This window comes from Peromyscus californicus, unplaced genomic scaffold (assembly GCF_007827085.1).
Source record: "Peromyscus californicus insignis strain IS unplaced genomic scaffold, ASM782708v3 Scaffold_3__1_contigs__length_106647218, whole genome shotgun sequence".
Classification (NCBI taxonomy): Eukaryota; Metazoa; Chordata; class Mammalia; order Rodentia; family Cricetidae; genus Peromyscus; species Peromyscus californicus.
This window is the reverse complement of record NW_026294551.1, coordinates 26430923-26499013: the sequence shown is the minus strand read 5'-3', so window position 1 is coordinate 26499013 and position 68091 is coordinate 26430923. Positions and strand designations below refer to the sequence as shown.

Here is a 68091-nt window from a genome sequence, read left to right as displayed (position 1 = left end):
CTTCTCCGCCTCTTCCAGCCTCCTGCCCAGCCCCGCGGCTCTCTGGTGTTGTGGACCTGCCACCGAAGCCTCCTCGCCAGGAAGGAGGCCTGGTTGAGCTAACGGAGATAACTCGGAATAATTGTTTTTCACACACAACTTCTAGCCCTTCCCCCCCATTTCCTTACCCAACTTTGGGACTGGCAAAGCTCAAGGAGGGGAAGGTCAGGCAACTAAATCCTTGATCACACTATCCAGAGTTAAAATAATAGTAATAATAATAAATGATGATGATAACAATGTCAGAGAGAAAGGACATAAATCGAGGAAATAACCGCACTCTAGCAAAGTGGGCAAAAGACTCAAACCTATCTTCCTAAAGGTTCAACCCTGCGGGTGAGCCGCGGGCCCGGGTTTCTGTCTTGCCTGGCTGTTGCACAGAGCCAGCTGGGAGGCTGCCGACGCCGCCATGGCGGCCTGCTGCCCGCGCTCCCGTCAATCGCCGGGAGGTGGCGCGCTCTGCTCAGAGGCCAACGCCAACCTTCTCCCTGTTTCTCCCCCGTCTCTCCTTCTCCCCCCCCTCTCGGAGGCTCGCATTGAATCGGCCCTAACGATTCTCGGATCGTCATTATTTGTAACCATAGAGCATGAATTACCTCTTGAGGTCATCAGCGAGAATTTACGACTGGTCAACAAAAGCACGTGATTCCCTAACGCCCCCCCATCCCCCTTCCAACCCCCCCCCATATTTGGCCGCATACATAGCAAAACGAAGTACAGTGCATCGCTATAATTCATTAATACATCATAAATCGTGAAGCACAGGGTTATAACGACCACGATCCACAAATCAAGCCCTCCAAAATCACCCAAATGAGCTCGTACTTTGTAAACTCCTTCTCGGGGCGTTATCCAAATGGCCCGGACTATCAGTTGCTAAATTATGGCAGTGGCAGCTCTCTGAGCGGCTCTTACAGGGATCCCGCTGCCATGCACACCGGCTCTTACGGCTACAATTACAATGGGATGGATCTCAGCGTCAACCGCTCCTCGGCCTCCTCCAGCCACTTTGGGGCGGTGGGCGAGAGCTCGCGCGCCTTCCCCGCGTCAGCCCAGGAGCCCCGCTTCAGGCAGGCGACGTCCAGCTGCTCCCTGTCCTCGCCCGAGTCCCTGCCCTGCACCAACGGCGACAGCCACGGCGCCAAGCCCGCTGCTTCGTCCCCTTCCGACCAGGCGACCCCAGCCAGCTCCAGCGCCAATTTCACCGAAATAGACGAGGCCAGCGCATCCTCGGAGCCTGAGGAAGCGGCAAGCCAGCTAAGCAGCCCGAGCCTGGCCCGGGCACAGCCAGAGCCCATGGCCACCACTACAGCCGCGCCCGAGGGGCAGACTCCACAGATATTCCCCTGGATGAGGAAGCTTCACATCAGCCACGGTAATTCTCCATCTCTTTTTTGTCCTCTCCGCATCCCTGCCCTGTGTTGGGGGTGGGGGGGGTGAGGAAAGCTTGACTTTACCTCAAATATAGATCCACCCCCCCCCAAGAGGAAGAAGTGTCCGAAAGGGTCCCCACAGCTCCTTACACAGAGCCAAACAGGGTCTTTTGCTGGGGGTGGACATTTTCAAAAACAATTTGTTGCCAGGCTCGGCTCAGGTTTTATTTACCCAGCCAGTCACCGGCTTTAGGATGAAAGATGGGATTTGTGTATTGTGGGGAAGGGTCTTGTTTATTCCTGAAATTCTGAGACTGCTGCTAGCAAAGGAGGAATGGGCTGTAAATGGAGCTTTCCAGGGTAAAAGTGGAGCGGCTCTCCTCCCTTCCGGGCTAACGGCCGGCCGCCTGAAGCCAGCCTAGGGTGAGGCACTGGGAAGGAGCAAGAGACAAAGCGGGGGAACATTCACTATCACCAGAAGTGGGGGCTGCTGGAGAAGGGGACCAAGAAACAGAGGCTGGGTGCGGGCACCTGGAGTGAGGAGGATTGGAGCTGCGGTGGTGAGCTGGGTGCTGGGGACGCCTGGGTCCTGCTCCCCGCCCCCTCCCACTCGGTGCCCCCTCCTTTAACCGGAATAACGTTGCCTCCGGGGCTCTTCTCTAACTGCTCTAGATATGACTGGGCCAGACGGGAAAAGGGCCCGGACCGCGTACACTCGCTACCAGACCCTGGAGCTGGAGAAGGAATTCCACTTCAATCGCTACCTGACCCGGCGACGACGCATCGAGATCGCCCACGCGCTCTGCCTGTCCGAGCGTCAGATCAAAATCTGGTTCCAGAACCGTCGCATGAAGTGGAAGAAAGACAACAAACTGAAAAGTATGAGCCTGGCTACAGCCGGCAGCGCCTTCCAACCATGAGCCCATCCGGAGGAGCCCTGGGCGGCCCAAGAGCCCGCACCACCCCCAGCCCGACCCTTCCAATCCTCCCCGCACTGCCGCTGCCCGCTGGGGACCTGTTCCCACGAGCCTGTCTCGCCCCAGCCTTGTATTACAATTTTTCGTTTGGTCTTAGGTCTTCCCATGGCTCCCTCTCTCCTGGACTGTTTATCTTGTTATTATTGTTAATAATAATAATTATTATTATTTCCCCTCCACGCTCCCCACTTCCCTCGGCTCGCCCCCAATTGCCAGTGTTTCTGAATGTCCTCCTGTCTGTGGGTGTACCCTTTCCCCCAGGAAAAAGAAAAAAGAAAAAGAAACTCGCATGTTTAATGTGACTTCCCTGCCCCTGTCTGTGTTCTAACTTATTTATAAAAGGATGAGGGCTGTATTTTGAATTTCAGCTGGAAACTTCCATAAGGGGCAGCAGTTGAGGTTGGGTAGTGCTGGGCCCAGCTGAGCTGGCCTGAGAAATGGAGTCTGTGATTGTGTCTCTTTTCACCCACCTCATCCTCCTCAGCTCCCACTCCCTAGGCCCAGGTCTCCCAGGGGCTTGTTCCTGGGGTGGGAAGGGGCCAGGGAAGGACCGAAGTGTGGATGTTGGGGAGGAAAAAGAGGAAGAGTCCAGCAGCTGCTGCCTGGTAGGCCGCACAAGGCCTCCTCTAGGAGTGTATGGAATCAGAAATAACCCTCAGCGGAAAATGTCTTGTGATTTTTTTTCTCTGTGAATCTGTGGGTCTGGCTAGAAGGCCCAAAGCGTGTAAATATGGGTTATAGTCTGGGTCAGGCCCATCACTTCCTTCCTTACCCATTTCCAAGACCATTTGTGCTAAGCAGGTGGGTGCTGTGCTACTGCTCCGTGTGGAATCTGTCTTGGCCAGGCCTGTCTCAGTGGTTAGCTTTTGGTATGTGTGTAGCTTTCCTTGAAGTCAAATAAATGTCTCTCCCACTCCATTGCCCTTCCTCTTGTCTTTTATCCGAGGGTCTGCCTCTTTGACCACTGGGCACAAACTATCCTAAGACCATCCTCCATAAACCTAGGCCATAGAGAAGAGAAAGTAGGGTGCCCACCAGAAACGCCTTGAAGCCAACTTAGTCCCTAGCTTGGGCCAGGAGACAGGCCTTCCTGCCTGGGGCGCTGAGAGGCCCAGGAACTTCAGCTGGGCCTTAGCTGAAGTCCATCATGACTTCCCTCCAGCTGGGTGGCAAAGCCTCTGGAGGGGGGGCACTCCAGGAAGAGTTATTTGTGCCTAAGTCCTGAGCAGTAAGGCTCCTGATCTTTTGAGGCTGGTAAAGGCCTGCCCAGATGCCCTGTCTCCTGTTCCAAACTCCAGTTCAGCTCTGCCACCCACTAAAGAAAAAAAAAAAAAAAAAAGCTCAATTTCAAAGGTTTCCTTCAAAGGTTGGCCTTCTCTGCACTTTTCAAGGGGTCCTCCTCTCCAGGGGTCCCGACTGACCTTCCCCTCTTGGTTGGGGTTCTTCCTGAAAGACCCCTGGTTCCCCCTGCAGCCTGGTTCAGGACCAGGGCCCAGTCTTCCTCCATCCAGTTCAGCCTCCACCCTGAGCATAAGAGTCAAGTCTGGACACTTACCCGGTCAATCCCTTCCAGCTGGGCCCAACTTCTTACAGGACCTGGGGGGAGGGGGAGCCGGTGAGGAGATGGCGAGGGTCTTGGAGGGTGTATTGGGCCCTCCTTCCCTCTCACCCCATGACTTTGTCCCCCTTTACCGAGAGAGCAAACTATCCCAAAAGTCGCTATGACATTTAGATGTCAAATGGATAGGGGTTTTATCTCGAAGTTAGATCGTAAAAATCGCCGAGAAGTCAGACAGATACCCCTCACTGGCTCGAGAAAGTCACGTGAGGTCCATAAAGTTAGTTTTATGGTTTTGGGGAGTTGACACCGCGCGGTATATTTCACATTCTCCAGAATGTTAAGTGACACTTTAACTGCTCACTGTGGTGGGGAAGGGGGCAGAGGTAGGTGAGCGCTCTGTGAGCCTGGAGCAGCCGGAAAAGCCCAGGAAGGCAGTGGCCAGAGCCCAGGCCCAGTACTCCACGGTAAGTCGCTTCCAGCTTTCGATTTCTCCCTTGCAGTTTTGGGGCTTGGGATGGGAGGAGAAAATCCTGTTTCCAGTTGGGCTGTAGAATGATACGGGGGAAATTTAACAGCTTTTTTTTTTTTTATACCCAGTTCTGAGGTGCCTACAGTGAGGGCTCAGTTCTGTAAAGCTGTAATGGTGGGAAGTGTCTGTTGCTTCTTTGCGGAGCACCGGACTCTGTGGAGAAAGGGGGTCATGTGGGATCCATGTTCCTTCAATATCTTTGGAAATTAGGGGCCAAGAAGGAGGGAATACGAACAGCTGGAATAAAGCTTGGGTGTGGTGGAGGGGTGTTTCTCTGCTGGCTATCTGAATGTAGATCTCCTCTTAACCCCCAGGAAAGAAACATGATGAGATTTGTTCATCTGGGATGTGTTGGGGCACCCGGCGGGCACTTTTACCTGAACATATTTGAGAGAAAGGACCAGGGAAAGGCGGCTGCTGTGGGCCACCTTATCCTAGGATGCTCTCTGGGTTTTGGATGTCTGTTCCCCATAAAAGCATCCCCCTTGCAGTCCCTGTGGTCCCTCAGGGTTATCTAGAATGGGAGAGCTCAGTGTTTTCACAGCCACCTCCAGCTTGTTGGTCTCAATTTGATTTCTTTTGCTGGTTGCTGAGTCAAAAGGAGGAGCAGACAGAGGGGTTCACAGCCTTTAGTTCCAAACCTAAATTTCGACCAGGGATGAGAAAGAACAGAGCTTCTGTCCAGGTCTGGAGGACATAGGTATGTCTAACTGGTCTGTCACAAACACAACCTGCCCAGGAACATAGGTCCCCAAAGGTGCTATCTTTTCTCTTTGCTCTTCCTCCCCCCTGGACTCTGAATGGTCTCTTTGTTTTGAATCACCGCAAACCAGAGGGACTTCCAAACTTGCTCCCCTCCATGGGAACCTTGTTTTCTAAGGAAAAGTCCCCCTTCTTCTAAAAGCTAGGATCCTCTTACCGATCAAATGGATGTGTCTCCCCACCCTCTTAATTAAGATCTCTGGGGCCAATGACTCTGGTGGTCCTGTTTCTGGCGAGCTCACTGTCTCTGGATTCACCAACTCTGGTGGATAATTCCTCAGACAGGACTTGGCATTTTGAGGGGCTTCTGATCTCTGACAAAGAAGGGCCACAGGGCTCCCCTATTTTCCACTAAGGGGATACTGATGCTCTCCCTCTTCTAGTTCTGCCCCTTGCTCTTCTCTATTCTCTCTCTCTCTCTCTCTCTCTCTCTCTCTCTCTCTCTCTCTCTCTCTCTCTTTTCTGAGCTCACCATTCCTGCCCATGTCCAGCTTATAGGAGACCCTCAGTGAGCTTTAAGAACAGAGGAAAGAGACCAAGGGCTTGAACTCCTCACCCAGACTTGGGCTCCTCACCCAGGCTTGAGCTCCTCACCCAGGCACCTCCCTAAGAAGGAAGGACATTTACACTCCTTGAAAAGGACACTCTTTTCCACTCCCAAAGGATCAAAGGATGCTAGCGGCACTTAAAATATGAATACACCTTAGAGGTTTGGCTTCTGAAGCCTTCAAAGCAGTTGAAAGAAGTGCAGAGGCCGCGGGCAACAGTAGCTAAGTCAAGCCGGGGCTTCCAAGAGAGTCCTTTTTCCTAGTTTCCTCTGGCCTCACTCTGTCTTGCTCTCTACGTCCTTCTTAGGGTCCTGAAACTCTAGATCCTCAGGTTTGTCCCTGACAAATGTCCTCCTGCACTTTGCATGTCAGATTGCAAACTCTGACAGAATGTTCCAGGCTGACAGCCTTGAGACATCTATGGAGCATGTTTGTATCCATTTTTCAGAATGGCAAAGAACAGTCCCGGGCACTTTTCCTTCAGACATAACCCCTTGAAAGGTCTCCTATGGCCCTAAGTAGATCTCAGAGAAAAAAGCCCCGTGGGCTTCCTCTTCCCCCAGTGAGGCTTTTGGGGGCAACTCTTCTCTGAACTGAGGCCAGGGCAAGCTGGGGAAGAGGATGAAGGGTATGGAAGGGTTTCCGGTACAAAGAACTGTCCTTGCCTCTGACTTCTGCTGCCTCTGCCTCCCTCCCTCCCTCTTCTCTTCTCTTCCTCCTCCTCCTCCTCTTTTCTTCTCTCCCCCTTCCTCATCCTTCCTCCTCGCTTCCACCCCTCCTCCATTTCCTCTCGTGTTCAGAGCCGCTTTACGGCTCCCAGATCTCTTCTCTCTCCTCTCTCACTGCTTCCTCTCTCCACACGTCTAGGCCTCAACTTCTGAGCCACAAGCCAAGCCAGGACCCTCTCACCCAATCATCTACCCCAGGGGCAGAGCCCAGCCTGGCCACCACTTGGAGGACAATTGGATTTTGTTTTGTTTTATTTGATTGTTTGTTTTGTTTTGTTTCTCTGTGGCCACAGGGATGGGAGGAAGTATAAAGAAGTGTAAACAGGAAAGGCGGCCTAGCCTGGAGTTCCAAGGGCCCATATTTCATCAGCTTCCTCTCCATAACTGCAGCAGGGACACTTAACCCTTCCCTGGCTGTGAGAGGGCAGAACGGGAAGAGAGCCAACAGCCAGTTTCTTTCCCCGCCTGGTTCTTTTCTCCCTGAGATCTGGATGCTGGGAGAGAGGCCAAGGATCCCAAGCAAAGGAAAAGGCAGAGTATCCCCAAATTCAGTCCCTTCCCAGGTCAGCTCTCCTTGAACAGAAGCATCCCAGCCTGGAATCCACCAGGCCCACCCGAGAAGACAGGGCTCATAAGAGTCTCCCCTCCCCCATTTTTTAGGAGTAGGCACTACTGGTCACTTTATTCATTTTGGGAGGTTTTTAGAGTAATTGGATTTTGAGGCTGGGATCAGCTCACAGCAGGGTTTATCGATTGCTGCAACGCAGTTACACATCCATATTAATTAACCCAGACACCACATGGAAACTGAGCTGTTTGGGGAGGGGGAGGGGAGCAAGGGGGGCCCTTTAAGGAGACTGGACATTTCTCCCTAAGTGTCCCCGAGGCCCAGATAGGAGAGTTGCTTCCCACAAGAATCCCGTGACCCTCCCAAGCTCAAAGTCCCTGGACTTCCCTGCAAGGGTAAGCCTGACTTGGTTGCTGCAATTGAACTTCCCCCCAAATCTCCTAGGGGTAGATTAGACACCTCCTAATGTCTCTTCCTTATTCAGGCCTGTCTTCCCAGCCCTATGATGCTGTCTCTGGTGGAGGTTCCCAAAGTCACCTTTTGAGAGGACTTAATGACCCTCCTCACCTTTCTTTCAACTTCCCAAAGGTAGAAGCTTCCTGAGGCTTTTCAGGGTTGTTTTGCTTGGTCATTTTTGGTGTCCCATTTGTTGGTGGTGGTAGTGATGGGGTTGTGGCCTTCCCTTTCCTCCTATCCTTCCCTCCAAAAAGTGATTAAAATCTGTTAAAGGATTTAATTAAGAGAGTTAAATGAAAAGGAAGGAGGCGCAAATGAGTTGGGGGAAAAAACCCACACCAAAGCTATTCTCAACGATTAAATCGCCATTTTAACAATATAATGGAGTTTGCATCCTGAAAGGGGAAATCAACGCTCATATCTCATCAATAATTCATAGAGTCCGGGATCACGCAGAGGTCAGCAGACGGGGGTGGGGGGGTGCGCAGCGCCGGCCTACGTGGGGCTCCAAGCCTCTGCCGCATACATTACCGGCTGCTGGCCACACCACCACCACCACCTCAGCCGCTAGCAGGACAGAGGGTATGCCTACAGGTTTAGGTGATCTTTCCTCCTTTCTTTAGGCAGATTCATGGAGAATTCATTGAGTTAGGAGCTCCAAGATGAGGAGGAGGAGGAGGAGGAGGAGGAGGAGGAGGGTTTAAAGTCCAGGATAGGATAAAATTGAGGGTAATTTGGGAACCTGTCCACTAGCACATAGCACCCCCGCCTCAAGTTTTGCTTTCTCTGACTCCCTCCTCTTTCTTTTCTTTTATACCTTAAGTTCCTCCCTTCCTGTCTCTCCTCTCTTAATTTCCTTTGAGAAGGAAGATGTATCCTCTGAAGCACCTTGCAGCATCTTGCCCTTGGCAAAGGCTCCTAGGCATCCAGACCATGCTCTAGCCTCTTGAAGGACTGGGGCCGTGCACGTGGCTGCAGGCTGTACCGCGGCCTTGGGGGCTCAGCGGCTGGGGCTGGTTGCAGTAGCAAGCCATGACTTCAGATCCCGGTGGGATAGGATGAATCATCCAGCGAGGAATAATTCCTAGGCCTGAGGCTGGCTTGCCTCACCTCCAGATAACCCACCTCCCCCTACCCCTAAGTGGAAAAGGGGGCAGGCAGTCTGCATGGCACCAAGCACTTAGCAGACCGGTGGAGGGAGAATGACAGCGTGCGAGGGGGTCGCCTCGTGGGGGATTTGGAGTCACTTTATGCACCTATTTTTCTCTTTCTCTCTCTATTCCGCCCTCCTTCCTCTTTGCCCCCTTCTCTCTCGCTTACTTGGTTTACGATTCCCAAGGAACCCACAGAAGGAGAAATGAAACCTTTCCCTGCAACAGATGGGAACCTGAGAGGTGGTATTTGGGCAGATGGGAAACCGAAAGCGTGCTGGTCCATTGCAGGGCTGCTGCGCTGGCCGGGAGGCAGAGGCTGTAACTTCCCGGATCTGCCAGTAGAGTCCGCCTTAGACCAAGTTCACAGCCAGGCTGGGGTCTCTGAGACGCCAGCGAGCGACCGCTCAAGGTGGCCCCGGGCCCCTCCGGGTCTGCATTGTTGGAACCCAGCTCTCTTTCCACCCTGAAGGGCCCAGTAGGCTCCTCCGATCCCGATCCCAAGGAAGTCCTGCTTCAAGCTCTTTCCATTCTTCACCTTAAAAACCTCTCTTCTCCAGGTCAGCCCACTCTGCGGTTCCCATAGGCCCCTCACTCAGCAACCTCGGCCGGCCTTACTCTTCTAGACAAGAATGAAGGAGGGTGGGCAGTCAAAAGCCCTTGCTGGCATCTCGATCAAAGAGACCTATGAAAATTCAGGAAGTGGGGCCTGTGCGCCCCCCCCCCCCCAGCTGTTTAATAGCCTAACACTCTTATTCCTCAGGTCTAAGGCTCTTAATTGGGGTGGGTTGGGGGCACAAGGCGGCCAAAGGGGAGGGGCAGGGAAGGTGTTTTGCTCTTGGGTCTCTGCAGTCCACACAGCAGAAGGAGACTCTGGGCAGTGAGGCCAGTGTTATTGACGGAGGGGGTCGCAAAGTTGGAGGGTCAAAAGTTTACGTGCATGCGTGATCCCGGCGGCCCAGGCGTCTAGCGGCGGGGGCGGGGTGGGAGAGGGGGAGGGGGCTGTATGTGTGAAGAGAGAAGGGAGAGCTTGTGATGCTGGAGGTAAGGAAGGCTAGGGAGCTGGGAGATGTGAGGGGTGGAGGCAGCAGAAGTGGGATAGGGGAAAGGCAGAGATCTGGGGGAGGGGAAACTGAGGAAGGAAGAAACGGTTCTGCAAAAGCTTCGAGGCTGCTGGTGGAGAGCTGCACAAAAGAGCGCTCCGGGGCGTGGCGAATCCTCCACGCAATTTTCTCTCCCAAAGATAACCTTTGAGTCACCATATAAAATTTAATTAAAACCTACCCAGCCGCACACATTTAAAAAATCCAATTACCCACACGTCCTTGCAGGGCCAAAGAAGGCTTCCAAGGTGAAGTCTTGATTCTCACTAACATCAGCCCCACCCTGCTTGCCCTAAAGGGGCCAAACTGCGTGCCCCTCTCGCCTAGGGAATGTAGCCCTGTCTTCCCAGACCCCTAGGTCCTAGATTAGTTCCAGGTACTGGACTTCAAGACTTTGGGCCAGTACCAGACATTTTTAAAATTCCTAATCCTTCCCTTTAAACTGTGGTGCTTACAACTAGGACATTGAAACGTAGTTAGTTCTCTCCTTCTCTCCCAAGCCTCCATTTGGATGTTCATCCTGATTCCCTCTCTAGCCCTCTTTGGAAGAGGGAGGGCAAGTGTGATGGAAAAATACTTAATGGTCTCTTGGAGATCTTTGTAACTGGAGTTGAAAACAGGCGTCCTGAAATGAACCTTCAGTCTATGCATTAAGCTTAGCTCATAAGTAAAATGCTTCCTAGAGACCGTGATTATAACGCTAAGGCATATGTCTATTTTGGGTCTTTAAACGACTGTTGCATTAGGAGATGTCATCACAGTCTCTTCTAAGCATTCGCTATAGGAGGTGCACCGTGGGTGTTTGTCCTTCTACAATGGACATAAGCTGGGAGCTTTTGTAAAGATGACTTCTGAAATAAAGCCAAAGAGAAAAAAGGCTAATAGCAAATTTCAAGTCAATTTAACCCCAGTTTCCCCCTCCCCCAACTAAAGGGTGTGTGGAATCCTGTTTCTATTTCGTTCTCAAGTGAATTTCTCAGGGGGGTGTCCAGAAAAGAACTCTTGGGTCCTGAGGAGCAGAGGTCATGACTCCAAGTGGAGAATCTATTTCGTTTGGTTCCTTCCTTAGTCTCCTTTGCCTTTATCTCGGGAGAAAATGTTGACAGATGTAGAAATCTGGAATAGACTGGAGTGGTCCAAGGTCCCAGGCTAAAATGTCTGCAAGAAGGGAAGGTGACTTCTGCTACCCCAGACCAAAATTGCCTGCCTTGCCCTACCCATCCGTTCTAGAGGCTACCACCCTGCCAGCACTCACTAGACGTGCGCGGGCTAACTGAACTGGGTGGAAGAAGAGTTGTCTAGACTACCTCAGCCGGTCAACTTGGGGGCCAGAGAAAGGAAAGATACAGTGTAGACATCCCACCAGATTTTAAAACCCGGGTCATTCTGATGGTGATGAAGGAAGGCACAAGAGTGGCTGAATGAATGACAACTCTGTCCTTTAAAAAAAAAATGGAGGGGGAGTGTTTTGTGTTTAGGGACCATTAAAGCCTCTGAAAGCCAGGTCCTCAAGCTTCCTGTTTTGCCCAGCGTTGTCTGCCCCCTTCCCCTGAGATCACTCTCTCCCGAATGGGATCTGGCTGTGGATCAGACTCCCTTCCAGAGAGGTGGAACGGTCATTTCTGGAATTCTGGAGCCTCTAAAGTTTTGGCGGAAGTGGCAATGTATCTGGCATCTGGGGCCGCAAATAAAGTGGGTGAAGGGGGTGACAGGGTCGCAGCGGCACAGGCCCTGCCCGTGCAGGCGATTAGGGGAAGAGCCCGGGGAAGGAAACCCTAGGCTCAGGCCGGTTTTCTAGGGTTCAGATGCCCAATGACACACTTTCTGCCCTTCAGGTGCCAGGGCCAGCATAGTTAGCTAGTGCTCAGGCCTCGGAAGGATTTCCTCCACGGGATCACACGCCCTTGCTCTCAGTCCTGGGAACCGGAGCTGACAAAAATATAGGAATGATTGAAAAATCAAAGCGGGGGCGGGGCTGCCTGAATAGTATTCCAATGGAGACTTTTTGGGGTGGGGGTTGGGTGGGGGGAAAAAGAGAAAAGTCGAGCTGGAGAGGGTAAGCTGAATCAAATTCCTGCCCTGTCATTTTTCTCCCAAGTAATGACCTGCGCAAAATTCAATATGACCGAGCGAACTGCGTGAGCATATTATAGTAACTGCCTGCTCGTGGGGGAGGCCCGGAGAGGGGTGAACCGCAGGTCACGGCGTCTAAAAATTATTAAAATGTTCGAGAGCCTCGTGACGCGCCTAGCTGTTCAACAAAGACTGCCAAAGTATGAGATTAATACGAAAACTTGCTCTTCAAAAACAAAAACACACCAAAAAAAAAAAAAAAAGTCTTTTTCCGGCCTCCGAGGGGGCCTGTGGTTCCTTTGCCCGCAGCCGCGGTCCGGTTTTCCGGACACACAATAGTGGACAGGAGCGGGCTCAGGAGCTCAGCTGTTGCCCAGCGGGCCCACGGCGGGTCGGCCGGCCGGGCGGCCGGAGCAGGCGGGGAGCGGCTGGGTGAGTACTCTTGCCGGCTCAGGCCCTTGCTCCGTTCGGCGGTGCGCATGGAGTGCCACCGGGCCGCTGGGGACTAGCCTCAGCCTGGCGCTCTGCTCGGGTTTTTCTTCCTCTCTGCTTCTCTTCCAGCTCGCCCATAAAAAGGTGGATGCTTTTTCTAGGCCGGGGCACGCCTGTGATGGCGCAGGCGGGGTGGGCTGGGCAGCGAGAGGTCACACTAGCAACCTGTGGCTGCTTGGAGAAGGAGGCCAAGTGGTCTTCGAAGAACCTAAGAGCACTTGGGAGGTAGCCCAGAGGGTGCATAAGCCTCTGGCTCTGCGTATTTTTATTGTTATGCCTATTGTTGTTGGTATTCTGGGTGTAGAGGGGTGAGGCTGTCTCTAGCCGCGGTGAAACCTGTCCTGGGGGTTACTGATAAATCCTGTCTTCCACCCCTGGCGTCTACACAGGGAGGGAGTGTGGATGGGGGGTTGGTGTGAGGGCAGGTGGTGGCTCTCCAGTTCTCAGAAGTGAAAAATCTCAGTGATCGGGCCTAAGTTCAACCATACCCTCTCTCTTGGTGCTCTGGACACCTGGGCCACATCCCTTGTTAAGTGTAGATCAGAAAAGAGGCCAACTCAGATGTTCTCCCAAGCCGCAGGTGGGTTAGACCTGTGTCCATGAGTGGGAGGTACGGGGTAGGGAAGGGGTCTGGACAGTTGGGGTGGGTCATGGCACCCCGAAATACCCTTTGAGAAGACTTGGTTCTTGCTGGATATTATGGATCTGGTGGGAATCAAAGCAACACATTTTGTCTGTGGGTGATCAGATTGAACCCTGTCTTTGATGAAGATGGAAACTACAGCTATTCTTTCTCTACAGTTATTCACAGAGTCTGGCCTAGCTAGGAGGGCACTGGGGTTAGTAGCCAACCCCAGAGGCCAATATTGCAGTGCCTAGATATAGGAATTAAAAAAAAAAAACAACAAAAAAACCCAAACAAACAAAAAACAGAAACAGAGGTCTCAGGTGGGATCTCTCCTACCCTACCCAGTAATGGTTCCTGGTCTCTGCATGGGTGAGGTGGTTTAAAGGGTTGTTTTGGCTTGTTTGCGTATGTTCGTGAAATTGACAGTGTTCTAATTTACTCAATAAGGACAAAAGTATTTCTTAAACCTGGGTGGCGAGGAGGCTTCTGCCGGGCACACTGGCCCTCACCTGGTCACAACTCTCAGGATTTAAGCTGCAGTTCCTTCTAGCCCAATTTCCCATTTTTCCAGCTTAGTAAACCAACAGTCACTGGGAGCCTCAGGAAGTTCATTCAGAAACCCCAGAATCCCATTTTGGCCCCAGTGCCAGCAGCCCAAGCAGGTGGATGGGCCCAGTTAGCCTGCCCTCTAGACAGAGAATCTCTCTCTGGGGCTAAGAAATGGGTAGTAGAGGTCCTTCTCACACCTCCGTGGGATTGTCCCCTCATTCCAGCCCCCAGGAGGTATGAGGGATATGGGAGTTTGGGAGGGGCCTGCGCATCATCTGGCTGCAACTTTTATGGTTCCTCATCGCCCTTCATTCGGAAATGAAGCGCCTTTGATCTTTTTCTCAGGTTGTAAACGGAATTGCCCATCATTAAATATCCGGGAGCCCCCATCTGCTTGGTCTCCCAGCATTTTTCTTCACAGCTGTTTCTCTCTCTTTTTACCATTCAATTTTTTCCAAAAGGACTTTTATTACACCCCTTCACACCCAGCGGCCCCTCTCTCCTCCCTTTGCTTTGGAAAATATCTAGATATGCGTTTGATCACAAACTAAAGACTGGGGGGCAAGGGAGGAGAGCTGGTTTGGGGTTTTGTTTTTTTCTTAAAAAAAAAAAAAAAGTCGCAGGGGGAGGGGAGGGACTGAGGGCACCCAGAAAGGCCTGATTCTGACTTCGAGGCAGCCTCAGGATGACCCTTTCTCCTTTTGTACTTAGCTAATGTTTACATCTCATAATTCATGCGCCACCGAAAGTCGCGCGGCAGCCACGAGGTTCGAGTCCCTTTGCCCAACAGCTGCTTTTATTTTTGATTTTCTTTTTTGGATAGGAGAGTTGAAAACCTTGTAATCCTAAGAATGGACCCACAGTGACTTTTCTGCTCCCAGAGCTCAAAGTTAAAACAAAACGAAATAAAAAGAAAGCATTCAAACTGCACCCCAAAAGAAGAACGCACCGAAAGTAAGAGAACTGGAAATTTCCTGGGCCAAGAAGACCTGTCTGTCTTCTGTATATACCCTGTAGATCCGAATTTGTGTAAGGAATTTTGTGGTCACAAATTCGTATCTAGGGGAATATGTAGTTGACATAAACACTCCGCTCATTTTTTTTTCCAGAAGAAAAATAGATTATTTTCTAACTGAGGACAATCCAGTGACTGGCTTCGAGAAGACTCCTTCTTTTTCTTTCTTTTCCTCCCTCAACTGGTTAGGGAGAAACCTCATCTACCTGAGGTGTTGCCCATGCCTGCTCCTGGAAGCTTGGGTCCTTGTTCACTTAAAAGGTTCATGTTACTGGTGTTTTAAAAATTTATCCTGAAGTCCAAACCTATCTATTTTCTATTAGGAGTCCAGGGGGCTTTATTGGAAATCATGGGGGAGAAATGATTGCTTCTGCCTACAGTGTGCAAAGGCAGAGGAAATTTGCTTTTCAAACGGATGCGGAGGTCGTTATTTCACTGGGTTCAGGACACGACGCCCTGAAAATGCAAGGCTGCCGTGGGTGTTCTCGTGCAAGTGGCCTTGGTGGGGGTGTCACAGCTGGGGCTCCTTTCCTTAGATCACAGGGATGTGAAATTTCTCTCGGCCACACAGGCAGAGGTGGCGGCTTTAGCGGCAATTAGAGCTCTTGGCGCCACCCTTAGCATTGCTTCGATGAATCTGGAATTAGCAAATTACTACTCAATTTGTTCTCGAAACTTGCAGGTTTTGCTTTATTCTAGCTTCTGTCGTTAGTGCGGGAACTCAAGTCGTTGCTCTGAGCGTGGGCCTTGTGGGTCAAAGGGAGGGAGTGGTTAGGAGGAGAGGACAGACTGACGGACACAGCGAAGCTAATAGTGCAGCTAAATGCGATTTGGAAGGCGAAGTCTCCCCGAATTAGTGCGTGAATTTCCTATCGATCCGCCCGCGGTTCCATTCATCTCTGACAAGTCCCTCCGCGCACCCGCCCTCTAGCTCCCGACGCCTCCTCGCTCACCTCCTACTCCTCCCCATCTGGCTGCTGTGAGAAGCCCCAAGCTCAGCGCCCCTTTAACCCAGTGGGTGCCCCTTTCAAGAAGGAGCCCCCTGGCCCTCCAGTCACTTAACTTCCTGCACAGACACCCGGTGCGTGAGCTCCCACTCACCCTGGGGAGGAGATGGGGCCCTATGGAAGGAAGAGAACGGTTGACAGAGGTGAGGTAGGGCAGGGGGGCTACACCCGGAGCCCCAACTTCTGAGAGGATGCAGGGATTGTGCTCTGCCCAGCCCCCCTAAACCAGGCCCTCCAGTCTTAACCCGCTCACTCCTTCCTAGCTCTCCGTCTCTCTCCGCTACTGCGGAGAAAGCCAGGCGAGGAGGGGGTCGCCCCGCAGGAGCCCTATGTAAATCCTGGTGCTGGGTGGGTGGGGAGGGGGAGAGAAGGGGAAATAAACCTCTTTGGCTGGAGTAGGGTCCGGGTGAGCAGATTTCCTTATCCGGGAATCGCAGGCCGGGTGGCCATTGGCTCGGAGGATCACGTGGGCCCCAACTTTGTTCACTTGACAGTAAGTAGGAGGGCTTTCGGAAACAGGAAAACGAGTCAGGGGTCGGAATAAATTTTAGTATATTTTGTGGGCAATTCCCAGAAATTAATGGCTATGAGTTCCTTTTTGATCAACTCAAACTATGTCGACCCCAAGTTCCCTCCGTGCGAGGAGTATTCACAGAGCGATTACCTACCCAGCGACCACTCGCCGGGGTACTACGCCGGCGGCCAGAGGCGAGAGAGCGGCTTCCAGCCCGAGGCGGCCTTCGGGCGCCGTGCTCCGTGCACCGTGCAGCGCTACGCGGCCTGCCGAGACCCCGGGCCCCCGCCGCCTCCGCCGCCCCCGCCGCCCCCGCCACCGCCCGGGCTGTCCCCTCGGGCTCCCGTGCAGCCACCAGCCGGGGCCCTCCTCCCGGAGCCCGGGCAGCGCTGCGAGGCGGTCAGCAGCAGCCCCCCGCCGCCTCCCTGCGCCCAGAACCCCCTGCATCCCAGCCCGTCCCACTCCGCGTGCAAAGAGCCCGTCGTCTACCCCTGGATGCGCAAAGTTCACGTGAGCACGGGTGAGTGCGTGGGCACCCCTTCCCCTCCCACCCCCGGCGCTTTCCAGCGAAGGGACCTCCGAGGCATGTGGGGGAGGGAGCTGGGGGAAGCCAATTGTCCCCGCTATAAACTCGCCATTGCCAGAGATTTACGGTCTCCTGTTTTCAGAGTCACATAATTACATCGCCCATAAATTTTTATGGCCTGGTGGGCCCTGCGCCTTTGAAGTCATCCTCTTTTCCAATCTCCCAGCGACTTTTTCGCCTGGGATACGCAGTCCCAGTGAAGTTGGAAATTGGGGAGGGGTGAGGGAGGAGGGGAAGAGAAGGAGGAGGAGGAGGAGGAGAAGGAGGAGGTAGTAATCCTGTATTTAAGCAGAGGGTTGAAGCAACTACCAGTATTTCTTTTTTTCCCTTTCTTCCAGCCTGGTTCCTTGGCTGGAGAAGTGGGCAAAAGTTTTTGCTGGGGAGAAGGCGCTGTTTGGAATCTGAGCAGCGAGGGTGGGGACTAAATCCAGGAAGGGTCGGGGGCAACACCCTCCCCTCTTCCCCCCTCCGTTCTCCCACCCGGGGTCCTCAGGCCAAAGAGTGAGATGAAATCTTTCCAAGATTCCTCACAGTGCCCCCTCCCCCAGGCAACAAGGACGACAGGCCAGCCTTTCAAAAGTTTGAGGTTTTTCTTTTCCGTGTGTCCCCGATGTCTGTCTTCCTTTCTCGACCCCTCCCTCCAAGATGAGGTGGTGGGACCTGGAGGCTTGAAGTTAGCTGAAAGAAAGAAAGAAAGGGCTTTCCCTCCTCCCTTTCGGGGGGCAATAAAACTTTCTCTTTCTCCTTCTCTGTGTGTGTCCAGTAAACCCCAATTACTCCGGCGGGGAGCCCAAGCGCTCTCGGACCGCCTACACTCGCCAGCAAGTCCTCGAACTGGAGAAGGAGTTTCACTACAACCGCTACCTGACGCGGCGCCGGAGGGTGGAGATCGCCCACGCGCTCTGCTTGTCCGAGCGCCAGATCAAGATCTGGTTCCAGAATCGGCGCATGAAGTGGAAAAAAGACCACAAGTTGCCCAACACCAAGATCCGCTCGGGTGGCACCGCGGGCGCAGCCGGAGGACCCCCTGGCCGGCCCAATGGAGGCCCCCCCGCGCTCTAGTGCCCCCCCAAGCAGGAGCTGGAACCTGGGGGGCGGGGGTGGGCAGCGAGCACCGAAGGGGGATGCGGGGGTATGGGAGGGTCCCCAGGCTTGAGCCCAGAAAAACCTATCTACCCTACCCCCACTTTATCTATAAGGAATAAACGCAGAGAAGGGGGGGGTAGGGAAGCCTTATTTATAGAAATGACTATAGGGAGCAGGGTGAAACCCTCCGGAAGCAAGATTCAAGTCTCTTGCTTTCTTCCTTAAAAAAAAAAAGAAAGAAAGAAAGAAAGAAGAAGAAGGAAGAAAGGAAAAGACAGAAAGAGAAATGGAGGAGCCTGCTGAGCCTGGTTTTCAGCTTTGGTGAAGATGGATCCACGTTTCATCTTTAATCATGCCAGGCCTGGGCCCATCTGTCTTGTTTACTCTGCCGAGGAGAGGACGAGCCTCGGTGGCGACCATTACCTCGACACTCGCTAACAAATGAGGCCCGGCTCGGCCGCTGCCGCCGCCTCTGCTGCTGCCGCTGCTGGACCGCAGCCTGGATTGTCTTTCTTTGTCCCTTACTCCTGACACCCAGCGAAGGCACCCTCTGACTGCCAGATAGCACAGTGTTTTGGCCACGGTAACAGACACACACATAACTTCCCTTCCTGTCGGTGCCCACCTTGGGGGTGTGTGTGACTGCTCATCCTCTTCCACGCTAGTCTTAGAAGGGGGAACAGAAGGGAAGCGAGGGGCGGTCTTCCCAACGTGGGTTCTGGAATCTGAACCCAAGAAATATATATATAAAAAAAGAGAGATTGAGACACCCAGGAGGGCCTTCTGCTAGAAGGTCCAGCCAGGCCTGGCAGGGTGAGGGGCAGTTGAGTTCTGGGAGCTGGGAATGTCTTCTGGCCAATCCACAGTTCCACAGAAGAGGCCTTCTCTTAGACTGCAGATGAATGTGAAATTAGGGAATAAAATGCTGTGGCCCTCCTACTCTGGAAGGACAATGTTGCAGAGCCTTCTCCCTCCCGTTGTTACCACTGTTGCATTGTTTATTATTATTATTAATATTAATATTATTATTATTATTTTATGTCATGTGTGTCCTCTCTCCTGTTCTCTTTCTGACATTCCAAACCAGGCCCCTTCCTACCTCCGGGGCCGCCTGAGCCTAGAACCTTTCATTGGTGTGAAAATTTGTGTCCTGTACAGAGTGACAACAGAAATAAATGTTTGGTTTCTTGTGACCATCACATCGTGTTTTTGTTGGAATGCTGATGTGAAAGATATGAACAAGTTCCGCCCAGCCCAGTGTATATGCTAAGCACCTAGTGGGTTTGGTCTCACCATGAAGTGGGGTGTTTTTGTTTTGTTTTGTTTTAAAGGCTCCAACGGGAATTTCTACCTCAGAGGCTTCCAAATTGTGGTAGCTGGTTTATTTTCCCTTTGGAGTGGATGTGTTTCATTTGAGGCTTAAAAATTTCCCCCTCCAGTCCAAAAATGGATCACAAGGACTGGGAGGGCTGATTCCAGGCCCCAATGGGGGTGTGTGTTTCATTGTAAGACACCAGAGGCTTAAGGAGAGCAAAGTCTTTCATACTGTGATTTATTTGTCATAAGCAAATAAAATGCAGTTAAGCTGTCTCCTTCTAGACAGCCGGCTCTGGTTATTAAAGTTCGAGAGAGGACTCCAGGAGCCGACCTCTTTCCTCCCCGCATAAGAAGGTATCGCTTTCCTCTGAGGTGTTTAAGGCTTTAATGAGTCTAATTTTTTGCACAGATGTTTCTGGGTGTTTGCAGGTTTTCAGAGTATTTTTATATTACAAAGGAACTAGCCGGTGCCATAGCTCAAACTCTGACAAGCAAATAGATAATCAAGAAGACAAATGGCCTCTTTTGTGAAGCTCTGCTCCTGTATTAATTTTCATTTTCTTTCTCATAGAAAGTATCGAAAGTAAGGCTGGGGACCAAATAGCTGTCTGTGTCTGAGATCCCAATTACCCCTAGAATGGAGTGGGGGAGGGGAAGGGGTTCAGGTGATCCTCACAAACCTCTGACAGGTTTGGGTCACTTTTGTCCAGTACAGGCAAGGGGTTCTAAGGACCGGAGCTCTAGCCTTGGGGTCCATGGTTCGGTGATGGCTCCGGGTGTAGCCACATTCTTCTCCAAGAAGCTCCAGGCTCGCTATACATATACAATTAAAAGTTGTTTCATTTTGTTTTTGGCTTTTTTTTTTGGGTCCCCTTTCTTTCCAGAAAATAAAGAGCCAATACCATCCACATGTTTGATCGTTGTTTATTTTGCATTTCTTTAGTTGGCCTGTAAGGGTAGCAGGAGTCTGAGTAAGGCCAGAGAACCCATGGGCCAGTATCTCCAGGGCAGTAGAGTGGCCCATTAAAATGCAACCAAGAGATTAGCTAAAAAAAAAAAAAAAAAAAAAAAAAAAAAAGAAATTAAGAAAGGAAGGAAGGGAGGAAGGAAGAAGAGTTACCTGTAGACCCGGAGGAGGATGAGTGGGTTAGCTTTGTCTCTGGTGTGGTGTAATGTTTTAGTTTTCAGGACATAAGACATTCCTTAGTTGAGGGGAAAAAAGAGTTCTCAAAAACCATAAGGTCTCCCCGCAAGAATGTCTCTAAAGAATCAAATCAAAGCTGCCTCTTAGAAGGTATGAATAGAATCTTAAAAGAAAAAAAAAAAAGAAAAGAAAAGAAGAAGACGATGAAGACGGAAGATTTCTATGGTGCTTAAAGTTCACCGCCATTCTGTGTAGACAAGAGCTAAGAAAAATGTGAGAATTATACAGAAAACCATTAATCACTTCTTTTCTTTAAATACGTATCCTCTCTCCTTTGTTATTATTCAACAGCAAATCTCCGCAGACCGGCTGTTGGGGGAAAAAAGTGTTAGCCGCCTCTCCCGGATCTGCAAGGGGGAACATTTTTGGAACCCTAAAGTTGAAAACTTTTTTCTCTCAGTTTGGAAGAAGCCTTCCGTCATGAATGGGACCAGCGAAACTCAGGCACTCAGGCGAGAGCAGGCAAGAGGTACAGAAGAAGGTAACAAAGCCCTGGCTTGGGGTGACTTCTGTTTTGTTCTGTTTTATTTTCAAATAATTTAATGGGCTCTTTTTACAAGTAAAAGAAAAAAGCTCACCTCCTCCTTTTTCTTCTTCAACTGTCTTTGTGGGGTTTTTATGGTGGATGCTTGAGCAGGTTTGCTGCGTTTTATGATGACTGATGTTTGGGAGAGAGTGGGAGAGACAGAGGAGAGAGGCCTGGACGCCTGGAGAGTGTTTGAACCGGTTGGGACAGAGGTGTCAGGGCCCCTGAAAAACACCAGAGAAGAAGGTTGTTTGGGCCGCTCCTCAGAAGTGCTTTCTGGTTTTTTGAAAAATGCAGGCGCGCTTGGGGAGAGCCTGTATGTGCCTGTGCGTGCCTGTGTCTAGCAAGGTGCACACTCAGTGTGTTCCTAGGACTCTGATCGTCTACACTGTTTACCAGTGAGATAGATGTTGACATCGCAGCCGCCTGGAGAAATGAAATGCAGTTCTTGAATGAAGCCTGGGAGCTGGTAGAAGTGAATTCATTCGGTTGGGTTTCCTTCTGGTGTCTAGCTTGGGATTCTAGACAAATCCTTTACTCTCTGAGAAGGAGGAACCGCTCAGGGCCAGGTGCACTGACACAGAAATGCTCTTTTGTCCCCCCACCCATCACCCCACTTCATCTCCCACCCCACTTCACCCCACACTCCAGGCCTCCTGGAGGCTCAGTGTTCAGTCTCCTTTCTTTTGGCTTCTGGGTTTGGGGGCTCTGTTCTTTCTCCTGGTGCCCTACTTCTCAGGCTGAGCAATCAGTGGGCTCTGCCTCAGACCTGAATGTGCTGGCCCCTTTCTCCCTGAGGCCTCACTTGGAGTTTGGAGGCGGGAGGCTGGCAGGATAGAGAGTTCATGGAGAGGCCACGTTTTCTAGGCGATTAGCTTGGTATTAGAACCACAAAATGACCTCGGAAGCCCCTTGACCTCTCTGAGACTGGACATTGTGCTAGCTCTGGCTTCCTGCCCCAGAGGGAAAGTCACACCTCTTGGGGGGGGGGTTTCCAGCTTCTCCACCCCCCTAATTGTGCCCAAATCCTTTGCTATCTCAGAATTTCTGGATCACTTTTCTATTATTGTGGATTGGGAAGAAAGGTGGTTTTTTGTTGCTGTTTGTTTGTTTCTGTAAGTTAGCCCAGCAGTCCTGTGGGTGGGGAGCAGAATGCTGGTTTGTCTGTTTCAAGCCCCTTCCCTAGATTGGGCGTCAGCCTCCTCCCCTACTCCAAGTCCATCTGCACCTTCTCATTTTTAGCTTTTTTAGCTTTGCCTAAAGCAAGCTGAAGGAAGAGGGGCTAGAGGATGCAATCTGAGAGGTTAGGCAGACACTGTCCATGAGACTGCATGTGGACCACCAGAGGAAGAAGCTCCTGAGCAGGAGAGAAAGGAACATTCCTTCGGAGATTCTCTCTCTCTCTCTCTCTCTCTCTCTCTCTCTCTCTCTCTCTCTCTCTTTCTCTCTCCAAATCTACAGTCTCTCAACCCATCTTCTGAAGTTCCTTTGTTTAGGAAACTATACTTTTTTTTTTTTTTTGGTTTTTCGAGAGGAAACTATACTTTTATAATCACCTTTATCTTCCACACTCCAAACTTCCATTTCTAAGTCCTTGGGTACCTCAGCACCCCGAAGAGCAAGAGAAACGGGAGAAGGTCTGTGGCAGGTTGCTCTGACCGCTTCCAGGGCCCTGCTCTGCAGTGCTAACCAAAGTTTACTGAAACTTTTTAAGTTAAGAGACAGATGGAAGATTTGCTAAGAGGGGAAGGTCCATCATAGACCCCTCTATAATCAATGTTCTATCTTCCACGTTAAACACCCACATCAGCAGGACCCATCAAAGGGGAGGGAAGGAGGGAGGGATGGAGAGGGGGAGGGAGAGGTTTTTCTAGCTGGGAAGAGGGACCACTCTCCTTAAAGTAAGAAAGGAAGAGACAGGGCTTTGCTAAAGAGTGTGTGTGTGGTGTTGCTGGCTCAGGTTGTAGAAATCTTTTCCTGTAATTTGGGGACTCTCAGACAAGAGAAAACCTGAGCGGTTGGCCTTTTCTTTGTCCCTGGGTAGCATAAATGGAGGAACTGGGGCCTTGGGCAGGAAAGGGGTGAGTGGGCAACGAGGTAGACTGGACCACTTTGATATTGAAAATATCTGCCAGTAAAAATATATAACCTAACTGATAGAAAGCTGATTGTGGGCCCTCTCTGGGCTCAAGTGACAAAGACTAGAACTTTAAACTGCCCTCTGAGACGTGAGAATTAGGGGTACACCAAAAAGAAGAGCCATAATGGTAGCGAAAGCCTGGGGTTCACCAAAGTCTTTCATTCCCACCCCCCACCCCGGCTCACCGTGTAAGACTTCTCTTTCTCTCATTTCCAGAGCTAACCCTTTTTGGAACTGACAGCTGCTGGGGCTCACTTTCTGCAGCTCTAGTGGCCACCCACCACCCCAGAGGCCTTCCAATCTTTTGACCTCTCCCCTCGGTTCTCTGGGCCCCTTAGCACTCCCTCTCTTCCCTCTCTTCCTTCTGGCCTCAGCGCCTGCCTGGTGGGTCTCCCTGGGAAGCGGTGACTGCGAGCGGGTTTGATTGGAAAACGGAGTTGGGAAGTTTCCCAGCGTGTGTTGAGCGCTGACGGATTTGTGATCGGCCATAAAACCGGCGCGTTCGGATTCGTAAATCAATCTCGCTTTTCTCAGTCTAAACGTTCGCTTTATCGGCAGCGAGAAAGCGCTCAGCTCGCGCTCACTCGGGCGCTTGTTTATTTGAACGTGGACATTTCCCAGGATCCGAAGGGTGTGCGCACTTTAACAACCTGGCTGGCTTCTCCTACCCGTCACCAAGGCTCTCCTTTTTCTTGTCTTTAAATATAATTTCTCCGATTTAAGGATTGCTATCTTCTATCTTCGGTTTTAAAGATTGTCATTTCCTCATGTTCCAATTTATTCATTTATAGCCCTCCCCTCTCTCTCCCTCTCTCTCTACCCGACTCTCTCTCTTCCTCCCTCCCTACCTCCCTCCCTCCCTCTGTCCTACCCCCCCCCCCAGTTTGTCTTTGGGGGAGCATTTTCCTTTTAATGGATTTGTAGCCAGGGACCTTGTAGACTTGCCCTCACAGGAGACGGGAGCAGGCCTACATCAGCATCAGGCTGAATTCAATACCAGTCTGTGCTCAGGATCTGGACAATCAAAGCCGACTACCCCCCCTACAGAGTCTGGGCCCCGCCGGCGCCCCCTCCCCGTGGGGCTGGGGCAGAATTCCAGTACTTTCCGCAGGGGTCCTGCTGCCTCAAAACCTCCGTGGCACACGTGGGGAGACTGTTTCTTTGGGGTGGTTACATGAAGAGGTCCTTAACCTTCTTTGAGCCGCTTTTGGTTCAGACCCTTCTAAACAAACCAGCGGAGACCCCTCATCCCCATCCCCCGGCTCTCCCACCCTATTGCCTTTATTCTTATCCCATTACACGGATGCCCTGTCGGCCTGGTCGCAGCTACCCCAGAGCTGCAGAAGTAGATAACCTGGGAATGTTCAGCTCGAGGTGGGGTGGGGGTAGGGGATGGAGGGTGCTCTTAGGAATGCCTTTCTACTTCCTTTGAATCCCTCCACTCCCTGCCCCAACTATGGACTCAGATTCACTTATAACTTGTGAAGTTTGGGGGTTGTTTGGTTTTGTTTATTCTTGGAGAGAAAGAGTCCTTACATCACACACACAAACACACACACACACACACACACACACACACACACACACACACACACTGCATGGATATCTCCCATCCAAATGTTTAACACTTTAACGTGTATCATCCCCATCTTTTCCTCATGGATCAGTCTCCATTGTCTGTTGATTGGAAGTCCAGAACACTAACTAACACCTGGGAAATACCGACCCTAGGCTGCCAGGCAGGCTTCAAAGCGTCCCTCCCTGTTTTGTCCAGTCTTGTTTCGGCTCTTCAGCTACCTTCATTAGTGTATTTCAGAGACTGAGATGGGGTTGACATAGGTAGAGTCTGTGTGTCTGCTTCTTTTGTATGGAAGCCGTGGTCCCTAGGTCTTTTGTCTCTGGAGTCTATTATCAAATCCTCAGCAGCATTTAGTTCCCTATGGTAGTAACAATGCTGAGGGGGAGAGTCCCCCTCCTGGTTATTCTCTATCCTGGGAGCTCCAGAGTCATCTCCTCATGCTGTGTGTTTCTGACCTTTCAAAGGTACACTACAAAAGATCAAAAGGTGAATGAACGCCCCAAGAAGTCCCACTATGGTACATACAAGGTAGCAAGGACTTGCAAGTCTTCCTCTTCTTTCGGGTTCCCTTAGATACACTGCCGATGAGTTTGAAGAGAGTGAGTGGGTCCTGCTAAAAGAATACCCCAGTAGTAGGGGTACAGAATGGAGTTGGAAGGGGAATTTCAATTCTAAAGGATACAACTAAGAAGCTGAGAAAAATCAGGGGCTTGGAGAAGGGCTCTGTGCCCACCCCACCCCCACCCTGATGCCCCAGCAGACTATTCTGCACCTCTAGGAACTAAGCAGAAGCGGGAGGAGAAGGGAGAGAGGAGAGGTGGGCTGTGGGTAAGTGTGTGCCTGTGGGGGTAGGGAGTTATAAGCAGAGTACGTATAGATGTGCTTGTGGGAGAGAGACCTTGCTATTATTCCATTGGTGGGTTGGGGGGAACCTATTTTACAGGAAAATTTCTCCTCATGAAGGGGAAGGTCATAGTGGTCCTTTGAGCCTGAAATCGAAAGACCCCCTTCCCCCTCCCGGTCACGTGATTCATTAAATAATTAATGCCGAGGTTGCAGAATAGATATGTATTCGTCAGGAAAATCACAGGCTCGGTCTCCCTGTTTCTGACGTCCAATTCAACTGTCCTTTGAAAAACAAGCCTGTACCCTGAGAAAAAAAGAGAGAGAGAGAGAGGGAGAGAGAGAGAAAAAGAAAGGGAGGCATCAGTAAAACAGCCCCGCAGCTGGAGCCACACCGCAGGCTGGGGTACTGTAAGTAGAGGGGATTTTTCACTACCTACCGCGCCTTATATGTCCATGTAAATTTATTGTTTGTTATTAATGTTATTGTCGTAAAATGTGACAAATAGCCATCTTCATTTCCTGCCATTTCTCTTCACAGGATGCTCTCTGTTTATACCCATTGAGGCATTGCATAGAGATTTTAGGAATATTTCTCTCTCTCTCTCTCTCTCTCTCTCTCTCTCTCTCTCTCTCTCTCCTCCAACCTTTTTCTTGATTTATAGCAATATGGGTGTCAGCTTCTCAGCCAGCATGCCAACCATTGTGTGTGTGTGTGTGTGTGTGTGTGTGTGTGTGTGTGTGTGTGTGTATGTGCACTCGCGCGTCTGCATGTGTTTGTGAGTGAGTTGTGTTGTTTATGGCCATGTCTTCGATAAATCATTTCTCACAGAAAATGATGTAGAAGCTGGGCTGGTTCTGTGGCTGGGAGAGAGTTGTTCTTGGAGGCACTTCCTCCCTCTCTGCTCTGCTCCCAGGAGTTGGGTATTTCGGACGATTTACAGCAATACATCAGCAGTTAATATGAAAGCTCTATAGCTGGAGGTTTTAAATTACAGCATCTGTGATTATCAATTAAGATGAGATTTGTATAAATTTGGTAAACCAGAAATGCCTCATTGGCATATAAACCCAGTCAAAGATCATGACCTAATAGAAAAATGATATTTGCAAGCCCTATAGAGGCAACATTCCAGCGGCAAATAATTTTGAATTCTGCAGCGATCCCCCCGCCCCCCAGGAGTTTGGAATCTCTAACTCCAGCCCTGGGTGAATAAACACTACTCTGAAGGCAGAAGGAAGTGGGGGTCAAGAAAGCTGGAGGCATTGGAAGAAATTACAGGACTTTAAGGCAAAGATTTTTGTATTTGATGGGGACCCAATAGAAATGCTGTGCAATTGGTAGTGGGCAAGGAGAATTCCGTCAGGGTAGTAAAGCTGCATTTAAAGATTTGGTATGTATGGGGTTATTGAGGGTGGAGAAGGAGCTACCTAATTTGGGGGAGACAATGGAGGCTGGCAAAGGGTGAAGGGCAGGGAGACAAGCTGAGAAAGCCTTGGCTTCCCACCCTCTAGGCTAACAAAACAAGGAAGTGAATTCACACCCCAGGAGCTTTCCTTCGACCTACTGAAACAAAGAAAGTTTCCTGGGCAGTGAGAGACTCTTGTGTGTGTGTGTGTGTGTGTGTGTGTGTGTGTGTGTTTGGGGGCTTAAGTGGGAGAAGTTCTCTTAAGTTTTTACAGAAAGAAATATTTTAGGAATCAAGTGGTCCTGGAAAGTTGAAGAGTGTTCCAGAATATTGGGTGTGTTTCTTTGCCTTAGCCCTCAGCCAAAGACTGAGCAATTAGGGTGTATATCAAGGGGCGGGGGAACTGGTAACTTTCCCTTGGTCCTTCATATGGAGGAGAGGTTGCTGGTTAAGAGCAAAGTCAAATGTGACAACTTTCTTCTTCTTCTTCTTCTTCTTCTTCTTCTTCTTCTTCTTCTTCTTCTTCTTCTTCTTTTCCTCCTCCTCCTCCTCCTCCTCCTCCTCCTCCTCCTCTCCCTCCTCCTCCTCTCCCTCCTCCTCCTTTCCCAGACAGAGTCCCTCAGTGTAGCCCTGGCTGTCCTGGAACTCCCTCTGTAGACCAGGCTGGCCTCGAACTCACAGAGATTCATCTGCCTCTGCCTCCCAAGTGCTGAGATTAAAGGCAGGTGCCACCACTGCCCAGCTCAGATGTGGCTTCTCGGGGACACCCCGTACTATGTCCCAAACTTGTGACGGATAAGATGCAGAGCCTCTGCCAAGTGGTCCAGCCTGCCAGCTGCTCTTTCCTGGATGGAGTCAGGCCAGCTGACTTTATAGTCACTATTATCTGTGATATTTAACTCTGCCTGCTAGTGTAAACCTTTGAGCAGGAAAATTAGAGTGATGCTGTACAGGTGTTAATTATTCATGGCATCAGCCTCATGGAGCGGCAACGTAGGCCCCAGCTCATGCAGCATCCAGGAGCTTACTCTACATTTTGCTCTGATAGTTGAGCCCTTGTTAACCGTGGCTAACAGGAGATTTGAGGGTGAGTGGCTGGTGGGTCAAGCCTCCCAATCGGAGTCTGGGTAGAAAGAGATCTGGATTGAAGAAAGCAAAGAACTGAGGCTGGGGTGTGCTTATCCGGATAAAAGGAACTGGGAACAGTCTCGATTCAGAGACAACCCAACAGAGCTAGCAATTGTGGGAAGAGAGAGAATGGGTGGGAGAAGCATTCAAGAGTTGTGACCCCCAAGCCTTTTAGTTCCATTCTCCATCTACACTTAAGTGTTAGGGAACCCCAGTGTGAGAGGCAAACATTTTTACTTTTCAACTAGTGTGTGTTTTTACACGTTCATGTGTAATGGTGAAGAAGGTATATTTACCCTCACTTGGTGCCCCAGAATTTAGGCCAAAATCTTGGGGTCTCTAAGAAGGAGTAAGACCTGTCCCTTCCTCCTTAAAAGGGGGAAGAATAAGAAGGAAAGAGGGTAGAGCTTCAGCTGTGCTAGCTTCCAAACTCAGCCTGCCTTAGAGGATAAAGAACAGAAGTGGGAAGCCTTCTATTGGGGGGGGGCAGATCATAGCTAAAAGGAGGTTGCTGGCAGCTGGTCCTATGAGCCCCTACCCCCATGTTTCCAGCTCCTCTTCTACTGATCCCCCACTTTCCCCCTTGCCACCTTTCCCTATGAGATCTGCACACACACACACACACACACACACACACACACACACACACACACAGCATTTTCTTCTCTCTTATGACTTGCCTTTGTCTCCTCTGGCCCTGGGGAAAGGAGATGGCACTGATACCCCTCCCCCCAACTCTCATACAGACTTCCCCAGGAGACAAAACAAAGAGACCACCCTTTATTACTATTATCTTTCAGGCCTCTCTTAAACTCTCTTGTGTGAGGCCTGGCGTTCCCCACTCAGACATCTAGGCCTTTCCCCAAATCAGCAAGTTTGAGAAGACTGTATTGTTGTATGTATATATTTGCTTCATTGAGCCTTGAGGCGCCCTGTCTCTTCTCTCCCGAATCCCCCCCCCATCTGCTTTTATGCCACCTAGGGACAGAGTACCATGTATTTGGTGGACGCTAGTAAAGTTGCTGATCTGGTCTTTTCCCCAGCATGGGCTCATGTCCTCTTTCTCTGTACAGTAGTAGCATCTATCACTGTGCCTTTAAGATGCCAGGATGCTGGGCTCCTAACATTTTAATGACCAGATGAGTTGGATAGAAAGATGGGTGAGAGAATGAGAAGGAAGGGAGGGAGAGAGAGAGGGAAAACAGCAGACTCCCTTTGGGGTGGGAAGTCAAGGCTGAACTCAAGGACAGGGTGATGGGAAGAGAGGAGACAAAGGCCAGGCATAGGGAAGAGAGATGGTCCTGGAAGGACCAACTTCTAGGCACACACAACACTGTTAAATGAAAGAAGTGGGAAGGAAGCTGTTCATGTCACCCTCTTCTCTCAGAGACAGAGTAGACTCTCCCACAGAGGAAAGGACCCCAAGATGAGGAGAGGGGCCTACGGAGAAAGCCCAGAAGTGATTCCTGGAGATTCTCCAAAGTCCTTCCCAGGGTGCAATTCAGATTCTCTGAGAGAGGCAGAGTGTGAGAAAACAAAAGGGCTTGTGAGAAAGGGATGGAGGCAACAGCAGAGGGGACACACACACACACACACACACACACACACACACACACACACACACGGAAGAGGAGAGGAGCACAACCTAAACCCTTTGGAAACCAGACTCCTCCAGACACCATGACCATTCTCCAACCCTAGTACATTAAAGCCTTCTTTGCAGGAAGTTGTCAAAGCTGAGACCAGCTTAGAAACTACTGCCTCTAGAGTAGGCCCTAAATAGAGCGTATCTGGGATACAATCTAACATGCCAGGGGGATGGCCAAGATGTTCTGGACACTGTAGTCTCCTCCATCCACCATTGGTACCTTAATCATTGGGATCTTTCCTAAAACAAATGCCTTCCCGGAGGGGAGATTGGAACAAGGTTCTGAAACCTGGGGTGAAGAATCCTCCTTCCTCAGCTTCTCTTCCCTCCTGTGAATGCGGATTTTGTGTCTTTTTTTTTTTAAACTCTCTTCCGAAGCCAAGGAGGAGTTGATTTTACAAGAACTTTCACCTCCAATCCACACCTCTTTCCTTAACCCTCTAATTTAACAAACGGATGTTTCCTTTTCTGATCTCCTCCCTCCCCCATCTTTCAGGAAAGAAAAAGAAAAGGGGACAGTTCCTACCAGCCTAAGGAGCTTTAGAAAGCCTGAAAGGGAAATGGAAAAGAAAGAGAAAGAAAGAAAGAAAGAAAGAAAGAAAGAAAGAAAGAAAGAAAGAAAGAAAGGAAGGAAGGAAGGAAGGAAGGAAGGGAGAGAGAGAGAGAGAGAGAGAGAGAGAGAGAGAGAGAGAGAGAGAGAGAGAGAGAGAGAAAGAAAGAAAGAAAGAAAGAAAGAAAGAAAGAAAGAAAGCCATCTTTTTGACCCCCCAGTCCTTCCCAGTACCTCTGTAGCCCAGGCTCTCCTTCCTGCACAGTACCCCACCCCCTCCTGCCCTGCCCAGGACCGGCTCCTTTTCCCTCCCTTCTCTTTCGGGTCCGACATATGGAACCCATTTCACTGGTGACATTGAAGAGCCGCCGGTGCGCCCGCCTTCCGCCATGGCGCCCCCGAGGACCCCGCGCCTCTCCGTGGCCCTGTCAGTCGCCACTCCTTTTGCCCGGCGACTCGGTCAACTCTCAGGTCGGGTCCCGCACTGGCCTGGGATTCCCGCAGCCCGGGCGCGGGCCTTGCTGGGACCGCGGCCCGCCCGCCGCATCCGGAGCATCCCTAAGCAGGAGCGGGGCAGCCCGGCCCTGCAAGCGGAACAAAGCCGGGGGCGGGGGCGGGGCGCGGGCTGGCCTCTACCCCCACCCCAGCACGGCGGGGTGCTCCCCGGGCCGAGCGGCCAGGATGTGGCCGGCCCAGGCGCATCCCCAGCCGGGACCGAGGGTCCCGGGGCTGGCCGTCAGCTCCGGCTTTCCGCCGCGGCCCCGCACCCTAGTCTGAGACCGCACAGGTAAGTGAGCGGTGTTCAGTCCAGCGCCCTGCGACCGGTGGGTGTGGAGAGGGGGACGAGGATACCCCCTGTCCCCAGTCAGCATCTGAATTCGAGACAAAGATCAGAGCAACTTAGAGGAGGTGTCGTGGGACTGAGAGTGTCCAGGGCCCTACTGTGTAGGGCGGATGTAAAGGAATGTGGAGGTGTACCTGTGGGTAGACAAGATCCGACCAGGATTTAAGGAACTCTCAGGTTCAGGATGGATAGAGACTTTGGAGGGTTTTCCAGGGGGTGGGGGTGGGAGCTGTGGGTGGTGAGAGATATGTGAGGCTGGGCCTGGCTCCCACAGCCCAGCTGCCACCGTGGTCCAGCCCTTTAGCACCTAGGAGTTATTTGAAGCTGAAATTACAAGGGCTTTCGCTGAGGCTGGGTGTTAAGCTGAGAAGGTAGGAGAGGGCTTGATTTATGGCTTTCAGAGAAGCTGTGTTTACTATCTGCCTGCTCTGGAAACCAAAAACCACACAGAGAAGAGGCGGGAGAAGCCCTTTTCCTTGGAGTGGGAGGCGATGCCAGGCTGATGCATTGGGATTTATTTTCTCAGATGTGAGGAGACCCTAGGCATCACCTCTTTACAGGCAAAGGGTGTGGTGTTTCTGTGAGGCAATAAGGAGTGTGCAGACACACACTTGTGGAGATGTGTTCATGTATTGTGGGAGTGGGTCTGCACACTGGGGCATGTATATATATTTATATGCTCTGACTGCAATTTGCTTGGATATGTTACAGTTACATAGAATCAATTTGTGAGAGTGGAATAGGGAGCCAGGAGTGAGACTGGGTGTCCTCTGCTCCTGGTACTTTGGGATGGGGTAGTTTTGGATACCACTCACTGTTGCTTTAAGTTGTCCACGAGGTACTGCTTCTCCTGCCCAGTCTTTCTTTCCTCTCGAAGTCACAGGCAGCACAGCCTGCTAGTCCAGGCCTCTGGCCAAGGTTCCTCTTCCTCTCCTTATGCACTGCCTGCCCACACCCACGCTGGCTCATCTTCACTTTGAATCTCTAACTTTGTAGTGGGACACTAAGAATTGAGCAAATTTGGTTGGGTGAAGGGGTGTGGGGAGACATGGTTTAGTAAGGGAAATAGGGTGGGGGTGATTGGAGTCTGGCTCTGGGAAGGGTTGGATCCTACTATTACTGCGAACATTTTTCCAATCTCTGTTGGTGGTGGTCAAATGACCACGATCAAAAAGCAGGAACCATGTAGGATGGTGGGGGTGGGGAGAAAAACATTTTGACCCTAGATAGTTATTTCCGCAGGCCAACTAGTGGCTCTTGTGTCTCTGTCCAGACACCGGCTTTGCCTGCAAATTGTTTTGCATTAAATTTTCTCAGCCACAGAATTATCTTTCCTCGCCTCCAGCTAAACTTGCATTTTTCCACCAGACACTTGGGCCCGAACCAATGAAATCTGAGAGGAAGCGGCTGGGCCCTAAGTGGCCGTAATTTAATTGATTTTATCATAAATCATCAACTTGATGAAGAACCCGAGGTTTCAGTGAAGTAAATTGATATTAATGGGAGTTTCTTGAAATGCAAACCCACCGAATTGTTGGGGCATCTTGAGCTGAGAAGGTAGATTACATGTTTCTCAAGGGCTGGGAGCTCGACCTGGAGCTTGGTGCAGCTTGGGGCGGGTGTGGAGAGAACTGGGCTTGAAGGGGCAGCTGCCTGCAGATGGATCTCTGGGGGAACACAACAGAGAAAGGAACTTTGTTGGGATGGGAGCAAATTCTGGCTCTGAGGACAGCCCCCAACTCATTGACCATCCTGGAAATGCTGGTTGTCAGCTGAGGGGGGGGCACCATCAGGGGAAGCTGGTAGGTGTGTGGGCAGAGGTGGGGGCATGGGGTGAGAAGGCCAGGCTGGTACAATGGGCTCATTGATGCCTGGTTAAAAATTGCCAGGTTGAAGCCTTCCTCCTCTAATTATACAAATTAATTATTTACTGCTCAGATTGTTGCTTCCAAAAATAGCACTTTGGATTTGGTAACGAGGGTAGAAAACAGCCCATCCTCCACCAGAAGAGGAGCAGTGAGATGCAGTATTTCTGTGGGCTAGAGAGGACCAAGACCGGGGTGTGTGCTCAGTGGTAGGAGAATAAACATGTAAATCCCAAGAGGAAGTATTTTGCATCTGATAACAATGGCGCTGGTACATTTATTGTCTGAACTCAGTTTATTATTGCTTATTGTTACTCATATTTACATATTTACACGACACAGAGAATTACTAATGTTCAGCCTGAAAGAGAACTTTGGAGATCATTTAGCTTAATCCTCCTCCTCCATATAAATACCTTGGATTTAAAGAGGAGCACACTGAGGCCCAAGGAGTGCTCTGTGTCAAGTCACACAGCCAAGCTTTGATGGCTAAAGTCTGAGTCTCCTCGTGCTCAAGACTGTGTGGCAAACATAACTCAAGATCAATTTATTTTCCACTCTGGGCCTCACTTTCCCTATCTGCTACCATGGCAGAGTTGGACTGGACACCCCAAGTCCAGTCTGCTCTTGGGTACCCCTCTGTACCTCCATCCTTTATGGGATACCACTTAGGAGCAATTTCGTGTATGTCCTGGAGTTCTATGGGCATCTGACTATAGAAGTTACTGCAGGGTGTGTTTGCAAAATTCTGAGTTTGTCTTTGCTTGTACCTCTGGAAAATAAGTCCTCTGGATTGTCTTTTCAAGGAATCCCTGTTCTCAACAGAAGGGAAGGCCAGGTCAAGAGCAGTGGCAATAGAAGGCTAGGTAGTTGGATTGAGCTAGGATTGGCATAGAGTCGAAGGCCGATGGGCAGACGGATGTTAGCTTCACCAAACAAGACTCTTTTTGTGTCAGATGCTAAGCCGAGGCTGGAGTTGTCCAGAATTCAGTGTTTTGGAGTTCTGAGGTTCCTTCTCTCACCCTAGCCCAGGACCTGAATTATCATAGGTTTACAGTTTAGAGTCTGTGAAAACAGGTGCAGCTTCCCCACAGATTCACCCCTGACCCCTGGACACTTAGACCTTCTGTATCTGGGAGAGGCTTCTGCAGTTGGCCCCAGCACCATGCTGACTCTCCTTCCAGGGTGACTAGGACAGAGGCCAGCAAGGGAAAGCTCCCTACTTGGTTTGGCTCTGTTTTCCTTCTCTTCTTCCAACTGCAGAGACATACAGCTTGAAGGCAGCGGCTTCTCGGATGCACAGCTGTGTGAAGGGCAATTTCCTGTGGGATCCAGGCTATGAGGAGGGTGCAAGGGTTGAAGAGAGTTCTGGGGTGCCCAGGGAAGTATGGCTTGGGATATCAACTCTGAGGCAGGAAATGGAGAGAGCTAGACAACAAATTTCATCTTTAGAAATCCTAGGCACTGGTCAGATAACCCACTCCTCCAAACCTATTTTAAGAGAGAAAGTCACACACACACACACACACACACACACACACACACACACACACACACACACACACATATATGTGACTGCCAGATCCACACTCTGGCCTGTCCCATTCTGACTTTGGCATTTTATATTTGGAGGCCTTCCACTGATTGGCCATTAATCCAGTGAGTTATTGTCTGCTAAACAGAGGTCACTGGGAGAGAGACATCCAATCTGTCAGGAGAGACCCTGCCTGCCAGTCCCACGAAGTGGACTGAGCCCTTCGGCCAGTCTTGCTACCATCTCCCCCCTTCCCTTCCCCTTCCCTCCCCCCTTCCCTCCCCTAGCTGTTCAGGATTCACAAGTCTCTCCCCCCTCTCCCCTCTGCCTCTCCACCCTGCCTACCTTTGTCTCCACACTGGGTAGGGGTGGGGTTTGCCAGGGCTGAGCTTCTAAATGTCCCTGAGTCAGAAACAGATCTTTCATTACCAAAGAGCCTGCTTGCTGCTGATGTCACCCCAGGATTGTGGGCCCATCATTATTAGGTTCAGGGGGCTTCCACAGGCACCCAGGAGACCTCATAGGTCCTTGAAGTCTTTCTGCCTCTTTCTTTCTGCCTTACCCCTCTTCTCCTGAGGCGGGGGGGTGGGGTGGCACAGCCTGGATTTTCTTTCCTTCTCTCCTTGGGACGGGCCTTCTCTCCTCCTTCCTGGAGTTATCAGCTGCGTCTACACCCGCCTTGGGGAACACGCTCAGATCCTCTCCTTCCTTTGTTCCTTCCCACTCAAGCATTTTTAGAGAGCCAGGGACAAGGGACTAGTCTACAAAGCCATCTTCATTAACGATACCCTCCTTTTACAAACCTTTAAGCTTTAAAGTCTTTATTAATAGTTGAGGAGATGGAGATGTGCATGAACTTTACAGTACTCGGGTGACTGCCACCAAGTTGGACGGCCACACTAGAAAAGAGCGTGGGACAGGGAACCCAGATAAGGGTGAGCAAAGAGTAAATTTCTAAACACCAGCCACATCTCCAGCAGGTCTAGAGGGCCTGAGAAGTTTTCTTCTGTTTAAGCTGAGATCGGGACCCTGGGTCACCAGAAGACTGAGAACAGAAATCGGTTTTAAAGGAGCCAGCCCTATTTGCCCTTACTGAGATAATTTTTGTTTACTCTTGGATGGATTTTTTTTGGGGGGATGGGTAGGGATAATTGCACTGAGGTTCACAAGGGTGGGCAGCCAGTAACTGACCACTCAAAGGTTGCTTACAGTGAGTGCTCCTGCTCACCCATTCCTGAGTACCTAGGAGAAGTCGGGGAAGAGAGGGCTAGAGCTCTCACTCTGTCTCTGCAGAGAGAGAAAGGATGTCTGCGAAGGGGGATGCTTTCCTTCGGTTTTTTGTTTGTTTGTTTTTTACACTTACTATTAATTTTTGCCTTTATTAGTTCATATTAGCTGTCTGTCTCTTAATTTTTTCACTTTTCCTCTTTCCTCTTTCTCTCCCCCTCTCCTGACAAAGTTACGAAGTTCTCTGACTCCAGAAGAAAACTGGTCTGTCTCTAACTACCCCTAAATCAGGCCGGCTATCCTACCTGTCTTCTGTCAGACCTCAGAGACTACTCTCAGACCCTTCTGAGGTCCTCAAGCTCTTTACCCTCCCTTTGTTTCTTAAACTTGAAAAGACTCCTAATCTTTCTGACCAAAACAAGCCGCTGCTGGCATGGTTCTCCTCTGTACCCTGCCATCTCCCAGCTTCATGGGGCAGCTCCCTGTGGCCCAGAAAAAAAAGGCAAGCTAGAAACCAAAGGAGGCTCTAATTGTCTCCCGAGTATTTCAAATGGGTGCCGTTTTCAAGAATTGATCAGGAAACCTTAGATGCAGCCCCTAGCCCACTTGGGGGTGCATATCCTCTGGAACTTTCTCCCAGCTCTGTTCCTGGATCCCCAGTCCCTCCTTTTGCCCCCATCCCTGATGCCTCTCTTGACCCACAAGGGAGGAAGAAGGCTTGGGCAGAGAGGGTCTTTTGCTCACTCTGGAGCACTTTCCCAGAGCAGCTCCCCTCTCGGGGCTGCAGTGGCTAGGTCACACTTAGGCTCTTTGGTTATTCCTTCAGAAAGAGTTTGTGCAGTCTGGAAGATGACCAGATACTCTTCTCAGTTTCATAATAACCATCCCTAGCCAGTGGTGGGAACTTTTAGAGGAGCTGGAGAGTCTGAAGTACATTTTAAAAAACTTTTTATTTTAGGGAACTAGAGAAAAGAGTTGGTTGTCTAAGTTCCCTGAAACCTCTGGAAGCACCCTTGGCCTGAGCTGCTGACCGACCCATGAGGCCTAAAATTCTTTGGCATCTTACCCTTTAGATCTCTTACCAGAGTTGTTGGGTATCAAAACAGTTCCTCAGGAGGCTGCTGGCTTGAGCCCCCCACTTCAACATTTTTTTTTCTTGAGACTATTAATAAAACAGCAAATTGGCTCCCACCTTCTCTACTTAACCCAACTCCCATCTACGCCCAGCCACCAAGTCTCTAAGGAACTACCAGCTCTGGGCAGACAGTAGGATCCCAGGTATCACCCCTAGGGTTCTTCTGCATGTGACTCCTGTTGCTGAAGGCCACAGGTTCCTTCTGTGTTAACAGGCCCCAGAAAACCAATCGCTGCAGCCAATTTGAAGTGATTTGATGGGCTTAGAAATAGTGGGGGGGGGGGGACCTGGAAGCCAGGAGCCATCCCCTTTTCACTCCTAAAGAACAGCTTTTGAGTGGGGAAGCGGTAAGAGAACTATTACGAGAACCAGACCAACCATGCTCCCCTGGAAGGGGACAATAGCGGGAGATGTCTCACCTTTGTTCCCCCAGGGCCCATCGCCTTTCCTGGTGCATCCAGATGGCAAGAACCGAGTGTCCCAATCAGGAAATCGGCACAGGGTCCTGGCTGGATGTGTCTACCCGAAGTTAAGAGAACCAGTTTCCAAGCTGTCTGTCCACGTAGAAAAGAGACACCAGCAGCCTCCTGGGCCAGCCCCTAAGTCCCGAGTCAGCAGTTAGGCAGCCTGCAACCCCTCGGCTTGAAGAAATGGCCTGTGCTCTTTTTTTTTTTTTTTTTGTCTTTCGCCTCCACGGCCAGTGGCTCTCTCCCCACCCCCTGCCCCAAATTTGCAGACACCTACATTCCTGGCTCCCGTCTTCCTCCTACAAGCCTCCTCCTTGCCTTTGCCTGCCCTGCTCAAACACACCCTAAGAAAACTTTGAGCTTTTGGAGCCCTTTTCACTTGTGCCAAGAGTCGTAAATCTTGCCACGCAGAGCGGAGTCGTAGTAGAGAAACAAGCAGGTTTGCCCTGAGTAGTCATCTTCATCATCATCATCATCTTCTTCTTCCATTCTGTCTGCCAGTGCATTTAAAAGGAAGCTCTTCTGGAGTTCTTCTCAGGAGTACGAATGTCCTTCTCACCTCCTAGCCCCTTCTGCCTGTTCCGAGCTGAGAATCTTAACAGAAATTACTCAGTGAAGTTCTCAGAGCCCTTCTCCTGACCGGCTGTCTGGAGCTCAAGCTAAACCACAGGGTCTTTCCTTTTGTCAGCCTCCCATCAACCCTACTCCCCCTGCAAGATGTTCTGGGTTTTTTAATCATCACTCACCGCTAGTTGTCTGTTCTAAAAAAAAAAAAAAAAGAAAGAAAGAAAGAAAGAAAAAAAAAACCACCCAAGGGGGGGGGTGGGGTTGTGAAAAAAAGTCTGGCCTTGCCCCCTCCCCCATTAGAGACTGGGCATGGAGATTTAGGGAGTTGGGGTGGAGAGGATGTAGAGGAGAGAAGGATGAGGGACTGAGAGATTCAGCAAGAGGGCCTGAGAGTAAGCCAGCAGACTCCTTAAAAAAAAAAAAAAATAAAGTCCCTGTGTGCCTACCATGAATGAGCACAGGAGGGGCACCCAGCGCCCCTGGCCCAGCCAGGCCAGCCTCTGACTAGGTCTCCAGAGGCCACTTCTCGGATTAGCATAATGGTCCAGTAGTGAGGCCTGAGTGGGGCGGGTGTGTGTGTGTGGGGGGGGCAATCTGTGGACTCCAGCTTTCTCTGCGTTTTGTTCTCTTCCTCTCCCATCTCAGTGCAAAAATTTTTTACCTGTTTTTAAAACAAAACAAGACAAGACCACCCTCTACTTTCTTTGCTTCGCACTCTTATTTGGGGGAGGGGTACCCGCCCCCCCCCCCCCCCCCAGCGCTCATCACCACAATCACCTTCTTTCCTTATCAGGCATCTATGCTTGCTAAAGGGGGAGAGGTGGGGGGGGGTGAGCTTGTGTGTGTGTGTGTGTGTGTCTGTGTGTGTGTGTCTGTGTGTGTGTGTGTCTGTGTGGTTTTTTTCCCTGTGCAAAAGCAGAGGCCATTGTTACGGAGAGTAGGGCGTACCAGTCTTATAGGGCAACTACACTGTGGCGGCTTGGCCGAGCTGAAGCCCGGAGCTGGATTCTCGGCGAGCCGAGCCTCCCAGCACCTTTTGGTCTGCTATTTTTTCCCCGGCTCCCCTACCCCTCCCTCCTGCGCACCCCCGCTCCAAAGCCGAGTGAATTGAAGCGGACGCCGCGCGGCTCCTCTGGCCGGTCTGCCCCTCGGGCTCCCCAGCCGGGGTGGCTTTGGGGAGGGGGGGCGACGCAGCTTTAAACAGTGGTCTTTTTTTCCTTTGCCTTCAAGGAGGGGAGATTTCTCGCCTGCCGCTCGCGCTGAGGCTCGATGTGAATATATATTATGTCTGCCTGTTCTCCCCTCGTCGGTGGCTAAGGTAAGCCGGACTGAAATAGGCTATCAGTTTGTGAATGGCGGAGAGTATGTCTCAATGATTTATGGCCCATATGACTCCAATCTCGGTTCAAGAAGAGTTCACAAGCTTTAAGCTTCCTTCCACGCAGCGACTGACTCTCTCTCTCTCTCTCTCTCTCTCTCTCTCTCTCTCTCTCTCTCTCTCTCTCTCTCCTCTCTCCCCCTCCCTCCCTCCCTCTCTCCCTCCCTTTCTCTCTCTCTCTCTCTCTCTCTCTCTCTCTCTCTCTCTCTCTCTTCCCCCTTCTTTCCTTTTCCGCTCTCTTCTTTTCCAGTAGCCAAGTCTAGGGCTGAATCCCCTCTCCCCCGTTTGCTAAGAAGAGCCAAACCTTTTTCTTTCCCTTTCTTATTCTTTTATTTTTCTTCCTTTCATTATTTTTTTTTTAAGTCCTGGAAGGTGGCCTATCTTCTCTCTTGGGGTTTCTCCGGCTATTGTTACCCTTCCTGGCTCTCCCAGGAGTGTGCCTGGAAAGGTGGGGTTCTGGAGGGGGGCTTGCCTCCCTTCTCTGGCGAGACCCTGAGGGGAAGCCGGGAACCACTGTCTCCCTCCCACCCTTCCGAAGAGCCATATGGAGCCTGAATTTTTCCAACATGGAGGCAAGGGAAATAGACATGTTTGGCTGGGTAGAGCCGTTCCCCACCCCCTCTTCTGGATCCCAGCTCTCAGATCCCCGCGGCACCGTCCCTTCCCTTACTGTCCCGTTAGGCAGGCCTCTGCGCCTTCCAGCCTGGAACCTTGTTGGGCAAAGTCCCCGAGCAGAGTTGCTAAGGCGCCTTTTAATTCGGTTACCTCCAGCGCCAAACTTGCCGCCGCGGGGCTCGGCCCGGGCCCGGCCCGGTGTGCTTGGAACCTGCCGCAGCTAACCAGTTCGGCGTCCCGATCGGTTTCTCCTCGCTTCCTTGAGCCTGAGCAGGAGGCTGGTAGCTTCTCTCCAGCCACCGAGGCAGCAGCGGCCAGACAGCCGGCCAGCAGCCGCAGCTGGAGGCTCTCCGATCCACAAACCTTCCTGGCCCTGTCTCTGTCTCACCGCCAGCGGAGTCTCCATTCTTTCCTATCACGTCTCTGGCTCCTTCGCTTCCCACACTCGCCTGGCCTCTGTCCTGCGATGGTTTGGGGCTTATTGCTGGGGGAGCGACAGAAATTTCAGCCCCAGGCGTCTAGTCAAATTACTAGGTTTTTATTTATTACTATTATTATTACCACCACCATCATCATTATTGCTGTAACAATCATTTAGACTAAATAAAGCCAGGGCCCAGCCAGCTAACCCCCTCCAACGTCTTTATTTCATTCTCTTTTCTATCTATTAATAACAAACTCAACTGATGCCGGTTAATTAATTCTCCCTTTCAGCCAGGGCTGCTCCGAAGCTAATTTTGGTTAAATCATCAGAGGCTAATGGTAATAATAATAAAAGGATTGGGTCAGCCTGGTCAATTGAACTCCAGTACTCCCTGGAAGGAAGGACCTGCTGCTTAGCAGACCCATGTGTATTAACAGAAACAAAAATTTCTCGGAATCCAATCGGCACTCAGAGCTACATCAGCTCCCATTTAAGTATAAATCTTGCCATTAGGAGCAGCGTTTGTGTGAGAGGGACACACTCCACCGGCATCCCTTTCATTTTATTTTTACTAAGTTAAGTTTTCTTTGGAGTTGACCAGCTGGGCTGAAATGATATTTTAAGTTCTTCCAAAAGCACATGACACAGAAAGGATCAGTCTGGAGGTTTTAGGGCTGTACCCACCCACGGAGGGCTGGAGAAGACACAGGAGCGATACAGTCAGAAATCTGGGAAGGAATACAAAATCCCCTGACACGGTCAAGCTTTATTTTTCTGGTGCACTTTTGAAAGGCTGTATTAAAATAGTGAGCATCATCTTATTTATTTATTTATTTATTCATTTATTTTTGCTGTTGGGAACAGCCCCCCTTCCAAACCCAGAGAAGAATATGCTCAAATTGTTTTATGAGTCTTTTTCGTCCTGAATAATTTTCCCCCACCTCAGCAGAAAAATTCCAGCAGTTGTGCCATCTTCTCTTTTTCTTTTTACTTTTTTCCTGAGAAAGAAAAGAACACAGTCTATTATGGAAAGGATGAGGGAGCCTCAAGCCAAATGGTCGTAGCACCAACCGGTCCTGCCTGGGAAATCAAAACAATCACGCTCCATTTGGAGGCTCCACAGGGGTGCTGGCTGCTAGGTCCAGGCTTGCCCGAGCCAAGACTGGAGGTGATGGTACCTGCAGATGGGACATAGATGGATGAAGCTTGGTTCCACTGGCTCTGGGGGTTAAAAATCTTCAGGAGTTTTCTACCTTAGGCTGTTATGATCTTCCTGGAGGGAAGGGTCCCCGATGAACTTGCTTTTCAGTCTGGCTTGGGTCCAAGATCTGCAAGTTCCTTCCAGGCTAGACTTTGCTTAGGTGGAAGGTTCTGGAGAGAGGAGAGAGAGGAGGCAGAGGCCTCTACACTGGGACGAGGGCCTCCAAGATGCTCTTATTTTGGAGTCTAATAGTGCCCCCTCCCTGGAATTGCCCTTTCCCAGAGTTGGGGGGGAGGTAAGTAGAAATTATAGGAAAGGTCAGGGGCTGGTGTACGAGAAGGAGGGAAGGAAGCCATGGTCCACGAAGCAATGGTATCCTATTTCCAAGCATTCCCCAAAGGAGTACAATCCTTTAAAAAAAAATCGAAATGAAAATCGGGTGTTTTGTTTTATTTTGTTTTTCCTTTAAAATTAAAGTTGAAGCAAGAAGCATCCATGTCAGGTCAGATGCTTGGTCCCAGCGTCTGCTGCAGAAAGCCTGGCGAGGAGAGAAGAAAAAAATCCCTATTGATGTCAGTTCCCTTTTTAGTTCCTAAGATGGATTCGAGGCCCAGTCCTCTTCTCCCCGTGTGTCTCTTCTCTCGCCCCGCAGGTCAGCCGCTTGGAACAGACCCGGGAGGAGGGGGGCAGAAAGGGGAGGGGGGTCCGGCGTGTCACGTGACCCCCAGGGGTGCCAATGTCCGGTCGTGAGGGTATCAGGCCCTTGCAAGTTGCCACCCACTGCCCGGGCCTCGCCCAGCGATGCAGAAAGCCACCTACTACGACAACACCGCAGCTGCGCTCTTCGGAGGCTACTCCTCGTATCCTGGCAGCAATGGTTTCGGCTACGACGGGCCTCCCCAGCCCCCCTTTCAGGCCGCTACGCACCTGGAGGGTGACTACCAGCGCTCAGCGTGTTCCCTGCAGTCCCTGGGCAATGCCGCCCCACATGCCAAGAGCAAGGAGCTCAACGGCAGCTGCATGAGGCCTGGCCTGGCCCCAGAGCCCCTGCCCGCCCCGCCGGGCTCACCCCCACCCAGCGCCGCACCTACCAGTACCACTAGCAACAGCAATAACGGGAGCGGGCCCAGCAAAAGCGGCCCCCCCAAGTGCGGTCCCGGCTCCAACTCTACCCTCACCAAACAGATATTCCCCTGGATGAAAGAGTCGAGGCAAACGTCCAAGCTGAAAAACAGCTCCCCCGGCACAGGTACCAGCTCTCTGCCTTCACCGTCAGCTTTTGTCCAGTCCAGGAATGTCACTGTTATTCTAGCATTCGACCCCTAGGCGCCCACAAGGCGCCTGGGAACAATATTAGGTGGCTGCCGCTTCTCCCTCCCCCCCCCCCGCCCCCCGCGCCCCATACCTCTTACCACCTGATGACCTCTGACCCTGCCAACACCCAGTCCCTCCAGCCATCCTCCGCCTGGGTTTCCAAGAATTTCCAGGAGGTGGGACGGTTGGCCTCAGAGCCCTTCCCAAGGCCGCATCGCCTGGAGGGCACAGAGTCATCGAGGATAGATTATTATTAAGTATGATTATTGTGGGTATTAATCACCATCGCTCAGGAGGCCTGGGGTCCTGGCCTTCAGCCACCGCAGTCTCTAGTGACACACTTCCAGGCCCTGCCCACCCGTGTCCAGTTCCCCCAAGGTGTTCTCAGTCACCCATCCTGTAAAAAGGACGGACAGAATGAGAAGATCATCTCAGACTTGGGTTTGGATATATGGGGAGGGGTGCGCGCACACGCAAAAATCTAACCCTAAATAAATGGCCACGCAGCTCTGTCTGTGTGACATGATCAAATTTTCATAAGCTGGGGCAGTGAGAGGAGAACAGGTCTCTTAATAAATGCCACTATTATAGAGTGTCCGCTAATGCGACGGGAGGTGGGAGGGGGGGTGTTGGGGAGGAGGCGGGGACGCGAAGGGGAGGGTGGCGGGGGCTCCGGAGTCCAGACCTGGATTTATTAAGAAACGATGCATTCAATTTCGGCGTGTTCAGTAATTATCTTTTATTTCATTTTCTCCCCTTCCCACTCCTCCCCCTCGGGTCCAGCAGAAGGTTGTGGTGGCGGCGGCGGCGGCGGCGGCGGCGGCGGCGGCGGCAGCGGCGGCGGTAGCAGCGGCGGGGGCGGCGGCGGCGGCGGGGGAGGGGACAAGAGCCCCCCGGGGTCGGCGGCGTCCAAGCGGGCACGGACGGCGTACACAAGCGCGCAGCTGGTGGAGCTGGAGAAAGAGTTCCACTTCAACCGCTACTTGTGCCGGCCGCGCCGCGTGGAGATGGCCAATCTGCTGAACCTCAGCGAGCGCCAGATCAAGATCTGGTTCCAGAACCGCCGCATGAAATACAAGAAAGACCAGAAGGCCAAAGGGCTGGCCTCGTCGTCTGGGGGTCCCTCTCCGGCCGGCAGCCCCCCACAGCCCATGCAGTCCACCGCCGGCTTCATGAACGCCTTACACTCCATGACTCCCAGCTATGACAGCCCGTCCCCGCCAGCCTTCGGCAAAGGCCACCAGAATGCCTACGCGCTGCCCTCCAACTACCAGCCCCCTCTCAAGGGTTGCGGCGCCCCGCAGAAGTACCCCCCGACCCCGGCGCCCGAGTACGAGCCCCACGTCCTCCAAGCCAACGGGGGCGCCTACGGGACGCCCACCATGCAGGGCAGCCCCGTGTACGTGGGCGGGGGTGGCTATGCGGATCCGCTGCCGCCCCCTGCCGGCCCCTCCCTCTACGGCCTCAATCACCTTTCCCATCACCCCTCGGGGAACCTGGACTACAACGGGGCGCCCCCTATGGCCCCCAGCCAGCATCACGGACCCTGTGATCCTCACCCCACCTACACAGACCTCTCTCACCACGCACCACCTCAGGGTAGAATCCAAGAAGCGCCCAAATTGACACACCTGTGATGTGAGGGGCGGATGGGGGGTGGGGTGGGGGAGATCAAGGGCCAGGGAGGTGGTGGAGCTGGTGGGGGGGGGGCAGTCTGGAGGCCTGGAAGAGGTGCGTGTTGGGGTGGTTGCAGGCTTCCAGAAACAAGACAGGCCTGGGGCGCCTTCCCCTCTCCCTAGCCTGAGTCCTCCACGCCTGGTTCCATCTGCCCGCCCACACCCTTGGAAAGGAACCCACAGCAGGTTGGAGGCCACCACATCAATCCCAGGGCTCCAGCACTACCAAGTTGGGATTTCAGATTGGAGAGGGAGTCGGGTAGACGGAACCAAAATAGGCAAGCAGGGCAGAGAAGCACATTCAAAACTTATGGCTTGGCTTTCATTAACCAACCAACCAACCAACCAAGCAACCAAGCAACCAAGCAACCAACCAACCAACTCTGTGGGCAATTCCCCCAAATCTTGATTTTTTTTCCCCTGGTCCTCCCTTTCATTCTCCTTATGAAAAATAAGAAAACACATTTAAATCTAAGGGCACAAAGTGTTTCCCTTCCACACCCCTAAAGCCTCAATTTGCCCCCCAACTGTTCGGGGCTTCCTGCCATGCCCACCATTTCTAGCCCCATGATTTTCTGATCTAAGGCTGTATCTATACCCCACCCCTATTGTTGACAAGTTTCAGAGGGCTCAGGGATGGTGGGAGACCCTGAAGGTTAGAGCTGCCTATAATATAAATAGATATATTTTTTTCTTTTAGGGAAAAGTTAAGAGGCTAAGGCAGGCAAAGGTGTCAGGACTGGGAGGTTTGCCTGCTCTGCAGCCTCTCAGCTCCCACCCCATCCCACTCTCTCCTCCACGGAAAGCAACCCGCACGGAGCTCTCCACTTTCCTTTTTTCTTCTGTTACTCTCTTGACTTAATGTGAAAACAGGGTATATTTGAACAAACTGTCTGTCCTCGGCAGGGGCTGCAGCTGGGCCCGTGAACCTTGCTCCAGCCCCTGACAGGACGCTCTTGTTGCACTTGGAGTTTACATTTTAATGGATATTAAAAAAAAAAAATAACCAACTGTGAGAGATGCCTGGGCCTGCAAAAGTCCAGCTTCGCTCAAAAAGCGTGTGTTCTAGTGAACATTTTCATATATATTTATTGGTTATAGCCTGTTAAAATATTTTCTTTTTTTTGTATTATTTATCCCCCCCTACATTATGTATTTATATGAGGAACAAAAAAGGAAAAAATGTACTTTTTTAGTATTTACTTGTTATAAAGGATGTTGTGTTCCCTGTCATGTAAAACCAGCTATTTTAGTTTTTACTGTATTCTAGAAAAGAGCTGTAGATTTATGTTAAACTCGTACTTATGAGCAATTGTAATTAGTTCTAAAAGGCATGAACTCAGCTCCTAATGGTCACTGTATAGTCCTGAATTTGTAGACTTAGAGTTAATTCTCTCTTGGAACTTTCTTTGTTCTTCTGTAGTTACTTTTCCCCCGCTTAGTTAAAAGGGTTGTCTGTCAAAACAATTCTTGAATAAACTTTCTGTTATCAATTTTATCTTGTCCTGGTGGTCTGATTCAGATTGCAGAGAAAAGGCTCCAACTGCCAAGTGTCCCCTAAGAGGAGGGCATTGAAGACACTTTTCTGGCCTTTTTGTCTACTGCTCAGGCCCCTGTCTTCCTCCCCAGCGTTTCTTCCTGGTTTAAACTCGGGTTTTGACATTCTTAACAGTCTAGACCATTCTGCCGAGTGCTGCAGCTAAGGTTTAAGTAACAAGTTGGGGAAGGGACGGGAATCTTGGTCTGTCTGTTTAGTCTCTTTGCCTCCGGTTTCCCTCAGTCCTTGGCCTTCCTTCTCTCTTTGACCAGCACCTCTATGCATCCCTCTGGCCACGTCAAATCAAATCAAAATCTAGCTTATTACTGCTTCTTCCAGGCAACCTAAACTTCACGGTTCTCTTCCGGAGCTACAAGGAGGCTGTCACGTGACCCGAAGCCCAACCACCATTGGGTCTAAAATGAAAACAAAGGAAAATGATTAATCTGGGGGAAAAAAAAACAACAACAAACCCAGGCCTAGACTTCTCAGGTCAAGCCTTAGAACTGAAGTGAAATTAAATCATTTGATGAAGCCCAGGGCAAAGGCAGGGGAGGCCGGTTTGATTTCTCCTGCCCGGGAAAGGGAGAAGAAGGAAGCCAGGAAAGCTGCTGAAACCAAGCGTAAATAAAATGGTCCCCAGGCTAATGCGAGGCTCTGTTTCCACGATCCTCGGGAAAACTTCATTTCTTAGTCCTGGTTCCATAAAAGTTTTATCACAGTGGAGCGAGGGTAGAGAGGGTCTGTCAAAGATGAAATGTCACCACCACCGCATCGCGGTATCCGATGAGAGCGGAGGAGACAGGGAGGCTGAAATATGGAGCTAATTCGTTCAAACGGCAGCGATGGCTGCTTGCTGAAGAGTTACATAATTCTAATTGTAAGCGTTGCGCCCGCATTGCTTAATTAGGAGCATATATTTGGTGGTAGTGGTGATATGGGGGGTGGGGTGGGGGTGAGAATCGTTCCAGGCCCCCAGCCTTAAAGCGAGGGCTGATTTTCATTTTTATGTTGCATCCTGGCAGTCCAAGGTTAGTAATTACAGTCTTTATGCAACAATAAATAACAATAAAAAAACAACCTGAGTAATACACCCCCTCCCCACCATGTAGGATTTTTTTTTAAACTGGACTTGGCTCATCCAGGCAGCAAGCAATTTAGCATTGGGTCAGGCTATGCATTAAGAGCAGAGGAGCGTGCAAAGCTTGATTGGGATCAAATAACGCTCAAGGGTCTGTCTTTCCTTTCCTTTTCTCTTCCCTGAGTAACTTTTCCTGAATGATAGGCCTACATGAAGGGTCATGTTTGGCTCTGCGGATGGAGGGAGAGGTGGGTTGCTTATTTACCTAGCTGGAGAGGAACAGGGTAAGAGAGACTTTAGCTAGATCGACCAAAAGCAGTGCTTTGGCTTGAAGCTAGGGTTATAAACAAAAATAGAACCTACCCTTCTGTCTTCAAGACTCCAGGTACTCAGCTAAAGCTGTTAAAAAACATGGCTAAAAATCTATGCTGTAAGGTTCCTAGCGGACAGGGAGCAGGAGGGATGTCTCTGGGAAGGAGGGTTCCCTCCCCCACCCCCTTTTAACACCCAAGTTTTCTGCTGTTCACTAATCTGCCCATAAAATCTGTCATCAAGGGTTAGAGAGCTGTATTTCCTACACGGGACAGTCTGGGCCCTGATTGCCTTAGAAGAACCCTGGATACTGCAGCCAGCTGGTTTGTTAGGAAACTTGTAGAGGTGTCCAAGGGCACAGCCAGGGAGAAGGCCCCTCACAGGCCCCACTGTGCAACTTGCAGGCAGCTACTATTTGGATTCTCCCCTGCTAACCACCACCCAAATGGAATATATATTGCATATAATATATATTATATACATCCACATTTTTTTTAAAGCTGAGTTACACACCACCCTCTCTGGCCCTCTGGCCCAGTTAAGAGCAGTTCCCCAAGAGCCTGCCTCTTTCTGTCCTTGCAGCCGCCAGATCCGGGTCCCCCACCCCCACCTTCTAGTCAGACTTCTCTGCCTTTTTATTTTCTTTCCTTTTTTTTTTTTTTTCCTTTCTATAAATACTCACCACCACCCACGCGGACGTTACATTGACAGAAAGTTTCTAGTTCCAGCTCTCCGCTGACTTGCCATTTCTCTGCTAACCAGCCTTCTCCTCCAGGCTGGGCGGCAGGGAGCGAAGAGGGGGAGGGGAGGCCATAGCCGTGGGAGTTCTCCGGGGCAAACTTTCCACCCAAGTTAGCGCCTTCCCTCTGTCTCCATTTCCCATCTGTTTCCTGGCCCTCCCAGAATCACCTTTCTCTTCTGCTACCCCCTCCCTCAGGCCTTTTTAAGGGATGTGGAATTTAGGCTGTTCCCTCTGCTTTCCCAAAGAGCCAAATTCTTTGATGCAATCGGAGGGAGCTGTCAGGGGGCTAAGATTGATCGCCTCATCTCCTCTTGGTCTCTCTGACCCACTTATTTAAAAATCTTCCCCCAGATCGACTTTTCGTTTTCAGCTCTGAGGCCTAGTTTCCCACCAAATTGCTTGTGGCTCTGAGTTTTGTGTCTCCTCCCTTTAGTAAATTACAACATTGTAAAGTGGAGCCTATCATTGTCCCCTCACAATAGAATACATTATTTTCCCCCCTCTGGGGGCCATAAACCGAATATAATCCCAGTGGTGGTCTTTATTTCTTCTCCCTCCATCTTTAGGGATTTTTTTTTAAAAACCAGGGATTTAAAAAAATTGCACAAAGGCAAGTATGACAGAGAAAGTCCCTTTGTCCTGAGGGAAAGTGCCCTCCCTCATACATTAACTTTAGCTTTGAAACTTTTGTGGATGGCTACCTTGGTGCCCTGGGTATAGACACGGACACAACCTGAGGGCTATGGATGCATCTGCCATCTTAGACTTTCTTGGACCCTCCTACTGAACAGTGCTGGGGTGTCACAGAGTATGAGTATAGATGATCCCAACAGGAAGAAGGCCAGTAGACATAAAGTATTGCCTGTGAATACTGGGCAGAGGACAGAATCCAGCGCACATGGCTGGGAAGGAGACCAGTGTCCCCAAGTGCTCCTGGCACCTCGCTGCTTTGTGCCAGCTTGTGCATTGCTTAAGTTTGAACTGCTGCTTCCAGAGGCTGCTGCTGGTGGTGGTCAGAGCTCCGTCCATCAATCTCCGTTCTGATTTTTCACCTTAATACTGACCTTTCCCCAAAGAGTGGAAGCCTCTTTTTACCCCTACTTCCTCCCAAATGGGCTTTTGCTCTTTGGAGGGTGGTTGGAAGGGGGAGGGGATACTACTGATGGCCACATAAAGAAAGCATATTCGTTGACCCAATTAAAATCTTTAGACAAGAAGACCATTTCTCCCTTAAATTTGGTTGTTTCTACAGGCTCCCACCACCACACAGTCTCTGAAGGGGAGGAAGCTGTTCTTCGGGCTTTTCTGGGAGAAAAGAGCAACTGGGGAGAGTGTGGGGGCGCTGGGGTTGGAATAGGGGTACAGGAGGAAGGCTTATAGTATCCAGGTCGTGGTCCTCTGGAGTTTTTGAATCAATTAAAGCAAATAATGCCTGTGTTTTCCACCAGGCCCAGACGAGCGATTGGCGGAGACCGGTCCCGTGACCATGAATTCCCTGCAATTTCGTCGGAGTCCTGGGTTTAATAGAGAGAGTCCCCATACGCTTGTATTTATCAGCAATATACAATTATAAAGGCCTAAATTTAAAAAAAAAAAGAGAAATTTCCCTCCCCCGCGAAATCGCTTCATTGCATAAACCTGGGGGGGGCGGGAGAGGGGGGTCCCTTCCGATCCTCCCTCCTGACGCCCCCCCCAGCAGGCCCCCTCCCCCACCATTGAAAGCCATGAATTTTGAATTTGAGAGGGAGATTGGGTTTATAAACAGCCAGCCATCGCTCGCCGAGTGTCTGACTTCCTTCCCCGCTGTCTTGGAGACATTTCAAACTTCATCAATCAAGGAGTCGACATTAATTCCTCCTCCTCCTCCTCTGGAGCAAACCTTCCCCAGCCTCCAGCCCGGCGCCTCCACCCTTCAGAGACCCGGGAGCCAAAAGCAAGCCGAAGATGGGCCTGCTCTGCCGCCGCCGCCGCCGCCGCCGCCGCCACTCCCCGCCGCCCCCCCAGCCCCCGAGTTCCCTTGGATGAAAGAGAAGAAATCCGCCAAGAAACCCAGCCAAGCCGCCGCATCTCCTTCTCCAGCCGCTTCCTCGGTCCGGGCCTCCGGGGTCGGATCCCCTTCAGGTGGGTGAGCCTAGTGGGGGCGGGGTGAGGGGCAGCTGCAAGAGAAGGGGAGAAAGTGAGATGGCGGGGAGTCTGGTGGGGCTCCCCGGGGTTGATGGATTCTGGGGTTAGGGAAGCAGAGTATCCCGCTGGGGTCCAGGCCTAGCCAGAGCCAGCAGCACTACCACCACCCCTCAGCAGATTTTGGAAGCTGACTTGGGGGGTAGGGTGGTTTTTTTTTTTTTTTTTAATGTGTGAAAAGAAAATGATTCGATGGAAGGCTTTTCCCATTATCTGTGTAGAATGAAGTGTTGTGCCTGGGATTGAATCTGGAGCCAGGAAACGATGCGATTCTCCTACTTCTGGCAAGCTTAGGAGAGAAGGGGAAATTCAAAAGCTAGGAAGGAAAGGGGTGAAGATCGCTCTCTCCAGATTGAGGTGGAAAGTTCCGAACTGAGGGGTCCATTGGGAGGACTGGGGGGAGGGAGGCTCTGAGGTTCTGGGAGCGAAAAGGAATTGCTCCCCGCCCCCTACGTGGCCCGTGGGCGGCTCTGAATGCACCGACCTGACCCGGGCCAGGTCTTTCCTGCGTGGGAGAGCGCTAAAAAAAACGAAACAAAACAAAACAAAAACCCCAAAACCCAAAACCAAACCCAACCAAAACAAAAACCCCCCAAAGACACAGAGAGGGAACTGCTTTGGGGGTGGGGTGGGAGCTCGGGTAGGACTGTTGACTGTCTTTTTAGCGGATGGGGTGCTCGCGATCTCAGCTAAAGCGAGGCTGGGTTGAGATCTCTCTGATACGCAGGGTGCTTTCCTCGCAGATGGCCCGGGACTGCCGGAGAGCGGCGGCGGCGGCGGCGGCGGCTCGCGCAGGCTGCGCACGGCCTACACCAACACGCAACTGCTGGAGCTGGAGAAGGAGTTCCACTTCAACAAGTATTTGTGCCGGCCACGACGCGTGGAGATTGCCGCTTTGCTGGACCTCACCGAAAGGCAGGTCAAAGTCTGGTTCCAGAACCGACGCATGAAACACAAGCGGCAGACTCAGCATCGGGAGCCGCCGGATGGGGAGCCAGGCGGGCCGAGCGCCCCGGATGACTCGGGAGACCCAGCCGAGGAACCCGCAGTTAGCCCCGGCGGCACCTCCGCCTCTCACCGGCTGCGAGAAGCCTGCTTCCTCCCGGCCGAGGCCGCGCAGGGTCCCCGGGGTGCACCGCTACCCGCGCCTCCTGCCACTCCCCTGGAGAGTGTGGGCGCGCCGAGCCCCGGCTGCACGATGCTCAGAGCCCGAGGCCTGCAGCCAGAGCCCCTGCCCGAAGAAGACACCTGCCCTGAGCAGCCGGATTCGCCTTTCCTGCCCGACCTCAACTTCTTCGCTGCAGACTCATGTCTCCAGATGTCCGGAGGCCTTTCTCCCAGCCTGCAGGGCTCTCTGGACAGCCCCGTCCCCTTTTCCGAGGAAGAGCTGGACTTCTTCACCAGCACGCTCTGTGCCATCGACTTGCAGTTTCCCTAACCTTTTTTTTTTTTTCTTTCCTTGACCCTTTCCACCTGGTCCTCTTTGGCTGTTGGGGAAAAAAAAATATCGAGCCTTCTCCACCCCTAGTCACATTTACGTGTTTTGCTAAAATTCAGGTATTAATGAATTAGCGCTTAATCCACTCCCTCCCTTTCACTTTTTAAAAACCACACAGAAAAATTCCATTTGGTAAAACTCCTTCCAACGAAATCTCAGGAATAATTAAACTCTAATGGGGGAGGGTTTTCTTAAAAAGAACTAGAGGGACCTATTTTCCTCTTTTTTAAGTTTTAGATCGTAGATTATTTATTAAAATTGTTTAATAATAGGAAAAGGGGAAAGTATTTATTGTACATTATTTTCATAGATTAAATAAATGTCTTTATAATACGAAAACGAGTGTTTGTGTTGGGTTCCAGCTCTTTTCCCAAGACTCTATGGCCAGTTTCGCTTTTCCAGGTCCGGCTTGAGGTTGTTCTGGCGACCTAGCAGTAGCATGGTCCCATCTCCCGGGCTGGCAAAGTCCGGGTGATACAAAAGTGACCCTGCTTGGTGGCCACTGCTCTGTCCATGACACCAGGAAGAACTGGTAGTTTCGTGGAAGCTTGGTCACTTACTCGCCCGTCCGCCCACAGCCGGCCTTTGGCCCTGCTCAGATGTTTCCTGGCTCCCTGCTTGGAAATAAAGATGGGGTGGGTGGGAAAAGAGAGCATGGAGCAGGAGCGGGTGCAAGAAAATGTCTCAGGGGCCAGCCAGCTTCGAGCCTTGGAGGCGGCAGAGAGGGTTAAAGGAATTGAAGGGAGATCCCCTGGCTTGCTAGTCGGCAGGCTTCAGGTGCAGAAGCCAGGCGGGGATTCGGCAAGCTTGGGCCGAGGCCTGCGCCGGGTGCTGCTGGGCTGCAGGTCGCTTGGGACTGGAATCGGGGTTAGGAGCCTTGTCGGGAAGCCCGGAGGCTGCTTGGGAAGCATTCGGCCTACAACGAGGGAAGGTTTAGCCAGGCGAGCGGCGGGGAGAGCTGGAAGCAGGGAAGATGCTCAAAATGGCGCTGGGCCGGGCAGCTGGGAGCGCCGGGGAAGCAGCGGTGGCCGCCATGACAGCGGCTGGGGGATGCTCGGGGTCGGCTCCCGGCCCGTCCCCACCCCCACTTTCCTGAGGCCAGATCTTTCACACCGAAGAGAAGGCAGTCTAGGAGCCTCCCAGCAATTGTGGGGTTGTATTTTATTTTACTTAGAAAAAAGAAAGAGGGATGGAGAGGACAGGGGACCCAAGGGGAGGCCTTGCGGCGTGGGAGGGGCAGGCGGGCCTGGGGACCTGGGACCACTTCACCCAGCGTGGCTTTTGATCCTTTGCTCTGGGCTTTGAAACCGTGCCAGAGCGTTTTCCAAATGCAGGCCCACCTGTCTTGACCAACAACTTCATTCTCCATGGCAACACGGCTCCCCGGCTCTTGCCCCCCACCGCACCCTTCCTGGCTCGGTAAACTCAGGAAAGGAGAAGCAGGGATCGCTCTTCCCCATCTGCCTCCTGGATTGTTCTCCGGAACCAGGAGATTTAAGGGACCCTGGAAAGCCATTCATCCTCCTCAGGTTTATTTAATATTTCTCCGGCTCAGAAACAGATACCTACCTCCCCGGCAGATGCTGCCTTTTTTTTTTTTTTGAAAGCAGTTTATTTCCTGGGCCTCCTAGACTTTTCTCTCAGACCAGCAGGAGCCAACGTAGGTGGTGACATGGAGGACTAGGCAAAGCCACTGTATTTTTTTTTCCTTCCCAACGGGTCCCTCAGTGTAGGAAGTACACACATTTTATTCAGCTGGAATTTAATCCTTTAAACTGTCTTAATATAGAATTCACCTCATGCATTAAATAATCTTATGTCATGTTAAATTGCACTTATTTTTCTCATAAATAAATTAATATAGAACAATTAGATGTGTTATTATAATAATACCGTGTATCTTATTAGTTTATTTTCCCTCATAAAATATATAGGTATGAAATAAATTCAATATATTAAAGTAATAATACACAGCTTATTGGCTTGTGTGTTTATTTTCCCCATAAATAAGTGAATATATAATATATTAAAACCACACTATACATCTCATTGGACTGTGTGTTTATTTCTCTATAAAATATGCCTACAGGCAGTGTTTAGCGTCTTAAAAATCACAGCACACACGCCATCTCTATGCTAGCAAAACGAGGGAGACATATGAATTGGGGCTTTGATTTCTATGGATAGCAAAACTAGATAATTTAGTCTAATTAAAAATGTTCTTGCAGCCATGCTAGGCTGTTACAAAGATCAAGGATACCAGAAAGATCTCACTAATTACCCACCTTCCAGCTTTCTTTGGTCAGAAGGAGAATACCCTTCATCAATGCCAAAAGGCAGGAGCTGCAGAGAAACCCCATTCAGGGATGCTGGTCTGTAATACCCAGGGATCCCTGCGGCTTCAGTTCTGTAGATGATTGGTTGTTCCATGGCCCAGCAGCACCAACATTACCTGAGCTAGTTAGAAATGCAGAATCTTAGGCTCTACTCCAGACCTCCAGAACCTGAACCTGCAATTTAGCAGATTTCTAAATGATTTATAGGCACATTAAAGTTTGAGAAGGACTGCTAGATTACATTGCCACCTTGCTTTCTGCCTTCCTCCACGCTTAAGAATTTTTGAGAGCTGGGCATGGTAGTGCACACCTACTGTCCTAGCACTCAGGAGGTCTAGGCAGGAGGACCATGGGTCTCGGGCTAGCCTTCATAGTGAGGCCCTGTCTCAAAAAAGGAAAAACTGGTCGTGGTTCATACCTGTAAACTCAGACCTCAGAAGGCTGAGACTGAAGGACTGCTGTGAGTTTGAGGCTAGCCTGATTTACATAGTGATTTCTAGGCCAACCTACAAAATGAGAGTCTATCTTAGAAAACAAAACAAAACTCAGAAAAAAAAAACCCTCAAAAAGTAAGATAGAAAGGTCTGGAGAGTTAGTTGGCTCAGTAGTTAAGAGCACTGGCTGCTCTTGCAGAGGACCTGAGTTCAGTTCCCAGCATCCACAACAGTGTGGCTCACAACTATCTCTAGTTCCAGTTCCAGAGGATCTGATCCTCTGTTTCTGACCTCCACAGTCACCAGGCATACATGTAGTGCACAGACATATATATGCAGGTATACGCAGGCAAATATCCTTACACTTAAAAATAAAATCAGCCGGGCGGTGGTGGTGCACGCCTTTAATCCCAGCACTCTGGAGGCAGAGCCAGGCGGATCTCTGTGAGTTCGAGGCCAGCCTGGACTACCAAGTGAGTTCCAGGAAAGGCACAAAGCTACACAGAGAAACCCTGTCTCAAAAAACCAAAAATAGCCGGACGGTGGTGGCTCACGCCTTTAATCCCAGCACTCGGGAGGCAGAGGCAGGTGGATCTCTGTGAGTTCGAGGCCAGCCTGGACTGCCAAGTGAGTTCCAGGAAAGGCGCAAAGCTACACAGAGAAACCCTGTCTTGAAAAACCAAAAAAAAAAAAAAACCAAAAAAAAAAACAAACCCCAAAAAACCCAAAAATAAATAAATAAAATAAAATAAATCAATCAATTAAATAAATAAGATAAAAGAGAAAGAGAGAGACACACAGAGGGAGAGATAGATAGATAGATAGATAGATAGAGAAGGATTTTGATCCATTTTACTTGGCTATGACCTTCCAATTCTTCCAACTTCATTGTTCAGAGAATCTCAGCTATGCCAGCCTTGCTTTCTCATGTTAAAATGAAAGGTCCAGCAAAGCTCAATCTACCTGTTTAGATTCATGTGTTTTCTTTATGATAGGGAAAGTCATTTCCAATCCAGGAAATCAGGGCATCCATCTTTCCTCTTGGTGATTACTAGAGAAGAGTTGAAATTCTGCTTCCAATAAACACACGGCCTTTTTGTCTCTATCCTTCCCCAAATTCATCAAGTCACCATCTTTGGTGATAGCACAGAAGAATAAAAGAGGCAACACATTTCCAGGAGGAAGAGACACCCATCTTTAATTTCCCCTTTCAATTTCAACATCAGGGGATCCCTGTCAATACGGAATGCATCCCACTTGGCTCCTTTTCCTCTCTTCATCTCTAGGGCCATTCTGCCTGCTTTATCCTGAGATTTTACAGTTGAATGTAGAGGAAAAGGGAGAGCAAGACTGGTTCCTGGGTAGGGAAGTTGACCTCTCCAGTGGTGGCAGGCTGGGACATGATTCCTCTTGGGTCAGGACCAACTATGAGTAGCCTGTAGCATAGATAGGTTATAAATTGGCTGTGGCTGGAGCAGGCAGGCTTCAGTGCAGGCCCCAAAGCAGCTGGTCAGTCTATTGTGCTCTTTAGTGAATCCTTCTTGCAAGAAAAATGGCTCATTAATGCTACAGTGAAAGCAAAAGACCATTAAACTGAGGAATTACTTGCAATCATGATAACCCAGAGTCATTTAAAAAAAAGTTAACTTATGCCTGGGCAAGTCCCTTCCCCTTTCTGGACCTTAGTTTCTCTGTCTGTGAAATAAATGGAAGAATTGAATGTTTCTAATGTCGTCTACATTAGTTTATGCTAAAAGTATGTTTGTGAATCCTCACAGGTGATGTTGTGAAGTTTATTATGGCTGGAGTTGCACTTTAAAATGACTCTTTGTTTGTTTGTTTGTTTTGGTTTTTCAAGACAGGGTTTCTCTGTGTAGCTTTGGAGTCCTTCCTGGAACTCACTCTGTAGCACAGGCTGGCCTCGAACTCACAGAGATCTGCCTGCCTCTGCCTCCCAAGTGCTGGGATTAAAGGTGTGCGCCACCACCGACCGGCTAAAATGACTCTTGATGTTTGGCAGTAGCCTATCTCCACATTTCTGGCGGACCATTTTAACAAAATGTAATGTATATCTTTGCACCTAGAACCATGTTCACAATCATTTACTTACATCTTTTCAATGAGCATGCCACTGGATACAGTGTTATGTGCCAGGAGCCATATATTCATTAAATGGTACAAGTATTCGGAAGTGTCCTACCCAAGTCTGTCTGTGGCTTTCATCCTTTGCCATCTTTCCAGATATTTGTCTATGTTTACCATTATTTAAAAAGACTAGTCCATTTCATTTGCAAAGAACCACTGGAATTCCTTGACACATGGTATAACAGACTTTTATCAGGTTACTGGGCATCAGAACATAGGCACAAATTATGAATTTCCCTAAATATCCCTACAAAATTCTGATCTTCCAGACCTCTGATAAGCATCATGGGCTCTACTTTGTAGCTTCCTAAAATGTGCTGTCAATCAAATGTATGCCTGCGATTTGCAGAAGGTGGCCTCTAGGGCCCTACTTTATCCTTTCTGCCTTCTGTGGCCACTATAGCCTAGATCCTCCAGTGACCTCCCACTGATTACTTCCAGTTCTCCATTCTCCATAGTGAGGCAGGGATTTCAATACTCCTTCCTCAGAGCACAGAGTGAGCCGTTGAAGAAGTCTATTTCTTTTTCAACGTAAGCCAATTTGGATACTCATTCAGTTCTGAATTTAGCTTGATCAAGTTTTAAAAGATTTATTATTATTATTATTATTGTATAAGTGTGTGTGTGTGTGTGTGTGTGTGTGTGTGTGTGTGTACTCATACCTTGACTCATGTGTAGAGGTCAGAGACAACTTTGTGAAGCTGATTCTTCCCAGTTGCCTAGACATGGGTTCTGAGGATTGAACTTGGGTCGGTGGGCTTGCACAGAAAGTGATTTGACCCGCCGAGCCGTTCATTTCTCCAGCCGTCAATGTTTCAAGAATTTTTTTTTTTTTTTTTTTGTGTGTGTGTGTGTGTGTGTGTGTACCTGTGTGTTCAGGTCAGAAGCCTGCAGAGGTCAGAAGAGGAGGTGCTGGATCCCCTGAAACTGGAGTTAGAGATGGCTGTGAGCTGCTATGTGGGCACTGAGAACTGAGCCTGGATCTTCTGCAAGAAAAAGTACTCTTAACTGCGGGGCTACCTTTCCATGCTTGATCCTTTTCTAAAAAATAAAAAAATTACATTTATTTATTTATTTATTTGTGTGTGTGTGTGTGTGTGTGTGTGTGTGTGTGTGTGTGTGTGTGTGTGTGTGTACATGGGCATGGAGCAAATGTGGGGATGAGAAGACAACTTGTGAGTCACAACTACTGACCTCAGATGGTCAGACTCAGCAGCAAGTGCTTTTACTCACTGAACTATCTTGCCAGTCAGTCTCCTGAACAAGTTTTGGTGAGTTTTCCAAAGTATTTATTTTGGTCAAAAGTATTACATTTGTCCAGGCATTGTGGCTCATGCCTTTAATCCCAGCACCTGGGAGGCAGAAGCAGGAGGATCTCCGAGTTTGAGGCCAGTCTGGTCTACAGATGGAGTTCCAGGACATCCAGGGCTACACAGAGAAACCCTGCCTTCAAAACAAAAACAAAAACAAAAACAAAATCACATTTGACTAAACAAAATTATTATTCTTTTCTTTTTTTCTTGACAGAGTCTTATTATGTACCTCTGGTTGTCCTGGAACTCACTATGCAGACCAGGCTGGCTTTGACCTCACAGATGCTGTGGAATGTCTTTCTGTATATTGTGAGTATGTGTTGCTCTGATTGGTTGATAAATAAAGTTGCATTGGTCTATGGCAAGGTGGCTTAGAGGCAGGCAGGAAATTTAAGAAGATATATGGGAGAAGAAAGGAGAGGAAAGAGAGAGACACCAGCCTGCTGCCCAAGGAGCAACACGCCAGCAAATCGGTAAAGCCACGGAACATGTGGCAAAACATAGATTAATAGAAATGGGTTAATTTAAGCCAGGCGGCGGCGGCGCACGCCTTCAATCCCAGCACTCAGGAGGCAGAGGCAGGTGGATCTCTGTGAGTTCGAGGCCAGCCTGGTCTACAGAGCGAGATCCAGGACAGGAACCAAAACTACACAGAGAAACCCTGTCTCGAAAAACCAAAAAAGAAATGGGTTAATTTAAGACATAAGAGCTAGCTAGCAAGAGGCCTGTCATAGGCCATACAGTTTGTAAATAATATTAAGCCTCTGAGTGATTATTTTATAAACAACTGTGGAACCACGGGGCCAGGTGGGACTGGAGAAAACTTAAGGCTGCACAGAGATTTTCCTGCCTCTGCCTTTCAAGCGCTGGGATTAAAAAGCATGCTCCACCATGCCTGGCCATTTCCTTATTTTATTTGTATGGATGTTTTGCTTATATCCGTATCTGTGCGTCCTGTGTGTGCCTAGTGCCTTCCAGAGGCCAGAAGAGGGTGTTGGATCGCCTGCAAATGAAGTTGCAGACCTTTGTGAGCTGGGAATTGAATCGAGGTTCTCCGGGAAGGGCGGCCAGTGCCAAGGCCAGCTCTCTAGCCGTTTTCTCTTATTATCATTATCATCTTATTATCATTATCATTATTATTTGTTTTGTTTTTTTGAGACAGGGTTTCACTATGTAGCCTTGACTGTCCTGGATCTCACTCTGTAGCCCAGGCTGGCCTCGAACTCACAGAGATCTGCCTGCCTCTGCCTCCCAAGTGCTGGAATTAAAGGCTTGCGCCACCACCGCCTGGCTCCTTTTATTATTATTGTTATTAATTTTTCATAGTATTGTGAATCAAACCCAGGGCCTCATGCTGCGTACCCAGCAAGTGCTCTACCACTACACGATATTCTCAGCTGTGGATAAGCTAAGCAAGTAGAAAATTATTTTAATTCTTCACCACATGCTAAGTTTTTCTTTGAGAACAATCTCAATTTTGTTTGAACATGTGACCATGCAGCCATTCACTCCAGGTACGTGTTCAGCCTGCATCCTTCTAATCTCTTTAAAGCCACCACCTCAAAGGGACAATTTCTAAGCCCAAATGCCACTAAGAAAAGGAACAACGCCACCCTCCCTAGAAATGTTTCATTAAATATTTGGAGAATCAAGACTATCTTTTCTAATATGCAAACTCAAACCTTTCTTCTGCAATTTTTATCACCTGAGTTCTTTGTTAAGTGTTAGACTTTAATTTTAAAACAAAACCTAAAATAATACACAACAAAAATTGCTTTAGCTTAGAAGAATATTGTCTGCCTAAATAGGGCCAACCCTCTCCATTTTCAATGAAATTTGCATATGATACAATGCACATGGTGTAATATATGGTGATACGTTACATAAAAGGATAGTATTGTGCTGTTCTCCTTTCTCCTATTTCCATATTTTAATATGCTAGTCATATTAAAAAGCAGAAGATTGACTCATAGTATTTCAGAGTGTGCATGTAATGTTATTATCACACATCTACAGAATTCTCTATGGTTGATGCTTTCTTGTTTGCTTCAATCCCACTAACACTGCAGCAGGGGAAGTCATATTAAACCCATTCTTCTTCTTTGAGGCTGAGACTCTGAGAAGTCAAGGAACTCGTCCGGAGTCCTGATATTTAAAAACGGCCAAGCGCGGACTTGAACCCAAGTATTCCAGACCCAAGTCGAGGACTCATCTCACTGTAGCATTGTCACACCTACCACCTAAAGTCTCAGCCAGACTGATGACACTTGAATCAGCTTACATTCGAAGAAACCACACCGGATCCGTATTGCATCCCTTCTACAGCAGCAGCAAGGTGTTATTTCCTACAGTGGGAAACTGATAACCTGATTACACGTTCTTCTTATTCTGAAGGGCCAGTCTTTGATCTTGAGTTTTTTGCCTCCCAAAATTTGGGCTGGGATGAGCACACAGATGTGCTTGGGGCCTAATTGTAGCACGAATCTTAAAAGGTCTTATTAATAAAAACAAACCCGGAGCCAGCGTTGGGGTGAATGCTGGAAGATCAGAGAAGCAGAACAACCACAGCCACCTCACCTTGCCAATTCCTCAGCTGATCCTGTTTCCTCAGACTGGAAGCTTCTGAGTTCTCATCCAGAGTGAATCTCAGCTGAACTGCTGCTCAAAGCCTGAAAGCTTAACCAGCTCTAGTTCCTGGTCCTCACGCCTGCCTTAAATACCTTTCTGCTTCCTGCCATCACTTTCCTGTGATTAAAGGCTCTTGTTACCATGCCTGGCTGTTTCCAGTGTGGCCTTGAACTCACAGAGATCCAGGCAGATCTCTGCCTCTGGAATGCTAGGATTAAAGGCATGTGTGCCATCATTTCCTGGCCTCTATATCTAGTGGCTGTTCTGTTCTCTGACCCCAGATAAGTTTATTAGGGTGCACAATATTTTGGGGAACACAATATCACCACATCTAATAATAGAATCATTAGGTTGATTTGCCAACTCCACCTGCTTCTTTCCTAAACAGCTTCTTCAACAAAAAGGACCAGAATCTGTTGTTTTGTTTTGTTTTTCCAGACAGGGTTTTTCTGTGTAGCTTTGCGCCTTTCCTGGATCTCGCTCTGTAGACCAGACTGGCCTTGAACTCACAGAGATCCACCTGCCTCTGCCTCCCGAGTGCTGGGATTAAAGGCATGCGCCACCACCACCCGGCCAGGACCAGAATCTGAGATGTGAACTTTTAATATATTCTTCTTCTGTTAGACTGACTCCCATGTCTGTGTTCTCAGCCTTAGGACCAGAGCCCTCAAAGAATTCTAGGCCAGGCATATTAGGACACCTGCAAGGCCAACACTAGGGAGGCCGAGACTGGAAGATCAGGAGTTCAAAGCCATCCTCAGATACATAGGAAGCTCAAGACCAATTTGGGTTACAGAAGAGTCTGTCTTAAAAAACAAAACAAAACAACAAAGGATAATTTCAGATCTAAACATGTCCATGTTCTATATTTGTCTAAGCACATCATATATAGTAGGAAATCAACTTTATTTCATTTTGGGGGTTGGATCCACTCAGACCCTCAGGTGAATTTCAGTAGACCAGTTAGAAAATTCTTTACCACAGGCTACTCTAGCCAGTGAAACTATGAAGGAGAATGGGGAGCTAGGGGGATTGGACTGCTAGGTTTCTAATCTTTTCTGCCCGAATTTCAAGAGCCAGCAGGGATTTAGGAACATTGAGGGTTTTGTTTGCTTTTCTGTTTCTTTGTTTGAGCCGGGCTCTCATTATGCAGCCTTGGCTGGCTAGGAACTTGCTGCATAGACCAGGCTGTCCTTGAACTTAGAGATCCAACTTCCTCTGTCTGCAAGTGCTGGGAGTAAAGGCCTGTGCCCCATGCTTGGTAATTTTGGAAAGTTTGAATGTACTCCCTATCAGAAAGAAGAGTGGCAGGGACTGCTGAACGAGACAGCACAACACATCTGGAGAATGGAGCCCAACACCAAACACACCGACTGTGACTGAAGTACCTTTGGCTCAGCCTTTTTTTTTTCCTTCTCTCTGTCATTAATAATTGACTATAGAGGACACTGAGTTCAACGATTAAAGAGGAAATGTATCTTCCCAACTCCCAGGCAGAAACATGCTGTTTATTAGACACCTTTGGAGTTTACTTCTTCCTTTAGACTCCAAATTGGTTCCTCAACTAGTGGGAGAGAAGGCTCTCTCTGGGATGAGAGAAAGGTAGTGAATGAAACAGGACAGCCACGTCACACTTGGGTCTAACTCAGGTTGAGGTTCGGGAATAATGCCTGGTCCTTAGACTCAAGAGTCCCATCCTCCGGGGAGAACATTTGAAAACAAGAGGAAAAGTTGGAGGGAAACTACGGTGATCCCCCTCCCACTGCCAAGTGTGAATGAAGTAGGAAGGAACCGGCTCCCTCCCACCTCAATAACCACTTTTCAAGCTTCAGTCCTCTGCACGCCACCCTTTCCATCTTGTTCTCCTCTCCTTTGCACACACCCCTTTGGCAAGTGAACATTCTCTCCTCTCCCGCTCCAGTCCCATCGCGTCTTTCTTAAAGAAGTTACTAACTGGTCCCTCCCCTCCCCGACCTGTCTGGGTCTAAAACAGAGCACATGTGCAGAGAGGAGGGGGTGAAGAATCAGAGAAGTGTTTTGAGCTCTTTCTCCTTGAGGGCTAAGCAAGACTCAGAGTGGCCAGGAAAACGAAGGGGTGGGGGCGACTCCCACGATGCAGAATAGAAAGAGGCACTATGACTAGAGAGCCAGACAAGGGCCACTGGGGGGATGGGAGCCAGCAAGGCAGAGAAACACAGATGGAGACAAGTTGGGGCCCTCGAAGAGAGGAATGCGGCCTGGCTTTTTTTAGGATAAGGAAACCTGAGAGGTTTCAAGGATTGCCCCAGACTTGTCCCACCTGCTCTGGCTTCCTCCCCTGAGCACCAGTGTTTACTGACATCTCTTCCTGAACTCTTGCCCTCCTGGACTTGCCCTACCTCAGGCCCCAGGCCTGTGGTCAGGCAGACACCCTGACACGTTACAAATGAGAGTGGGTGTTGGATTCTTGTCCTCAGAGTCCGGAGGAGGAGAATCAATGGCCTCTACCCAAGAGCTTCTCTTCTAATCCCAACCTGCCCTCTGCGAGAGTGAGCAAGGCACTTCCTGTGTTCCCTTCCCCAATCTTAACCCAACAGGCAGCAAGAAAAAGTGAAGTCCCACTTCTAAACCTTAGTTTAGAAATCAAAGCCTCAATAACTCTGCACCAATTCTCCCATTCTCCAAGCAAACTAAACTTTACCTATTCTAGAACACTCATGGAAAATTTGGGTAATCGTTAACACTTAACTAACATTGGATTTATAGACTTGAGACTTGAAATTGAAAAAAAAAACTTTCAGAGAGACTAAGGATAATGAGGTGGGGGAACTAGAGGAACGCAGGGTCTTTACTAGTTTTAAACACTTTTGAAAAGAGAATAAAAATTCCCTTCCTTCTCATCCCCCAGTAAACATCACCTGGCTCACTCATTGCTGCTCTCTGGAGAGATATAGGGAGTTATTTAAGTCTGAGTGAGTGAGCCAGCTACAGCTATGGATGGCTAGAGAGAGGATAAATACATCTAGAGAGATGAGTTGATGGATAGGCAGGGAACGAATATAAATATGGAGAGAGATGGACGAAGAGAAAGATGAATTGAGACAGAGAGAATATAAAGAGAGGCTGAGGGAGAGAAATGGATGTGTGAATGAGGAGAGAGCGTTTATGCAGAGAGAGGAATGGGGCGTTTCTCATCTTCCTCTTCATGTTTCTGGAGTCCTCGCTGGTCCCCCTGAAATGCCATTTTCCCACTCCTTGATTCCTAATGAATTCTCCTGGATTTTAGAGCCTGGCTCACACCCTGAGGTGTTTTTACAGCTTCCCGGCCTTTCTAGTCATCCTTTTGTCCCATGATAACATACTTCACCAGGCTGCCCTAGCCCAGTCATTCCAAGACAAACTGGGAGAAAGGAACATAGAAAGGGGGTTCTGGGCAGAGCATGGAGTCTGCTCTCCCATCTCTTGCTCTACTGCCTTGGGTGGGGGTAGGTTTCTTTGAGGGGAGAAGAGAGTGAGGGGCAGCTGGGTTGAATTTGTCCAAATCTAATAATCCAAGAACCTATTGAAGGCCTTGGGGGTTGGGAGGGGAGCAAAGTCTTGAATATTCTTCCAACTTCTCCCCCCTTCTCCCTCTGGTCCCTTCTTTCCAAAAAGTCTTTGAAGAAAGATGTTTTTGACGCTTCCATGTCGCTCTCAGATGGATGGGCTGAGAGTGATTGAAATGTCTTTGTCATGCTAATGCTTGGGGGGTGATGGATGGGCGCCGGGGCTGCCAAACTCTGGCCCGCTTAGCCCATTGGCCTGGGAGAGATCACATGTGCCCCCCCACCCCCACTCCCTATCCCCTTCCTAGGGGAGCGCTGGCCGGGGCAAGCTGGCCCAGGCCATGGACTCAAGCCTCAGAGCTGTGACATACTGCCGAAAGGTTGTAGGGCAAGAGGGTGTCTCCCCCAAACTGCCGGACCCTCCTTCAGCCTCTACATGGACTATAATAGGATGAATTCCTTTTTAGAGTATCCACTTTGTAATCGGGGACCGAGCGCCTACAGCGCCCCAACCTCCTTTCCCCCCAGCTCAGCTCCAGCCGTTGACAGCTACGCAGGGGAGAGCCGCTATGGTGGAGGGCTGCCCAGCCCAGCGCTCCAACAAAACTCGGGGTATCCTGTCCAGCAGCCACCTTCATCCCTGGGGGTGTCCTTTTCCAGCTCCGCTCCCTCGGGGTACGCCCCAGCGGCCTGCAACCCCAGCTATGGGCCTTCTCAGTACTATTCTGTGGGTCAGACGGAAGGAGATGGAGGCTATTTTCATCCATCGAGCTACGGAGCCCAGCTAGGGGGTTTGCCCGACAGCTACGGAGCGGGTGGAGTCGGCCCAGGGCTGTATCCTCCGCCGCAGCCCCCTTACGGAACTGAGCAGACCGCAAACTTTGCACCAGCCTACGAACTCATCTCTGAGGACAAGGAATCATCCTGTTCTTCAGAACCCAGCACTCTCACTCCACGGACCTTCGACTGGATGAAGGTCAAGAGAAACCCACCTAAGACAGGTAGGGCTCAGAGTGGTCACTTCCTCACCTTGGCCTAGGCATGCACAGAGGGCCCTGGGATAGGGTATGGTTCATCCCTTCATGCTTTGGTATTGGCAGGTAAGTATTCAGGTCGGCTGAGATTTCCCCATCGGGTAAGTTTGGGGCCACCTCCTTAAGGAGGTCTCTGCAATCTACTTCCTTGTCCATGGGCCCAGTTTGGAACCAGTATCTCATGTTTCTTTCTGAAGGTGAGTATGGATGGGAGATTGGTTCTAGATTTGGAAATTGCTGATGGAGGGTGTGTGTGGTTCTGCATAGGGACTTAAGTTTGAGTAGAATGATGAATGAGGATACAGAGTGGATTGGGAGGAGTGGCGGGGAGGGAGAAAGAGAGGAGAGAACTGACGCGGCTTTTCTCCCCGCCCCGCCCCTAGCGAAGGTGTCGGAGCTGGGACTGGGCACTCCCGGTGGCCTCCGCACAAACTTCACCACGCGCCAGCTGACCGAGCTGGAGAAGGAATTTCATTTCAACAAATACCTGAGCCGCGCGCGGAGGGTGGAGATCGCCGCCACCCTGGAGCTCAATGAAACACAGGTGAAGATATGGTTCCAGAACCGGCGCATGAAGCAGAAGAAAAGAGAGCGAGAGGGAGGCAGGGTGCCTACAGCCCCTTCAGGTTGCCCCAAGGAAGCGCCAGGAGATGCCTCCGACCAGTCCACGTGCACCTCCCCAGAAGCCTCGCCCAGCTCCATCACCTCTTGAGCTATCCGGCTTGCAGCGCTGGACCCAGTCCTATCATAGACTCTCCCAAACTTCACAGCCCTGGTTATCCTCCTCAAGGCCGCGCAACCAGTTTAGAGGAAACTGGGCAGGAGTGGGGAAACGTAATTTTTCTCAGATCTGGGGGTGGAGGGATGACTGATAGCTGGGGATCCTACAGGTCTTGGGATTTGGGGAGTACCCAGCCATCAAAGGTGGAGAAAAGGCCTTTTGCCTTTGATCTAGAGATTGGCTCAATGTCAACACTCTAGTGGGGGTAGGAGCCAGCTCACCCTGGATTCTCCTTTCCCTCCCGACTGGAGTTCAGTGCCTTTGAGCTTGGAGAATTCTCTTTGAGCACTCTTACCCCAACTCCCCTTGCTAGACCTGGGATAGAAAGAATCCTCAGGATTTTCCTGTGGGGGATGTGTTGGAGTGCAGGCACATTACCAGCAATCTTTAATCTTAATCCTTAATCCGGCCAGCTCACCGCAGACCTTACAATAGCACCGACTGCCTTGTGACATGCCAAAAAAAAAAAAAAAAAAAAAAAAAAAAAAAAAAAAAAAAAACCCAAACAAACAAACAAAGAAACGAAAAACACCCTGTCCCAAGCAATCCCACAAACTCTTTCCTGGCACATCTCTATTGCACTAATGCAGCCTTCTGAGGCTGTTTTGTGAGACCCGCCCCTTCCCACGGGCATCGCCATCACTAAATCACCAAAGTGTTTTGGAAGTTGGTACTGTTTCTGGAGCATCATTGCAAGGACCGTCTCAAGTAATCCTCAACCAAGAAAGGGTGGGCACTACCCCCTCCTCACCTCCTCTCCCCCTATTTATTGCCTCTGGAAACCCCCCACCCCATTCTCTTTTCCACAAGCCACCCTACCCCTGGGGCAGTCTGGACAGGTCCAGGAATAGCGACTGAGTTCCCAGCAGATTCCAGCATTTTCCTGAACTTTGAAGACAGCAGAGAGGCCATTTGAGTTTCTGGAAAACTATGTCCCAAGCAAGCCAGGTTCCCTTTGTATCTAAGCTACCTCATTTCAATAAAGTCTGTTTCTCCCTTTCCTTCTGCTTCTGCTTCTCTATCTTGGGCTGGAGGAGACTGTGAACTTTACCAGCCCATTGACTGGTTGGGCCAGGAGAAGTCAAGATAATGAGAACTGAGCGGGGCCCCAACCAAGGCAGAAGTGGGCCCCAGACACCTAGTAGTCCACTGATCTTTTGGGAGAACCCAGAAGCACATGGTGGAAGGTGGGAGAGCCAGACAGTTCTGAGATGGTCTTGAGAAATGGGTGGGGAAGGAGGGAAACAGATCTGTTAGAGATGTCTGAAAGAGGGTATAAGGGGATTTGGGGGGAATGGCAGAGGGGACTCTACCTGTTCCCTTTCTCTCTACTCCCCCCACCTCCCCTAGGGCTTGCATTGGACCCTACTAACTGTAAAGACAGCAGGCTTGAAGCTATGGGATGTCACACTCTCATTCTTGCTCCCAGAGTTGGAAGATGAGTCATTGGCAAAGTCCTCACTAGCACACACATTAAGCCCCAATTCCAGCCCTTCCACACAGGAATATCAGATTGAGTCATCTGCAATTGACCAGTCATTTGGCTAAGGCCCAAGGTACTGAACCACAGGAAGGAGGTGGCTTTGGAAGAGATACGTGAGGGATGGCAGTAAGGAGATGCTCAAAGGTGGATGGGGGAGGTGCTGGGGATTGGGTGAACGAACAGTGGGGCCTGGGGGTGGACAGAGGCAGCAGAGGTATACCAGGATCCTGAGCTGACCTTTTTACCTCTAAGCACCTCTAGGCTTTCCAAACAAGCCTGCAGTGCGCCCAGGGGGCAACTATTGTCTCCCCGCCAGCACCACTGGCAAATCTTTAGTAAGCAGAGGCAGGGGGGCCGTGCCTCTGGAAGCTGCGCAGAAGTGGCAAACTGCAGTCACTCTGGGCTCCAGAACGCCATTGAAATGACAGGGGGCTCCAGGCTCTAAGCCTAGTCTATTGATTCTGGTGACCCAGAGACCCCCTAAGCTCTAGGGCCAGGACCATACCACTGGGGTGCAGTGATGGTGAAGACAGGTCTTATCTGCCCCCCAATCCATTTAATTCGTGACCTTGCAAAGGAAGACAGGCAGCAAAAAGGACTGAACGCTTGTAAGCAATGCTAAGCGTTTGTTTCCTCGTGAAATTGGTGCCATTAGGCGAGAGGCAACGTTATCAATAATTGCACAGCTCAGCTGGAGAGGAAGAGAAGCATTTAAGAGGAAGCCCA

At 50.2% G+C, this 68091-nt stretch overlaps 5 protein-coding genes across 5 annotated transcripts; all 5 read left to right on the top strand.

Annotated features, from left to right (window-relative positions):
* The first annotated feature begins 852 nt into the window (after positions 1 to 852).
* On the top strand, positions 853 to 2332 carry Hoxb5 (homeobox B5). The gene is made up of 2 exons (XM_052757542.1): positions 853 to 1414; positions 2085 to 2332. Exons 1-2 carry the CDS (start codon positions 853 to 855, stop codon positions 2330 to 2332), a joined length of 810 nt encoding a protein of 269 aa, XP_052613502.1.
* A 13667-nt stretch (positions 2333 to 15999) lies between these two features.
* Hoxb4 (homeobox B4) lies at positions 16000 to 17721 on the top strand. The gene is made up of 2 exons (XM_052757384.1): positions 16000 to 16593; positions 17423 to 17721. The coding sequence occupies exons 1-2, from the start codon at positions 16140 to 16142 to the stop codon at positions 17719 to 17721; spliced, it is 753 nt and encodes a 250-aa protein (XP_052613344.1). The 5' UTR covers positions 16000 to 16139.
* Positions 17722 to 42110: 24389 nt separating this feature from the next.
* On the top strand, positions 42111 to 44297 carry Hoxb3 (homeobox B3). Its single transcript, XM_052757537.1, has 2 exons — positions 42111 to 42595; positions 43444 to 44297. The coding sequence occupies exons 1-2, from the start codon at positions 42148 to 42150 to the stop codon at positions 44295 to 44297; spliced, it is 1302 nt and encodes a 433-aa protein (XP_052613497.1). The 5' UTR covers positions 42111 to 42147.
* A 5435-nt stretch (positions 44298 to 49732) lies between these two features.
* Hoxb2 (homeobox B2) lies at positions 49733 to 51941 on the top strand. The gene is made up of 2 exons (XM_052757464.1): positions 49733 to 50129; positions 50933 to 51941. The coding sequence occupies exons 1-2, from the start codon at positions 49733 to 49735 to the stop codon at positions 51625 to 51627; spliced, it is 1092 nt and encodes a 363-aa protein (XP_052613424.1). The 3' UTR covers positions 51628 to 51941.
* A 12562-nt stretch (positions 51942 to 64503) lies between these two features.
* Hoxb1 (homeobox B1) lies at positions 64504 to 65813 on the top strand. Its single transcript, XM_052759476.1, has 2 exons — positions 64504 to 65068; positions 65485 to 65813. The coding sequence occupies exons 1-2, from the start codon at positions 64504 to 64506 to the stop codon at positions 65811 to 65813; spliced, it is 894 nt and encodes a 297-aa protein (XP_052615436.1).
* Positions 65814 to 68091: the final 2278 nt, after the last annotated feature.

Excerpts from the sequence above, each read along its gene's own strand:
- Hoxb5 (XM_052757542.1), top strand. The coding sequence starts at position 853 with ATGAGCTCGTACTTTGTAAACTCCTTCTCGGGGCGTTATCCAAATGGC. Across the intron at positions 1,415-2,084 it reads GAAGCTTCACATCAGCCACG|ATATGACTGGGCCAGACGGG; the intron begins GTAATTCTCCAT and ends TAACTGCTCTAG.
- Hoxb3 (XM_052757537.1), top strand. The coding sequence starts at position 42,148 with ATGCAGAAAGCCACCTACTACGACAACACCGCAGCTGCGCTCTTCGGA. Across the intron at positions 42,596-43,443 it reads AAACAGCTCCCCCGGCACAG|CAGAAGGTTGTGGTGGCGGC; the intron begins GTACCAGCTCTC and ends CCTCGGGTCCAG.
- Hoxb4 (XM_052757384.1), top strand. The coding sequence starts at position 16,140 with ATGGCTATGAGTTCCTTTTTGATCAACTCAAACTATGTCGACCCCAAG. Across the intron at positions 16,594-17,422 it reads CAAAGTTCACGTGAGCACGG|TAAACCCCAATTACTCCGGC; the intron begins GTGAGTGCGTGG and ends GTGTGTGTCCAG.
- Hoxb1 (XM_052759476.1), top strand. The coding sequence starts at position 64,504 with ATGGACTATAATAGGATGAATTCCTTTTTAGAGTATCCACTTTGTAAT. Across the intron at positions 65,069-65,484 it reads GAGAAACCCACCTAAGACAG|CGAAGGTGTCGGAGCTGGGA; the intron begins GTAGGGCTCAGA and ends CCCCGCCCCTAG.
- Hoxb2 (XM_052757464.1), top strand. The coding sequence starts at position 49,733 with ATGAATTTTGAATTTGAGAGGGAGATTGGGTTTATAAACAGCCAGCCA. Across the intron at positions 50,130-50,932 it reads CGGGGTCGGATCCCCTTCAG|ATGGCCCGGGACTGCCGGAG; the intron begins GTGGGTGAGCCT and ends CTTTCCTCGCAG.